The sequence below is a fragment of the Ranitomeya variabilis genome, chromosome 5, assembly GCF_051348905.1.
Source record: "Ranitomeya variabilis isolate aRanVar5 chromosome 5, aRanVar5.hap1, whole genome shotgun sequence".
Taxonomy (NCBI): Eukaryota; Metazoa; Chordata; class Amphibia; order Anura; family Dendrobatidae; genus Ranitomeya; species Ranitomeya variabilis.
Window position 1 is genome coordinate 19660798 of NC_135236.1, and position 72089 is coordinate 19732886.

The 72089-nt window shown below is 42.3% G+C and overlaps 3 protein-coding genes across 3 annotated transcripts; 1 reads left to right on the forward strand and 2 right to left on the reverse strand.

The window, feature by feature from the left end:
- Positions 1-5496: 5496 nt before the first annotated feature.
- On the reverse strand, positions 5497-17457 carry LOC143774683 (olfactory receptor 10A7-like). Its single transcript, XM_077262435.1, has 2 exons — positions 17306-17457; positions 5497-6465 (listed from the first exon to the last, which is right to left on the reverse strand). The coding sequence occupies exons 1-2, from the start codon at positions 17309-17311 to the stop codon at positions 5497-5499; spliced, it is 975 nt and encodes a 324-aa protein (XP_077118550.1). The 5' UTR covers positions 17312-17457.
- A 21853-nt stretch (positions 17458-39310) lies between these two features.
- On the reverse strand, positions 39311-40132 carry LOC143774684 (olfactory receptor 1468-like). Its single transcript, XM_077262437.1, has one exon. It carries the CDS (start codon positions 40130-40132, stop codon positions 39311-39313), a length of 822 nt encoding a protein of 273 aa, XP_077118552.1.
- A 28156-nt stretch (positions 40133-68288) lies between these two features.
- Positions 68289-69266, forward strand: LOC143774688 (olfactory receptor 11L1-like). Its single transcript, XM_077262449.1, has one exon. The coding sequence runs from the start codon at positions 68289-68291 to the stop codon at positions 69264-69266; it is 978 nt and encodes a 325-aa protein (XP_077118564.1).
- Positions 69267-72089: the final 2823 nt, after the last annotated feature.

Below are 72089 nucleotides of genomic sequence, written 5' to 3' on the forward strand. Positions count from 1 at the left end.
TATCCCTGGTGTTAAATGCTGTCTTCCATTCATCCCCCTCACGGATGCAAATCAGGTTGTAAGCACCCCGCAGATCAAGCTTAGTAAATACCCTCGCTCCCCGCCACCTCTTGAAGAGCTCAGATATCAGAGGCAGAGGGTATTTGTTCTTAACGGTGATGGCATTAAGACCCCTGTAATCTATGCATGGACATAGTTCTCCATTCTTCTTCTGCACGAAGAAGAACCCCGCCCCTCCAGGTGACACTGACTTCTTAATAAATCCTCTTGAGAGATTCTTTTGGATGTATTTGGTCATTGCCTCCGTCTCCGGGAGAGACAGGGGATAGACTCGACCCTGGGGAAGCTCTGAACCAGCCAAGAGGTCAATAGGACAGTCATAGGGGTGGTGGGGTGGAAGGGTCTCTGCAGCCCTCTTGGAGAACATGTCCGCATAGGGCCAATAGTGCTTGGGGAGAAAGGAAAGATATGCTGATACTTCAGTAGTAGCAACCTGAACACACTCCCTCAGATATCTACCCTCACAAGGTTTACTCCAAGGTTTCTGAGGACCACTCTATATGAGGGGAGTGGTAGCATAGCCATGGTATCCCTAACAGGACCTCAGTAATCCCTCGGGAATGACTAGCAGTGAGATAATCTCCTGATGGGATGGAGACATGGATAAAGTAAATGGGATGGTCTGGTGTATAACACACATACACATACAGATAACCTGTAAGGGGAATGTCGACCCAAATACCACTCATACGGTCACAGGTTTGGCGAGCATCACCAGGGGTATTGCGTGCCATTTGGCGAAGGCAGATGACATAAAATTTCCCTCCGCCCCGGAATCCACGCAAAGCTCTACCGTGAGAGTGGATGGGCATATGGTAATTGTCCCCTTGAAGGACAGTGTGGAGGAAAATATCGCCGTGTCTAGTGTACCTCCTCCTACAACCACTAGACACCGACATTTTCCCAACTGCTGGGGACATCTGGAGGCAAGATGTCCTGACTGCCAGCAGACATAACAGACCTTGAGTGTGTCAGCGGTCCGGGACTTAGATCCCGCTCATGACACCTCTATGGCCTCATTTGGCTCAGATGCCTGGACCAGAGATTTCAGAGGTTTGGCTAAGGGGGATCCAGCCAAAACCTCTGCCTACACTGGGCTTGCTCCAACCTTCACTCGTTAAAACGAAGTTTGATGCGAATTGATACAGCTATTAGCTCCTCCAGTGTGGCGGGAATCTCCCTGGTGGCCAATGTGTCCTTCACATGGTCAGCCAGCCCCCTCCAAAATACAAGGATGAGGGCTTTATCCAACCACTCCAACTCTGATGCTAAATTCCCACAGTGGTGTAGCGCACTCCAATGCCCTGTTCGTCAGGAGTGATATAATGAATCCCACCTTTGCCCGCTCTGTGGGAAAACGTGCAGCCAGGAGCTCGAGTTGTATTGTGCACTGGCTCACAAATCCCCTACACAGCTTACTGTTGCCAGTAAACTTATCTGGCAACGGGAGGCGCGATAAGGTCAGAACAGTGGGGGCAGTGGACAAACTAGCTACAGCCATGCTAGCAGCCTTAACAGCTACTGCGGTAACATCCACAGCTGAGGTTGTGGTCTCGAGAGCCGCCAACCTGCCCTCCAGCTGCTGGATGTACTGCTGCAGACCCTGTTTGTCCGCCATTACTAGCCAGACACTGGCGCTAGTATAATGTTAGGGCTGGTGGAATGCACCAAATAAATATAAAGATGGTAATAAGGTGCGTTTGCAGCCTGGGGTCCACCGTGCAGAGATGGAACCTGCTGCTAGGTAATGGTGGCACTATATGGCGGTACTACGCCAGAATAAACAGGGGTTCCGTCACACGATACTGTCGCAAACTCTGTTGCTTCACAGAGACGCTGAGAAACAAAGGAAATGCTGTGCTCTGTTAGCAGTCACAGGGTGCAGCAGATGGACGCAAGTGGGTTCCCTGAAACTTACCCCCACTACGCTGGTGTTTGATCTCGCTCTCACCCTCAGTGGCTTTTGCACCCATGCCTGAGGATGCCCTGTGTCAGATGCTGAGATCAAGTGGGAATTCCCACCCTACACTGACCAGTAGTGTTAATGTAGCTGAGAAGCCACTATTAGACACTGACTGCTTGCTCCACTCACCCTAATACCCAGACAACAACCAAAGGGATGGGGATCATTTAGGAGCATTCACCAGTATCAATCTTTCAGCACACACATACATAGTCAGGTCTAAACTAGCGCATGGCCGAGGGGTCAGGTGAACCTTTTATAGTCACAGCCTTCCGGGACCTTCCTGGCGGTCCAATCAGAGCTGCTACAGGACCTGGGCATGTGACCTCCGACCTCCAATGAGAGTTCGTCCAATGGGCATGCTCAGTAGATGAAAAGCAGGACTTAGTCCCTGGAACATCTGCTCACTGCTGATCAATATCAATGCTGGTTACAAAGGTTGAGACTGGGACGGCAGCTGTAACAAGGCGCACAGTATCAGCTTGAGCTAGACGCTGGGACCAACGTCTCTGCTGAGCAGACTCCACTGCGGCTGGGGAAATATGGGAGATCGTAGAGAACATGGTGCGAGATTCCCCCTGTGCAGGGGCGGGAACTCGACACCTAACATGAAGTAAAACATGTCTAAAAAATCTCAGAATTACTGAATATGTTGAAGCTTCAGAGTTATGATCACATAAAATGACACTGGTCAGAACTGAAAAATGTACCTTGGTCAGCAAGGCGGAAACAGGCTTCGAAGGTAGGAGCTTAATATAGTAGCTGTGAATTTGTAGAATCGTTACCACAGGACCAATACAGTCAGCAGGAAAGTTATCGTCATCTGCTGTAATCTGATATAACTCTATGAGATTACTTGTAAGAAATGACCAAATTGAGTTTTGATAAGATTTTCAACAAATCGTTGTTACTGCACATGTTGTGACTTATAAAAGATAGAAAATAGGAAGTAATGTTTGCCAGATCTGCGACCATTTAAAATGGTTATCTATATATCAGTGGTTTAGATGTTAAAGTAGAATTCTAGATAATAGCAAGATTAAGAAATTAGGTCTCTGAAGATATTTGCGGATCTTAAATAATCTACCTAAGGAAAAGAAGTTTTCTATAAATTAAAATTCCAATAAATTTTTCCTGAAGGAATGTATCTTTTCACAAAGAGTAATTTTAAGGCAGATTATTATTTTGTGTTTATTTTTGCCTTTCTCTGGATCAGTAGGAAGAAACAAAGCTCTAAAAGTGGCCCATACTCATTTTCCTCATCCGCTTCAAATGAACCTCATGAATATATTATAAATGTAACAATACCAAATACAGTATGTGCAGGAGCGGCGTGATATCTTTAAAAACTAAGAGTTTACAAGAATCTAGAATCTTTACAATCAGAGCGAGCGGAAGAATGTAAGTATGAAAAACATGCTGAATTTAATAAAACAGTGTCAGGAGTATTATAAAAATGGAAACCCTGTCCTAGGTCTGAAACTACACTGTCTGTGAGAAGAGGAGGCGTAGATGTAGAGCTGATCCAAGTGGAAAGGGAGATTATTGGCAACAAGAAATAATAGGCTAATCCGGGTGGAGAACCATAAAATATAAAAATAAGCATTACTTACCTGATATACAATGCCTTGTGAAAGTATTCAGCCCCTTGGAACGTTTTAACTTTTCCCACTTATGCTTTAAACATAAAGATTCTAAAAGTAAATTTTTGGTGAAGAATCAACAAGTGGAACACAATTGTGAAGTTGAACAAAATGTATTGGTTATTTTACATTTTTGTGGAAAATCAAAAACTGAAAAGTGGGGCTTGCAATATTATTCAGCCTCTTTACCTTAATACTTTGCTGCGATTACAGCTGCAAGTCTCTTGGGGAATGTCTCTATCAGTTTTGCACATCAAGAGACTGAAATTCTTGCCTATTCTTCCTTGGCAAACAGCTCGAGCTCAGTGAGGTTTGATGGAGATCGTTTGTGAACACCAGTTTTCAGCTCTTTCTACAGATTCTCGATTGGATTGAGGTCTGGACTCTGACTTGGCCATTCTAACACCTGGATGCGTTTATTTGTGAACCATTCCATTGTAGATTTTGCTTTATGTTTGGCATCATTGTCTTGTTGGAAGACAAATCTCCGTCCCAGTCTCAGGTCTTTTGCAGACTCCAACAGGTTTTCTTCCAGAATGGTCCTGTATTTGGCTCCATCCGTCTTCCCATCAATTTTAACCATCTTCCCTGTCCCTGCTGAAGAAAAGCAGATCCAATCTATGATGCTGCTACCACCATGTTTGACAATGGGGATGATGTGTTCAGGGTGATGAGCTGTGTTGCCTTTACGCCAAACAAATCATTTGGCATTGTTGCCAAAAAGTTCAATTTTGGTTTCATCTGACCAGAGCACCTTCTTCAACATGTTTGGTGTGTCTCCCAGGTGGCTTGTTGCAAACTTTAAACAACACTTTTTATGGATATCTTTGAGAAATGGCTTTCTTCTTGCCACTCTTCCATAAAGGCCAGATTTATGCAGTGTGAGACTGATTGGTGTCCTATGGACAGACTGTCCCACCTCAGCTGTAGATCTCTGCAGTTCATCCAGAGTGATCATGGGCATTCCATTTCAATATGATCGCTCGCACAGTGCTCCTTGGGATATTCAAAGTTTTGGAAATCATTTTGTATCCAAATCCGGCTTTAAACTTCTCCACAACAGTATCACGGACCTGCCTGTTGTGTTCCTTGGTCTTCATGATGCTCTCTGTGCTTCAAACAGAACCCTGAGACTATCATAGAGCAAGTGCATTTATACGGAGACTTGATTACACACAGGTGGATTATATTTATCATCATTAGGCATTTAGGACAACATTGGATCATTCAGAGATCCACAATAAACTTCTGGAGTGAGCTTGCTGCGCTGAAAGTAAAGGGGCCGAATAATATTGCACGCCCCAATTTTCAGTTTTTGAATTTGCACAAAAATGTTAAATAACCAATACATTTCGTTCAACTTCACAATTGTGTTCTACTTATTGTTGATTCTTCCCCAAAATTTACATTTGTTATCTTTATGTTTGAAGCATGATATATGGGAAAAGGTTGAAAAGTTCCAAGGGGCCAAATACTTTCGCAAGGCACTGTATCCTCTACAGATTGTGTTTGTTTCCTGTTTTGTAAAGATGATGTCATGTCCGTGCACACAACATCTGTAGCCAAAAATTTAATGATTGGCTGCAGTGGACACACGAGCACATTGGACACTGGTTAAGTAGCCAAGTGAACAAAGCCAAGAGCGTAAAGGGGTTAATATATATATATATATATATATATATATATATATATATATATATATATATATAAAATGCTTATTTTTTGAGTTCTGTTAATCACAAACAAGTCATTCAAGATCCAAAATTGAAAGAAAGTATCAAGTTTAAAGAATACGGCATGAAAAATTGGTCAACTTTCTTAAAGATATTTTTATTTTCCATAATTGATTAATAAGTTATTTTTACCATCCTGACAAATTACAAATTTATTGATAAATTCCTTTAGAGATTTTTTGATATCAGAATTTCTAAGACTGTATATAATGGGGTTCATCAATGGAGTAAACACAGTATATAGCAGAGAGAGGAGTTTGTCAACCTTCAAAGATTTTCCTCCTTTTGGAGAAAGATAAACACTTAATAGAGTAATGTAGAATATGGAGACTACAATGAGATGGGCGCTACAGGTAGAGAAGGCTTTCTGTCTACTGACTTTAGACTGAAAGCGCAGGATGGTGACAATAATATTAATATAAGAAATAATAACTATTATGATGGGGATGACCAATACTAGAATACATGTTACATAAGCTTCTAACTCAATAGTGATAGTGTTAGAACAGGCTAATTCTACCAGAGGAACAAGATCACAGAAAAAGTGGTCAATGATATTCGGTCCACAAAACGTCAGCACAGATATTGTTACACAGTACATCAGTGTAATGGAAAAACCCAACACCCAACACATGGCGGCCATTCTTAGACAATGGGTACCTGTCATGATAGAGTTGTAATGAAGAGGATTACAGATGGCCACATATCGGTCATAAGACATCGCTGTGAGAAGAAAACATTCAAATACTTCAGAGGCCGCGAAAAAATAAAACTGATTCAAGCAGCATATAAAAGTAATGCTCGCCCCATTATTAAGTAGAATATGGAGTGTGTTCGGGATGATATCAGTTGGTAACAAGATGTCACTGATGGACAGTTGTGTTAGGAAGAAGTACATTGGAGTGTGGAGACTTTTACTGGTGGAAACAAGGATGATGATTAGGAAGTTCCCACATATTGTCAAACAGTAAACCACCAGGAGAAGACAGAACAAGAAAATATTTAATTGATGGCTGAGTTGAAATCCTAGAAGATAAAAATCTGTGTCCACGGTAAGGTTGTTCTCCTGTATGAATAAAAATAAAAAGGTTTCTAATCAAAATATCATAAGGGGCCAAAATTGGACAACACAAATGTTGCTAGTGCTAAACTACAAGTAAGCATAATATGTTTGGTATTATAATATTACTGTTAAGTTTTTAAAGAGTAAAGAGTTTTTTTTATCATTGAAAGTGGTGACAACGAAGGGGCTTTCTTGCAGCTTAATTCACAGTGGGCGAAGTACTGCACCCAGGCCATTAGAAGAGCATATCCACTCGATATTAAAGCTACTATCCCATTTCCAAATTAAGAATATTGGGTCCTCTAATTCAGCTTGATTAAAAAAATGAATAAATAATACAGGTGATATATATATATACAGTTGTGCTCAAACATTTACATACCCCAGCAGAATTATTGCTTTCTTGGCCTTTTTTCAGAGGATATGAATGATAGCACCAAAACGTTTTCTCCACTCATGGTTAGTGGTTGGGTGAAGCCATTTATTGTCAAACTACTGTGTTTTCTCTTTTAAATCATAATGACAACCCAAAACATTCAAATGACCCTGCTGAAAAGTTCCCATCCCCTGGTGACTTTGACCTGATAACATGCACAGAAGTTGACCCAAATGGGTTTGAATGACTACTAAAGGTAACATCCTCTCCTGTGACCCATTTGTTTGTAATCAGTGTGTGCACAAAATCTGAGTGAGTTTCTTGGATCCAGACAGACTCTTGCATCTTTCATCCAGCCACAGATGTTTCTGGATTGTGAGCCATGGAAAAAGCAAGATAATTGTTAAAGGGAACCTGTCACCCCCCCACCGTTTTTAACTAAAAGAGCCACCTTGTGCCTCACTAATGCTGCATCCTGTCAAGGTGGCTCTTTTATTTGGGGGTCTCTTCCAACACTGAAATATTCATTTTTATAATGTGCCTGCCATACCTGTATTCTGTCCGGGGGGCATGTCTTTTCTCCCGGACACAGACGCCTCCCAGCCATCACTCATTTCCTCCGTGCACCGGTTGCTGCCTCCTGTGCCTTCATTAACGTCTCCGGCACCTGCACTGTAAGTTCCCATCATGTGATGGGAGCCGCAGGGCAGCACAAACTGTGCATGCCCGAAAAAAAGCTTACAGCGCAGACACCGGGGATGTAAGTGAATGCAGAGGAGGAGGTGCCCAGCACACAGAGGAAATCAGTGATGACTTGGAGGCGTTTGTATCTGAGGGGAAAAGACATGCCCCCCGGACAGACTACATGCATGGCGGGCAAATTAGAAAAATGAATATTTCAGTGTTGTAAGGGACCCCAAATGAAAGAGCCACCCATCATTAGTGCTGCACAATGTGGCTCTTTTAGTTAAAAATGCCTGGGGGAAGGGAGGGTTCCCTTTAACGGATTTATGGGAAAAGGTAGTTGAACTGTATAAAACAGGAAAGGGATACAAAAAGATATCCAAGGAATTGATATTGCCAGTCAGCAGTGTTCAAACTATGATTAATAAATGGAAAATCAGGGGCTCTGAAAAAAAAAACACGGACAGGTAGACCAACAAAAATGCTGTCCACAACTGCCAGGAAAATTGTTTGGGATGCAAATAAAAACCCACAAATAACAGCTGAAATACAGGACTCTCTGAAAACTAGCAATGTGGCTGTTCCATGATGCAGAATATGGAGGCACATGAAGAAAAATGAGCTGCATGGTCGAGTCGCCATTACTGCTCAAATGCCACAAAGTGGGCAGTACAGTGGCTCAGTGGTTAGCACTGCAGCCTTGCAGCGCTGGAGTCCTGGGTTCAAATCCAACCAAAGACAACATCTGCAAGGAGTTTGTATGTTCTACCAGTGTTTGCGTGGCTTTCCTCCGGGTACTCCGGTTTCCTCCCACATTCCAAAGACATACTGATAGGGAATTTAGATTGTGAACCCCAAAGGGGACAACTATGATAATGTGTGCAAACTGTGAAATATGTTAGGCTATGTAAAAATAAAGATTATTTACTTAAAGGGAACCTGTCACCACGTTTTTGGAAGATGGGATAAAAATAGCGTTAAATAGGGGCAGAGGTGGGCGTTACATTAGTGTGTGTGTTATGCGTTTATTACCCACCTAAGTTGCCGAAATAACTTTGCAAAGTCTCCGTTTTCGCCTGTCAATCAGGCTGGTCAGGTCGCATGGGCGTGGTGTCTTCACCCAGATTTGGCGTAGTTTTCCGTTGGTGGCGTAGTGGTGTGCGCATGCCCAAGGTCCCGAATCCTCTTCCAGGGGATTTAAAATAGCGCGGTGTTCGTTATTGCATTGGTGATCGGTGGGCGCGGCCATCTTCCTTTGGCCGCGCGTGCGCAGAAGCAGCGCTCTGCTGGCCGCGGCTTCAGGAAAATGGCCGCCGCGATATCCATCTGCGCACGCGCGGCATCGCGGCGGCCATTTTCCTGAAGCCGCGGCCAGCAGAGCGCCGCTTCTGCGCACGCGCGGCCAAAGGAAGATGGCCGCGCCCACCGATCACCAATGCAATAACGAACACCGCGCTATTTTAAATCCCCTGGAAGAGGATTCGGGACCTTGGGCATGCGCACACCACTACGCCACCAACGGAAAACTACGCCAAATCTGGGTGAAGACAACGCCCATCTGACCAGACTAGCCTGATTGACAGGCGAAAACGGAGACTTTGCAAAGTTATTTCGGCAACTTAGGTGGGTAATAAACGCATAACACACACACTAATGTAACGCCCACCTCTGCCCCTATTTAACGCTATTTTTATCCCATCTTCCAAAAACGTGGTGACAGGTTCCCTTTAAGTGTCTCACCTACAATATGCAAAACAGTGCATACACAAGCCTCAAAGCTACTGGAACAGGGTAATTTGGAGTGATGAGACCAAAATTGAACTTTTTGGCCACAACCATAAGCGTTACATTTGGAGAGGTCAACAAGGTCTATGATGAAAAAAACAACATTCCTACTGTAAAGCACGGAGGTGGATCGCTGATGTTTTGTGAATGTGTGAGCTACAAAGGCACAGTAAATTTGGTCAAAATTGAAGGAAAGATGAATGCAGCACGTTATCAGCAAATGCTGAGGCAGATTTCCACTCATCAACCCGGAAGCTGCGCATGGGACATATTTGGATGTTTCAACATGACAATGATCCAAAACACAAGGTTAAGTCGACCTATCATTGGCTACAGGAGAACAAAGTGAAGGTTCTGGAGTGGCCATCTAAGTATCCTCACCTCAGTACAATTCATGCTAGACAGCCCATGAATTTACAGGAACTGGAAGCATCTTGCCAAGAAGAGTGGGCAGCTTTACCATCTGATAAAATAAAGAACCTCATCCACAACTACCACAAAAGACTTCAAGCGGTCATTGATGTTAGACGGGACAATACACAGTATTTAGAAATGGGGTATGTGAACTTTTGACCAGGGTCACAGGGTCATTTGGATGTTTTGGGCTGTCATTATGATTTAAAAAGAGAAAACACAGTAGTTTGACAATAAGTGGCTCCACCCAACCACTAACCATAAGTGGAGAAAACGTTTTGGTGTTATCATTTATATTCTCTGAAATAAGGCCAAGAAAGCAAAAATTCAGCTGGGGTATGTAAACTTTTGAGCACAACTGTGTGTATATATATATACAGTGGGGCAAAAAAGTATTTAGTCAGTCAGCAATAGCGCAAGTTCCACCACTTAAAAAGATGAGAGGCGTCTGTAAATTACATCATAGGTAGACCTCAACTATGGGAGACAAACTGAGAAAAAAAAATCCAGAAAATCACATTGTCTGTTTTTTTATCATTTTATTTGCATTTTATGGTGGAAAATAAGTATTTGGTCAGAAACAAACAATCAAGATTTCTGGCTCACACAGACCTGTAACTTCTTCTTTAAGAGTCTCCTCTTTCCTCCACTCATTACCTGTAGTAATGGCACCTGTTTAAACTTGTTATCAGTATAAAAAGACACCTGTGCACACCCTCAAACAGTCTGACTCCAAACTCCACTATGGTGAAGACCAAAGAGCTGTCAAAGGACACCAGAAACAAAATTGTAGCCCTGCACCAGGCTGGGAAGACTGAATCTGCAATAGCCAATCAGCTTGGAGTGAAGAAATCAACAGTGGGAGCAATAATTAGAAAATGGAAGACATACAAGACCACTGATAATCTTCCTCGATCTGGGGCTCCACGCAAAATCCCACCCCGTGGGGTCAGAATGATCACAAGAACGGTGAGCAAAAATCCCAGAACCACGCGGGGGGACCTAGTGAATGAACTGCAGAGAGCTGGGACCAATGTAACAAGGCCTACCATAAGTAACACACTACGCCACCATGGACTCAGATCCTGCAGTGCCAGACATGTCCCACTGCTTAAGCCAGTACATGTCTGGGCCCATCTGAAGTTTGCTAGAGAGCATTTGGATGATCCAGAGGAGTTTTGGGAGAATGTCCTATGGTCTGATGAAACCAAACTGGAACTGTTTGGTAGAAATACAACGTGTCGTGTTTGGAGGAAAAAGAATACTGAGTTGCATCCATCAAACACCATACCTATTGTAAAGCATGGTGGTGGAAACATCATGCTTTGGGGCTGTTTCTCTGCCAAGGGGCCAGGACGACTGATCCGGGTACATGAAAGAATGAATGGGGCCATGTATCGTGAGATTTTGAGTGCAAACCTCCTTCCATCTGCAAGGGCATTGAAGTTGAAACGTGGCTGGGTCTTTCAACATGACAATGATCCAAAGCACACCGCCAGGGCAACGAAGGAGTGGCTTCGTAAGAAGTATTTCAAGGTCCTGGAGTGGCCTAGCCAGTCTCCAGATCTCGACCCTATAGAAAACCTTTGGAGGGAGTTGAAAGTCCGTGTTGCCAAGCGAAAAGCCAAAAGCATCACTGCTCTAGAGGAGATCTGCATGGAGGAATGGGCCAAAATACCAACAACAGTGTGTGGCAACCTTGTGAAGACTTACCGAAAACGTTTAACCTCTGTCATTGCCAACAAAGGATATATTACAAAGTATTGAGATGACATTTTGTTTCTGACCAAATACTTATTTTCCACCATAAAATGCAAATAAAATGATAAAAAAAACAGACAATGTGATTTTCTGGATTTTTTTTTCTCAGTTTGTCTCCCATAGTTGAGGTCTACCTATGATGTAAATTACAGACGCCTCTCATCTTTTTAAGTGGTGGAACTTGCTCTATTGCTGACTGACTAAATACTTTTTTGCCCCACTGTATATATATATATATATATATATATACACATATATATATATATATATATATATATATATATATATATATATATATATATATATATATATATATATATATATATACAGTACAGGCCAAAAGTTTGGTCACTCCTTCTCATTTAAAGATTTTTCTGTGTTTTCATGACTATGAAAATTGTAAATTCACACTGAAGGCATCAAAACTATGAATTAACACCACATGTGGAATTATATACTTAACAAAAAGTGTGAAACAACTGAAATTATGTCTTATATTCTAGATACTTCAAAGTAGCCACCTTTTGCTTTGATGACTGCTTTGCACACTCTTGGCATTCTCTTGATGAGCTTTAAGAGCTAGTCACCGGGAATGTTCTTCCAACAATCTTCAAGGAGTTCCCAGAGATGCTTATCACTTGTTGGCCCTTTTGCCTTCACTCTGCAGTCCAGCTCACCCCAAACCATCTCGATTGGGTTCAGGTCTGGTGACTATGGAGGCCAGGTCATCTGGCGTAGCACACCATCACTCTCCTTCTTGGTCAAATAGCCCTTACACAGCCTGGAGGTGTGTTTGGGGTCATTGTCCTGTTGAAAAATAAATGATGGTCCAACTAAACGCAAACCGGATGGAATAGCATGCCGCTGCAAAATGCTGTGGTAGCCATGCTGGTTCAGTATGCCTTCAATTGTGAATAAATCCACAACAGTGTCACCAGCAAAGCACCCCCACACCATCACACCTCCTCCTCCATGCTTCACGGTGGGAACCAGGCATGAAGAGTCCATCCGTTCACCTTTTCTGCATCGCACAAAAACATGGTGGTTGGAACTAAAGATCTCAAATTTGGACTCAACAGACCAAAGCACAGATTTCCACTGGTCTAATGTCCATTCCTTGTGTTCTTTAGCCCAAACAAGTCTCTTCTGCTTGTTGCCTGTCCTTAGCAGTGGTTTCCTAGCAGCTATTTTACCATGAAGGCCTGCTGCACAAAGTCTACTCTTAACAGTTGTTGTAGAGATGTGTCTGCTGCTAGAACTCTGTGTGACATTGACCTGGTCTCTAACCTGAGCTGCTGTTAACCTGCGATTTCTGAGGCTGGTGACTTGGATAAACTTATCCTCAGAAGCAGAGGTGACTCTTTTTCTTCCTTTCCTCATGTGAGCCAGTTTCTTTGTAGCACTGGATGGTTATTACCACTGCACTTGGGGACAGTTTTAAAGATTTCCCAATTTTTCCGACTGAATGACTTTCATTTCTTAAAGTAATGATGGCCAATCGTTTTTCTTTACTTAGCTGCTTTTTTCTTGCCATAATACAAATTCTGACAGTCTATCCAGTAGGACTATCAGCTGTGAATCCACAGACTTCTGCACAACACAACTGATGGTCCCAACCCCATTTATAAGGCAATAAATCCCACTTATTAAACCTGAGAGGGCACAACTGTGAAGTGAAAACCATTCCCAGTAACTACCTCTTGAAGCTCATCTAGAGAATGCCAAGAGTGTACAAAGCAGTCATCAAAGCAAAAGGTGGCTACTTTGAAGAACCTAAAATATAAGACAGAATTTCAGTTGTTTCACACTTTTTTGTTAAGTATATAATTCCACATGTGTTAACCCTAGAACGCATACCTGGGGCCTCGCAGGCCTGCCAGGTAACTCGTTTTCTATTTTCTGTAAAAGTACTTTAGTTAGAATTTGAAAATCTAGGTAATCCTCAGGTATATAGTTGTTAGTAATTTCCAGTTATTCATATGTTTTTATATTACAGACATTTCGGTATAACAACCTTTTTTTGGGACTACCCCATATTCACGCACCTGGGGCCTTTTAGGCATGTACTAGGTTTACATGTGATACTCAGTCTTTTTGTCTGTATTGTTGCTGGGGAAGAACTTTTATGACTCTGCTATTGCTGCTATTGCTGGGAAGAGTGTGGATTCTGCATTCCCTTTTTTCCAATATCCTTGATGTGTCAGCCCTCAATAGCTACATTGTTTATTGTCAAACTAATCCAGAATTCCATGCCAACAGGAAAGACAAGAGACGTCTATTTTTGACAGAACATTGTTATGAACTTTTGATGCCTACTATGATGTAGAGAAGCAGCATGATATGCTTATCAAGGCAAATTACAGAGGCAATGATCCGATGTGGAATACGCTTTCTGGAACATCCAGAGCAAAGAGAAAAAAAAAGCGCTGCTATATTTGTCCAGCATAGAAGGAAAGAAAATCGGAGCGTTTCTGTTCTACTTGCGGACAAAATGTATGCAAGTAACATTCAGCCGAAAAAATAATATGCGAGAATTGTCGGGGGAATATGTAAAGTTACAAATAAATATTCCTGCACCAAGTTTGCTACAACCAAAACATTTTTTCATAAAAAAATTGCATATAGAATGCCTATATTTGGCGTGCCCGTTTACTTACTTTTTTGTTGTTTTATGCACATAATTATGTTTTGAAATATACACATCTTAGGCTGTGTTCCCAGTAGCGCTGGAGTTCGCCAGAAGGGGATCCATAATGGATCTGACCTCCTGGTAACTCCAGGATTCCGCCAGCCTTAGCTGGGGTCACCAGGAGGTCAGATCCATTACGGATCCCCTCCTGGCGGACCCAAGCGCTAGTTGGAATGCATCCTTACCTTGCAATTGTAAAATAAATTTTGAAAAGTATTTTTATTTGAGTTATTCCGTGTTATTTGCACACAGGCCTAAAAGGCCCCAGGTATGTGAATATGGGGTAGTCCCAAAAAAAGTTGTTATACCGAAATGCCTATAACATAAAAATATATGAACAACTGGAAATTACAAACAACTATATACCTGAGGAATACCTAGAGTTTCAAAATTCTAACTAAAGAAATTTTACAGAAAATAGAAAACAAGTAACCTGGCAGGTCTGCGAGGCCCCAGGTATGCGTCCGCCAGCCTTAGCCGGGGTCACCAGGAGGTCAGATCCGTTACGGAATCCCGTCCTGGCGGACCACTGCGCTAGTGGGAATGCATCCTTACTCTGCAATAAACTTTGAAAAGTATTTTTATTTCAGTTATTCCATGATAATTGTAAACAGGCCTAAAAGGCCCCAGGTGCGTGAATGTGTAGATTTCTATGGGTATGCGTTCTAGGGTTAATTCATAGTTTTGATGCCCTCAGTGTGAATTTACAATATTCATAGTCATGAAAATACATAAAATTCTTTAAATGAGAAGGTGTGTCCAAACTATATGTGTGTGTGTGCTTCCCACAAAATTAGAATATCAGAAAAAAGTTAGTTTATTTCAGTTCGTTAATACAAAAAGTGATCTATTTATTTCAAGTGTTTATTTCTGTTAATGTTGATGATTATGGCCTACAGCCAATGAAAGCCTAAAAGTGATTATCTCAGTAAATTAGAACAAAAAACACCTGCAAAGGCTTCCTAAGCATTTAAAAAGGTCCTTTAATCTGTTTCAGTAGCTCCACAATCATGGGGAAGACTGCTAACTTGACAGACATCCAGAAGGCAGTCATTGATACACTCCACAAGGAGGGTAAGCCACAAAAGGTCATTGGTAAAGAACCCAGCTGTTCACATAGTGCTTTATCCAAGCATATTAATGGAAGGTTGAGTGGAAGGAAAAAATGTGGTAGAAAAAGGTGCACAAGCAGCCAGGATAACCGTAGCCTTGAAAGGATTATTAATAGTGTTGAGCATTCCGATAACGCAAGTATCGGGTATCAGCCGATACTTGCGGTATCGGAATTCCGATACCGAGTTCCGATATTTTTGTGATATCGGAAATCGGCATCGGAAGTTCCCAGTGTATGGTTCCCAGGGTCTGGAGGAGAGGAGACTCTCCTTCAGGCCCTGGGATCCATATTCATGTGTAAAATAAAGAATAAAAATTAAAAAATAGGGATATACTCACCCTCTGAGCGCCCTGGTTGTAACCGGCAGCCTCCGTTCCTAAGAATGAGCGCGTGAAGGGCCTTACATGACGTCGCGGCTTGTGATTGGTCGCGTGAGTGGTCTCATGAGCACTCACATGACCAATCACAAGCCGTGACGTCATCGAAGGTCCTTAACGCGCTCATTCTTAGGATCGGAGGCTGCCGGTTACAACCAGGGCGCGTCAGAGGGTGAGTATATCCCTATTTTTTATTTTTATTCTTTATTTTACACATTAATATGGATCCCAGGGCCTGAAGGAGAGTTTCCTCTCCTTCAGACCCTAGGAACCACCCAGGGATACCTTCCGATACTTGTGTCCCATTGACTTGTATTGGTATCGGGTATCGGTATCGGCGATATTCGATATTTTTCGGGTATCGGCCGATACTATCCGATACCGATACTTTCAAGTATCGGACGGTATCGCTCAACACTAATTATTAAGAAAAGGCCATTCAAAAATTTGGAGGAGATTCACAAGGAGTGGACTGCTGCTGGAGTCATTGCTTCAAGAGATACCACACACTAATGTATCCAGGACATAGGCTACAAGTGTCACATTCCTTGTTTCAGGCCAGTCATGAACAATAGACAATGCCAAAAGCATCTTATCTGGGCCAAGGAGTAAAAGAACTGGACTGTTGCTCAGTGGTCCAAAGTGTTGTTTTCAGATCAAAGTAAATTTTGCATTTCACTTGGAAATCAAGGTACAAGGGTCTGAAGTAAGAGTGGAGAGGCCACAATCCAAGCTGCTTGTGGTCTAGTGTGAGTTTTCCACAATCAGTGATGGTTTTGGAAGCCATGTCATCTGCTGGTGTAGGTTCACTGTGTTTTATCAAGACCAAAGTCAGCGCAGCCATCTAGAGCACTTCATGCTTCCCTCTACTGACGAGCCAATACCTGGTTTATAAACAACAGTATCACTGTGCTTGATTGGCCAGCAAAATCGCATGACCTTAATCCAATGAGAGACAGCAGACCCAACACTACAAAGTAGCTGAAGGCTGCTATCAAAGCAACCTGGGCTTCCCTAACCCCTCAGCAGTGCCACAGGCTGATCGCCTCCATGCCACGCTGCATTGATGCAGAAATTGAAGCCCCGACCAAGTATTGAGTGCATTTACTGAACATACATTTCAGTAGACCAACATTTAAAATTTTAAAATCATTTTGTGTTAGAAAGTATTCTAATTTACTTAGATAATGACTTTTGGATTTTCATTGGTTGTAAGCCATAATCATCAACAATAACAGACATAAACACTTGAAATACATCACTCTGTAAAGACTCTATATAATATATGATTTTCACTTTTTGCATTGAAGAACTGTAATAAATTAACTTTTTTATTATATTCTAATTTTGTGAGAAGCACCCGTACAGTGTGATCAGTGTCTCCAGTGTTCTCTTACTGCAGTATATATATTTATATATGTTTGTAGAATCCTTGCAGTGCTTAATAGGGCATCCAAAAACAGGGTATGCACAAACAACTTAATATAATGGGTCTCAGGAAAATCCTGTTCTTTATTCTTTAACCCCTATTTCTATTATGGATCAACATGTTAGGGCATGCTAGGCTATGGGTTGAACTGGATGGACTTAAAGTCTTCCTTCAACCTTAATAACTATGTAATATATTTAGGAATGTTACTTACACCCATAGAGTCACTGCTGGCCGGTGGGGTGATGTGGCAGAGAGAATAGTTTTAAAGTTGGGTTTTTAAGAGAAGACCAAATTCAGGGACATAGTCATAAACCTGTTGGATTGTAAAAATAAAAGCCAAGGTCAAGAGCTAAACACCAGAAAATAGGATTAGACAAGCAACAGACCATGATAGCTACAAACTGTAACTGGGCTGTGCATTTTGACTATATAGTTTTCCAGGGGCAGGTGTTTAAACAGTCACATTTGGGTCATGCTGTGAACCGCATCTATTTGAGGCCTCCAAGGCTCCAGAGCCCGGGTGCAATTGCAAACCCTGCACCTGTTGTAGTTACGCCCCTGGCTTCTATTTTACTAGCCCAAACCTGGATTTCTTCTCTGGTCCTCAATGTACTAAATAATGTAAATGTCACTACACTGAAATCTGAAATTTTCTGCACTTTCTAATGTAGGCTGCCTCTAACATGAGGCGAGGAGGATTGTTACTGGGGTGAGCTATTGACTGATAAATGTCAATTGCTTAGAGGTTGCATTGAGTTTTTTGTGACCTCGCAGGCTATTAAGTACTGTACCTTGATCCTAGAGTGATGTTTTGTTGGTTGTCCACTCTTGGAGAGCATACCTAAGGACTTGCATTTCTGTCAGTCTTTCTTTCTGTGGATTAGTGGAGTCCAAACTCTTTAGAAATGGTTTTGTAATCATTTCCAGTCTAAGCACCAACAACTCCTCAGAGTTCCTCAGAAATCTCCCTTCTTTGATTCATACTTTCACATATGTGTATTGTGAAGATCATGATTTAATAGTTTTCTCTTCTTTAAATTAAACAGGTTGCGCGCCATACTCTAATTTTACCCTCAAACTATTTGCTACTCTTAAAGGTTCACAGACTTTTGCAATGCACAAATATGTAATGCTGAATGATTAACTTCATTAAAGGGAACCTGTCACCTGAATTTGGCGGGACCAGTTTTGGGTCATATGGGCGGGGTTTTCGGGTGTTTGATTCACCCTTTCCTTACCCGCTGGCTGTATGCTGGCTGCAATATTGGATTGAAGTTCATTCTTTGTCCTCCGGAGTACATGCCTGCGCAAGGCAATATTGCCTTGCGCTGGCGTGTACTCCGGAGGACAGAGAATGAACTTCAATCCAATATTGCGGCCAGCATGCAGCCAGCGGGTAAGGAAAGGGTGAATCAAACACCCGAAAACCCCGCCCATATGACCCAAAACTGGTCCCGCCAAATTCAGGTGACAGGTTCCCTTTAAAATATTCGAAAATCTGATATTTTTGCATAATTTGTTTAATTTTGTTTTTTTATCATTTTTTAGGACTTGCTCTGCAGGGTTCAAAAACTTTCAAGCACCATTGTAATTATTTTATATTGTTTGCTGCATCACAAATGATAAGGCTGAAACAAAAACAAAAGAATTTAACCACTTTTCGAAGGGCCCATTTTCTGTTTTGCAGCCTTGTTTTGTTTTTCCCTCCCCTTTTTCCCCAGAGCCTTAGCTTTTGTATTTTTTTATACACAAAGATTTGTGAGGTCTTCTTTTTTGCAGGATGATTTTTACTTTTGAATAACACCATTTAAGTTATCACAAAATGTACTGGAAATGAAAAAAAAATTACAACAGCAGTAAAAATGGGAAAAAAAAAACAAAAACTAAAACCCAAAAACTTTAACATTTTTGGGGGAATTGCTATTATCATGTACATCATGTAGTAAAAAAAAACCCTTGCAATTTGATTCTCCTCATCACTATAAAAACGGTGATATCAAAAGTCCATTTTTTAAAATTAATTTAGTGGTAAAATAAAACAGAAGTTTGATAAAAAAAATGTTGGGTTGTGTTCCCATACTCACAGACCGGTAACATTTTAATTATTCAGTTGATAGAGGATTATTTTTTACAGGGTGAGATAACATTTTCATTGACACCATTTTGGGACAGGTAGTACATTTTGAACGCTTGGTACAGTATTTTTTATGGTCTTGCAGCAACCAAAATAAAAACACAATTTTTTATTTCATATTGTTTAAAACTTTTTTTTACATTTCACTGTTCCTATTAGTCCTCTTAGTGGACTTGTAGCTGCGATAGTCTGATCTCCTCTAGTATGATGCCCACCATACCAACATACTGTTAGTGCCACTGTCAGAGAATGACTGTGAAATTTAGCAGGTTAACAATTGTGGGCTTGATTGTTAGAAGCAGGTTCTGGCTGTAACACACAGACATTACCTGCCAGATATGTGGCAAAACTCACCTTATGAGGCTGATCAATAGACGCGCCAACGACTAGCACCATACATGTACTGTGAATGTCGGTAACGGCTTAAAGTGCTGAACAATTATATATGCAAATTGCCTCTTCTGAGAAAAAGAGGACTTAACTCTATATGTTGTGAATTTGGATTCTGGGCTCCCCCGGTGGCCGCTTGTGGAATTGGACTTGTCATCCTTTTTCCTGTTTCACCTGGTTCCATCAGTAGTGGGTGTCGCTATTTAAGCTCATTTCTCTGGTGGTTTCTTGCCGGTCAACAATGTTATCTGATGCCTCTCAGTGCTTGTTCCTGCTTCTGACAACTACTAGATAAGTTGGACTTTTGTCCATGTTTTGTTTTGCCTATTTGTTCCAGTTCACAGCTGAAGTTTTGTTACTGTGTCTGGAAAGCTCTCGTTGATCAGGGATTGCTACTCTGGCGTTATGAGTTAATGCCAGAGTTTAAGGTAATCTCTGGATGGTGTTTTGTTAGTGTTTTTCTGCTGACCATGAAAGTATACTATCTGTCTTCTGCTATCTAGTAAGCGGACCTCAAATTTGCTAAGACTATTTTCCTGCTGCGTTTGTAGTTTCATCTGAACTCACCGTCATTATTTGTGGGGGGCTACTGTCTTCTTTGGAATATTTCTCTAGAGGTGAGCCAGGTCTTATATTTCCCTCTGCTAGCTATTTAGGTCTTAGGCCAGAGCTGGGCATCTAGCGATAAATAGGAAATGCTACCTGGCTATTTCTAGTTGCGCGGCAGGCTTAGTTCATGGTCAGTATAGTTCCATCTTCCGAGAGCTTGTCCCTCTATAGGCTTGCTATGATCTCTGCCTGCAGAGATCATGACAGTTTGACCGGCCAATAAAGTGTTAAAGACCCAGGTTGAGAAAGGAGAGTTATAAGAAGTCTGCTGGAATTTTTTTTTTTTTTTCTCCAGTCTGCCTTGCTGCAGTCTTTTTTCTCTCTCTCCTCCTAATCTCTGTATGCTCTGTGTGCACCTGACAATAATGGATCTCCAGAGTGTAACTGCGGGTTTGAATAATCTCATCACGAAAGTACAAAATTTACAAGATTTTGTGGTACATGCTCCGGTATCTGAGCCGAGAATTCCTTTGCCGGAGTTCTTCACAGGGAATAGAGCTAGCTTCCAGAATTTCCGAAATAATTGTAAGCTTTATTTGTCCCTGAAGTCTCGTTCAGCTGGAGACCCTGCTCAGCAGGTTAGGATTGTGATTTCCTTGCTCAGGGGTGACCCTCAAGATTGGGCCTTCTCATTGCCAGCAGGGGATCCTGCGTTACGCGATGTGGATGCGTTTTTTCTGGCCTTGGGCTTGCTTTATGAGGAACCTCATTTGGAACTTCAGGCAGAAAAAACTTTGATGGCACTATCTCAGGGGCAAGACGAAGCTGAAGTTTTCTGCCAAAAATTCCGTAAATGGTCTGTGCTTACTCAGTGGAATGAGTGCGCTTTGGCGGCAACTTTCAGAGAAGGTCTCTCTGATGCCGTTAAGGATGTTATGGTGGGGTTCCCTTTGCCTGCAGGTCTGAATGAGTCCATGACAATGGCTATTCAGATTGATAGGCGTCTGCGGGAGCGCAAACCGGTGCACCATCTGGCGGTGTCTATGGAAAAGACGCCAGAAAGTATGCAGTGTGATAGAATTCTGTCCAGGAGCGAGCGACAGAATTTTAGACGGAAGAATGGATTGTGTTTCTATTGTGGGGATTCTACTCATGTTATATCAGCATGCTCTAGGCGTACAAAGAAGCTTGATAAGTCTGTTTCCATTGGCACCATTCAGTCTAAGTTTATTTTGTCTGTAACCCTGATTTGCTCTTTGTCATCCATTGCCACGGACGCCTATGTTGACTCTGGCGCCGCTCTGAGTCTTATGGATTGGTCCTTTGCCAATCGTTGTGGTTTTAATTTAGAGCCTTTGGAGACTCTTATTCCTCTGAAGGGGATTGACTCCACCCCATTGGCTAATAATAAACCACAATACTGGACACAAGTAACCATGCGTATCAATCCGGATCACCAGGAGATTATTCGTTTCCTGGTGCTGTATAATTTACATGACGATTTGGTACTGGGATTGCCATGGTTGCAGTCTCACAACCCAGTCTTGGACTGGAGAGCAATGTCTGTGTTGAGCTGGGGATGTAAGGGTATTCATGGGGACGTACCTTTGGTTTCTATTTCGTCGTCCATTCCCTCTGAAGTCCCTGAGTTCCTCTCTGATTATCAAGACGTCTTTGACGAACCCAAGCTTGGGTCGTTACCTCCGCACCGTGAGTGCGATTGTGCCATAGATTTGATACCGGGTTGTAAATATCCAAAGGGTCGTTTGTTTAATTTGTCTGTGCCGGAACATGCTGCTATGCGGGAATATATAAAGGAGTCTTTGGAAAAGGGACATATTCGTCCATCTTCTTCTCCCTTGGGAGCTGGGTTTTTCTTTGTCTCAAAAAAAGACGGCTCTTTGAGACCATGTATTGATTATCGGCTTCTGAATAAGATCACTGTTAAGTATCAATACCCATTGCCATTGCTTACTGATTTGTTTGCTCGTATAGAGGGTGCTAAGTGGTTCTCTAAAATTGATCTTCGTGGGGCGTATAATTTGGTGCGGATCAGGCAGGGGGATGAGTGGAAGACCGCATTTAATACGCCCGAGGGCCACTTTGAGTATTTGGTCATGCCTTTTGGTCTTTCTAATGCCCCTTCAGTTTTCCAGTCTTTTATGCATGATATTTTCCGCGATTTTCTGGATAAATTTATGATAATATATCTGGATGATATTCTGATTTTTTCTGATGACTGGGACTCTCATGTCCAGCAGGTCAGGAGAGTTTTTCAGGTTTTGCGGTCTAATTCTTTATGTGTGAAGGGGTCTAAGTGCGTTTTTGGGGTCCAGAAAATTTCCTTTTTGGGGTATATTTTTTCTCCCTCTTCCATTGAGATGGATCCCGTCAAGGTGCAAGCTATTTGTGACTGGACTCAGCCCTCCTCTCTTAAGGGTCTTCAGAGATTTTTGGGCTTTGCCAACTTTTACCGCCGATTTATTGCTGGTTTTTCGGATGTCGTTAAACCACTGACTGATTTGACCAGACAAGGCGCTGATGTTGCTAATTGGTCCCCTCATGCTGTAGAGGCCTTTCAGGAGCTTAAGCGCCGTTTTGCCTCTGCCCCTGTGTTGCGTCAGCCTGATGTGAATCTGCCTTTTCAGGTTGAGGTTGACGCTTCGGAGATCGGAGCTGGGGCAGTGTTGTCGCAGAAAGGTTCCGACTGCTCCGTCATTAGGCCTTGTGCCTTCTTTTCTCGCAAATTTTCGCCCGCAGAGCGGAATTATGATGTTGGGAATCGGGAGCTTTTGGCCATGAAGTGGGCGTTTGAGGAGTGGCGCCATTGGCTCGAGGGGGCTAGGCATCAGGTGGTGGTATTGACTGACCACAAAAATTTGATTTATCTTGAGACTGCCAGACGCCTGAATCCTAGACAGGCGCGCTGGTCTTTATTTTTTTCTCGCTTTAATTTTGTGGTGTCATACCTACCGGGTTCTAAGAATGTTAAGGCAGATGCCCTTTCTAGGAGTTTTGACCCGGACTCTCCTGGTAATTCTGAACCCACAGGTATCCTTAGGGAGGGAGTAATTTTGTCGGCCGTTTCTCCTGATCTGCGGCGGTCCTTGCAAGAGTTTCAGGCGGATAGACCGGATCGTTGTCCGCCTGATAGACTGTTTGTTCCGGATGATTGGACCAGCAGAGTCATCTCTGAGGTACATTCTTCTGCATTGGCAGGTCATCCCGGAATTTTTGGTACCAGGGATTTGGTGGCAAGATCCTTCTGGTGGCCTTCCCTGTCACGAGATGTGCGAGTCTTTGTGCAGTCATGTGACGTTTGTGCTCGGGCCAAGTCTTGTAGTTCTCGGGCTAGCGGACTGCTGTTGCCCTTGCCTATTCCTAAGAGGCCTTGGACACACATCTCGATGGATTTTATTTCAGATCTGCCTGTTTCCCAGAAGATGTCTGTCATCTGGGTGGTCTGTGACCGTTTCTCTAAAATGGTCCATTTGGTTCCTCTGCCCAAGTTGCCTTCTTCTTCTGAGTTGGTTCCTCTGTTTTTTCAGAATGTTGTCCGATTGCACGGTATTCCTGAGAATATTGTTTCTGACAGAGGTACCCAATTTGTGTCTAGATTTTGGCGGGCATTCTGTGCTAGGATGGGCATAGATTTGTCTTTTTCATCTGCTTTTCACCCTCAGACTAATGGCCAGACCGAGCGGACTAATCAGACCCTTGAGACATATCTGAGGTGTTTTGTCTCTGCTGACCAGGATGATTGGGTTGCTTTTTTGCCATTGGCAGAGTTCGCCCTCAATAATCGGGCCAGTTCTTCCACCTTGGTGTCCCCGTTTTTCTGTAATTCGGGGTTTCACCCTCGATTTTCCTCCGGTCAGGTGGAATCCTCGGATTGTCCTGGAGTGGATGCGGTGGTGGAGAGATTGCATCACATCTGGGGGCAGGTTATGGACAATTTGAAGTTGTCCCAGGAGAAGACTCAGCGTTTTGCCAACCGTCATCGTCGTGTTGGTTCTCGGCTTTGTGTTGGAGATTTGGTGTGGTTGTCTTCTCGTTTTGTCCCTATGAGGGTCTCTTCTCCTAAGTTTAAACCTCGGTTCATCGGCCCTTATAGAATATTGGAGATTCTTAATCCTGTTTCTTTCCGTTTGGACCTCCCTGCGTCCTTTTCCATTCATAACGTTTTTCATCGGTCGTTATTGCGCAGGTATGAGGTACCTGTTGTACCTTCAGTTGAGCCTCCTGCTCCGGTGTTGGTTGAGGGTGAGTTGGAGTACGTTGTGGAGAAAATTTTGGACTCTCGTGTTTCCAGACGGAAACTCCAGTATCTGGTCAACTGGAAGGGTTACGGCCAGGAGGATAATTCTTGGGTCAATGCATCTGATGTTCATGCTTCTGATCTTGTTCGTGCCTTCCATAGGGCTCATCCTGGTCGCCCTGGTGGATCTGGTGAGGGTTCGGTGCCCCCTCCTTGAGGGGGGGGTACTGTTGTGAATTTGGATTCTGGGCTCCCCCGGTGGCCGCTTGTGGAATTGGACTTGTCATCCTTTTTCCTGTTTCACCTGGTTCCATCAGTAGTGGGTGTCGCTATTTAAGCTCATTTCTCTGGTGGTTTCTTGCCGGTCAACAATGTTATCTGATGCCTCTCAGTGCTTGTTCCTGCTTCTGACAACTACTAGATAAGTTGGACTTTTGTCCATGTTTTGTTTTGCCTATTTGTTCCAGTTCACAGCTGAAGTTTTGTTACTGTGTCTGGAAAGCTCTCGTTGATCAGGGATTGCTACTCTGGCGTTATGAGTTAATGCCAGAGTTTAAGGTAATCTCTGGATGGTGTTTTGTTAGTGTTTTTCTGCTGACCATGAAAGTATACTATCTGTCTTCTGCTATCTAGTAAGCGGACCTCAAATTTGCTAAGACTATTTTCCTGCTGCGTTTGTAGTTTCATCTGAACTCACCGTCATTATTTGTGGGGGGCTACTGTCTTCTTTGGAATATTTCTCTAGAGGTGAGCCAGGTCTTATATTTCCCTCTGCTAGCTATTTAGGTCTTAGGCCAGAGCTGGGCATCTAGCGATAAATAGGAAATGCTACCTGGCTATTTCTAGTTGCGCGGCAGGCTTAGTTCATGGTCAGTATAGTTCCATCTTCCGAGAGCTTGTCCCTCTATAGGCTTGCTATGATCTCTGCCTGCAGAGATCATGACATCTATAGCACCACCTGTTGGAAGTCGAGATCCTACAAGTCACAATCAACCCTTTAACGAGTCGTGCAATATGACTTAGGATTAAAGCCAAATCAGTATCTCAATTTGCAGACACGGTGTTTCGGGCTGTTGGCCCTCGTCAGTGCGAAGCATGAGAACTGAACAATAATAGAAATTCACTGTGTCAAGTACAAAAAGCAGACAGCACCGCCGGCTTCACCGGGTCCGTACGCCTGAAGTGCCACACACAGACTAGAGCTGTGCCTTGGGATCTTGGGTGCTCCTCAGAAAAAACACATGAATACTGTCCATCAAAAGAAAGAAAAATAGGTAGCACTCACCGATCCTTAAAATGTATCCTTTATTCAGTTACGATTAAAAAATCTTCATGGCCTGGGAGTGTGAGGACAGGAGTGTGCAGGTACTGACGATGGCCATTTCACGCTGATGCAGCGCTTCTATGAGTCAATGGTTAGAAGGACATGTCGTGAGAAGAAATACCTCCTTCAAGGCACACTCCTCCCGCCACACTTCTTACCCACCCAATTATTGCTTTGATTCCTTTTATATTAAAATTATTTTATCACAAGCTGTTATCAGATTGTTTTGGTTGGGGTGGTTTCTGTTAAAATATTTTATATGGAAGATTTTCCTGAAATAAATCTGATTTTCTAACCTGGGCATTTTAACAGAGATCCTTTTGTAATTATGGCTGAATAATCAATGATGAATTTATTGCATATTCAGATTCCACTGGAATTTTTATCCAGTTTGTAAATTGATTTTTTTGCATTGGGCTTCTTAACAATGTTTTAAAATTTTAATACAGATTCAGTAACCAAATTTCTTAACAATGATGCAATATGGGAATTAAACCATTCTTGCTTATCACTATCACTTACCTCAGATATTTTCATGTTCCTTCCCTTTGTAATGGAATATTGTTTATTATCCTAACATTGATCTGAGAAGAAAAATGATCAATAGAAGTATGAGCACAATGACAGCATCAAGGAACACGGGGCTTCAACAAGATCGGTCATCAGTTCAAAAGTGTCTCATTTATGCTCTCATTCACTTCCCTCACACTAGTATTCCTTTTTTTTGCCTGGTAAATCCAGAAATAGATTTCAGAGTAATGTTCTTCTTTATTTCGTGCTTCCAATAATTTTGATTGTCTGTACAAGTGGACTTTGCGAAAAATAAAATAAATGAAGTGCACAATTCATTGGTAAGGATTGAAAGGGTCATATCTTTGGAACCATTTGGCAGAAAAAAGAAAAGATTAAAAACAGAATACTCAGTATTATAATAGGATTGAAAATTGGACCATTTTCACTTGGTTTCAGGTCTTTATTAAAAGGAGACCATGTTGTGTATAACAATAATGCAATAAAACATACACTAAAATACACAATAAAAAAATCTCTAGCTTCATATTCCGTATCTCTCAGACTATAAGACGCACTTTTTTCCCCAAAATTTGAGAGGTAAATAAAAGTGCATCTTATAGTGAAAATGTAGCTTACTGGGGGGCCAGCGACATTGATGCGGGGTCACAGCCCTCTCTTAGCCCCATCAACAGAAGAATAAAAATGTTACGGTCTCCTATAATTACGACACAAAGTAACTGTTTCTTTATGATATTGTGAATTTGTTTTAATCAATTAAGTAGATAAAAAAATGATGTTTATTTAATATCATCAAAATCGGACCGACCGGGACAACAATATTTCAAGGTCACAATAAATGCTGTAAAAACAAAGCCCCCCAAAACTATAGTAGAGTTACTTTTTATTTACCATTTTGTCTAAGTTGGAGTTTTTTTTTTTCGTGTTTTTCAATACATTATATAGGTTAATATGAATTATGTCCTTCAAGACTACAATCTTTACAGTACAAAAAATAACCCCTCAGATGTCTATGTTGATGTAAAAATAAAAACATATGGACTGATTGCATTAGGTGAGATAAAAAACAAAACAGCAAAAGCTAAAAGTCCATTGTTTTTTAAGGGGTTAATAATAACATAGAAAAATAAAACTTAGAATAAACACGAATCCACCTGCCCTTCAGCCTTGATGACTGTAGTTGTGATGAATCAGTTATTGATGATTTAACCCCTTACTTTCAACATATCCCAGTGATTTTGAAAATGTTTTAATGTTTTCTATTCATGACACCTTATACTTTATGATAGTGGGGAGCATAGGTTTATATGGTTTGAATTAAAGAAAAAAAACACAAAAACGCGACAATTTTTTTTTTTTTTTAAACGTGCAATTTTCAATCTTTGAATGATAACCGTTTTAATCCAGACATTGACACTTCTCTCAATGGTTAATAAATAATATTTAACTCATGTTGAGTTTACATCAGAACCATGTACAAAATGTTCTTTTACTTTTTTGGTATTTTAATAGATTTAAAAATGTAGCAGCAAAGTGTATCTTGCATAAAAGCATGTCAACAAACCGATCCTGAACTGCACTTCTGGTCTGCCCTTTTCTCCCTGCCAATTCTTCAGGTTCTTCTCAATAAGACCTTATGTAGACTTGTACCCACTTCTTCTCTAGATTCTCCTTATTTTCTAGCTCCTCCACTAGTTCTGCTCTAGCAATTCCATCACCAATGTTATGTACCTTCATAGACTATCTTGTGTCCGGTAAGTACAATGCAGCGTTCATACAAACATTTACAACTTGTGCTTTCTTTACATGTCTGCACTCATCTCCAGAAAAAAATGCCTGACATTCTTAACCCTTCTCTCCCTTTCACCTCCACCCATAGTATATAATCTGGCTCAGCAGTTACTGACTTATGTCATTAATCTTTAATAATCACCTGCAAAGAAAAACATTTTTTTGGCTCTAAAATATTTCTAAAATCAATCAGAGTATCCAAAATGAATATAAACTTACTATGCATCAGATTTTTCTTCTTTACAATTTATTCTTAGTCAAGATCAATTGTGCTACATCCTCCTGTTGAAAATATTCTTGTGGATAAATAATAAAATAAATAATAAGGTAATGAAACATCCAATTTTACACAGCAGCTTCCCAGAAAAGTGATCCTTTGTGGGACGAACAGACTCAAAGTAACTACCAGTATTTATATATATCGGCAAAAAAAAGGAAGAGGACGGAAGAAAACAACTTCAGGAGATGCTTTGCCATTCATTACCGCATGCGTCCCCTGTGTTTTAAATCCCCGAAGTCACAAAAGTTAAACTTAATAAAAAAAAACTTTTTAAAAAGTAAAATTTTAACTTCAGCAAAAGTAAAAAAAAGTAAAAATATGAAATTAAAATGACATGCAATTTTTAAAGTCAGGAAGGGGTTAATATCTTGAGGACCAATTCTCCTGCCCTAACTATGGAGTAGATAAAATATACAGTGAATGACATTATAGGGATTGGTTCAACTGCAGTTGTGACTAGAGATAAGCAATCTTGTTTGGAAAACTTATGCCAATCTAAAATTCATCATGAACATAGCACATCTGGATTCGTGTTCAGTTTCCAAATAAATTTTACCCATGTTCAGCAAAAATCAGCCAAAGTTTGTTACATGGTCGCTTTTCCACCAATGCTTTTGTTAGGACTGGCTAGGATACTGGAGCTGTATGATGAGCAGGGGGGACGTGTTTTATGAGGGGAGGGGGTGTGTTTAGGTCAGAGGAGCAGCGGACCATACATCTTTTGTTTTTCTTAATGTGTGTACATTCCGGCAGCCAATCAGGGAGCAGAAACTATCCACAAAATCATGACACAAGGTCTTCTGGTTGCCAAAGTCACATGTCCCTGTTCATATAAATAGTTGACATCTTGTCAGTTAGCTAAATAGGATCATGTCCTGTATAAAATCGATCTTACAGCATCTAACTAGATTGTGCAAAAACTGTGTGGCAGTCTCAGGAGGCCACATTTGTTAATCAACATCATTTAGGCAAAACCTGTCCTTTAGTGAGATATCAGAAGGCCAGGTTTCCTCATAGAAAACATTAGGACTAATTTTGGGGTTCAGCCAGTAGGCTGCATTTTCAAATCCAAATTGTTTGGGATAAAACTGTGTTGCAGTGAGGAATCAGAAGGACACATTACCTCTTAAAAATCGTTTGGCTTAATATAGGGGACCGGACAGGAGTCCCTATTTGCTAATCCTAACAGTCTGTGATTAAACTGTGCTGTATTGAGGAATCAGAAGGCTGGCCACATTTTCTCTTAATATTGTTCAGCGTAATACAGGGGTTCAGCCAGGAGGCCGTATTTGCTAATCCAAATCATTTGGGATCAAACTGTGTTGCAGTGAGGAAACAAGAGGACAAGCCAACAACCTGCAGTGATCCTCAGTCTACTGAACTGCAGCATGACCATCTCTACCCTCTCCTAGTGTATACTCACCCGTGCCCTGTAGATTGTGAGACCTCGTGGGCAGGGTACTCACTCCTTCTGTACTTGTGTGTGCCTTTTTTTTCTTTTGCTCATGTCTATTGTACTTGCCTATATTTTCCCCTTTCGCATGTAAAGCGCCATGGAATAAATGGCACTTTTAAAAAGTCTAACAATAATAATAACTAGGGTTGAGCGAAACGGATTGGACAAATTCAAAAATCACCGACTTTCGGCAAAGTCGGGTTTCATGAAACCCGACCCAATCCTAGTGTGGGATCGGCCATGCGGTCGGCGATCAGCACGCAAAAGTTGCTTTTCATATGACTCGTTCAGCGCCATTTTTCAGCCAATGAAGGAGGACGCAGAGTGTGGGCAGAGCGATTACATAAGTCTCGGTCCCCACCATCTTACAGAAGGGCATGACAGTGATTGGCTTGCTTTCTGCTGCGTCACAGGGGCTATAAAGGGGTGTGCACGCCGACCGCCATCTTACTTCTGCCGATCGTAGCATAGGGAGAGGTTGCTGCAGCTTCATCAGAAGAAGGGATACAGTTAGGGAGGGAAGATTAACCCCCAAACCGCTTGTGCTGTAGCGATTTCCACTGTCCAACACCACCTTTGTTTTGCAGCGACAGTGGAGGCTAGATTTCTGTGCATCAGCTCTGTAGCTTATTAGGCTGCCTTATAAGGCTCCCTGATAGCTGCATTGCTGTTTGCACACTGCTGTGACAGTCAGCCATTGTCTGCTCAGGGAACTCTCCTGGACGAGGTGGCGGATGAAGAGGAGGAGGAGGAGGATGATGGGGATGAATATTTATGGGAGGAAGATGCTTCTCAGGGGGCATTAGAAACTGGTGGTGTTGCAAGGTCAGGTACAGGGTTTTTGCGGGACACAAGTGATGTTGATTTGCAAGAAAGTGCTCCTCTACCAAGCACAAGCAGTGAATTGACACCTGGAACATTGGCCCACATGGCTGAGTATGCCTTGCATATCCTAAAAAGGGACCCCCGCATTATCAAAATGATGACTAGTGTTGAGCATTCCGATACCGCAAGTATCGGGTATCGGCCGATACTTGCGGGTATCGGAATTCCGATACCGAGATCCGATACTTTTGTGGTATCGGGTATCGGTATCGAAACAACATTAATGTAATAATGTGTAAAAGAAAGAATTAAAATAAAAAATATTGCTATACTCACCTCTCCGACGCAGCCTGGACCTCACGGAGGGAACCGGCAGCGTTCTTTGCTTAAAATTTGCGCGTTTACTTCCTTCCGTGAAGTCCCGGCTTGTGATTGGTCGCGTGCCGCCCATGTGGCCGCGACGCGACCAATCACAGCAAGCCGTGATGTAATTTCAGGTCCTTCAGGATTTTAAAACTACGTTCTGGCTTGTGATTGGTCGCGTCACGGTCACATGGGCGACGCGACCAATCACAAGCCAGAACGTAATTTTAAAATCCTGAAGGACCTGAAATTACATCATGGCTTGCTGTGATTGGTCGCTTCGCGGCCACATGGGCGGCACGCGACCAATCACAAGCCGGGACTTCACGGAAGGAAGTAAACGCGCGAATTTTAAGCAAAGAACGCTGCCGGTTCCCTCCATGAGGTGCAGGCTGCGTCGGAGAGGTGAGTATAGCAATATTTTTTATTTTAATTCTTTCTTTTACACATTAATATGGATCCCAGGGCCTGAAGGAGAGTTTCCTCTCCTTCAGACCCTGGGAACCATCAGGGATACCGTCCGATACTTGAGTCCCATTGACTTGTATTGGTATCGGGTATCGGTATCGGATTGGATCCGATACTTTGCCGGTATCGGCCGATACTTTCCGATACCGATACTTTCAAGTATCGGACGGTATCGCTCAACACTAATGATGACAGATGACAATTACTGGTTGGCCTGCCTCCTGGATCCATGATATAAAGGAAAATAACAAAATATCATGCCACATGAGAACCTTTAGCAAATATTGGCAACCAAACAAGCAACTCTTGTAGACCATTTGGTTCAGGCATTCCCAGCACACAGTGGCGGTGATGGTTCTCACAGGAGCCGTAGGGTGCAACATGGCAGAGGTGTTAGAGGTGCACAAATCTGAAGTGGCGTTGGACAGAGGGGTTTTATGACCAGGTTGTGGAGTGATTTTGCAATGACCACTAACATGACAGGTACTGCTGCATCAATTCAAAGTGACAGGAGACAGCATTTGTCCAGTATGGTTATGAACTACTTTTCCTCCCATATCGATGTTCTCCCTCACAGGTCATTCCCCTTTGATTACTGGGCATCTAAAATAGACACCTGGCCTGAATTGGCAGAATATGCATTACAGGAGCTCGCTTGCCCTGCTGCTAGTGTGCTATCAGAAAGAGTCTTCAGTGCTGCTGGTTCAATACTGACCGAAAAAAGGACACGTCTGGCTTTCTCGAAATGATGATGATCTAACCTTCATTAAAATGAACCAATCATGGATTTCAAAAAATTTTGCCCCACCTTCCCCTGCTGACACGTAGCTTGCCTGAAAAATGTCTTGCTTTTCGTCTCCTCTTACTGACTTCTCCAATTCCTCCATTTGCAGCTGCTGAATGTCCACCATAGGCCATTTTTATACCTCCTTAAATGGGCTGTCTCCCCCCACAGGACTGTGGTCACCACCTGGCGCAAGCACCCGTGCGAGTGCCGTTTGCCTGGACAGGTGGGTGTGCCCACTCTTGGCCGACGGCACTGGCACAGGGTCCCTCATAGTACAATGAAGTGTCTCTGATGGTGGCGGTGCACAACCAATGTCAGACACACCGTCGTAATATGAGGGGCCCTGTGCCAGTACCGCCGCCCATGAGAGAGTGTTCCCCCCAGCTCGAATAGTGCTCTACCAGTTGCAATACTTACCTCTCCCTGCACCACCACTGTGTAGTCTGTGCTGTTAAATCCTTCAATGGTACTGCCAATACAAATTTGTTGAAATAATAGATGACAGTTAAAATATACAGGGGCCCTGGCCTCCATTTTGACCAGTTAATACTTTGCGCCTACTACCACTGTCTGCTACTCAGCAGAGGAGCCCACCCCTGTACCTAGCTATGCCACCTGTTTATTTATGAACACTTTTTTGGCAGACATTTAGCCTGTTTTATTATTTGGGCCTACTAATTGTGTGTGCCACACATTACAGTTGTCTTCCATTGAACAAGGCAATGCCACCTGTTTAGTCCTGGTACCAATTTTGAACTGCATTTAGCCCACTTTATTATTTGGGCCTACTAACTGTGTCTGCCGCTCATTACAGATGTCCTCCACTGAACAAAGCAATGCCGCCTGTTTAGTCCTGGTTTCAATTTTGAACTGCATTTAGCTCACTTTATTATTTGGGCCTACTAACTGTGTCTGCTGCTCATTACAGTTGTCCTCCACTGAACAAATCAATGCCGCCTGTTTAGTCCTGTTACCAAATTTGAACTGCACTTAGCCCACTTTATTATTTGGGCCTACTAACAGTGTCTGCCGCTCATTACAGTTGTCCTCCACTTAACAAAGCAATGCTGCCTGTTTAGTCCTGGTACCAATTTTGAACTGCATTTAGCCCACTTTATTATTTGGGCCTATATCTGTGTTTCCTCCTCATCCTGCCCATTGCCCAGCCACTGCTAGAAGAGTCTGCTGGTACATTGACCCAGACCACTACATTCCCCTTGCACTCTACACAGCCAGAATCTGACCCTGTGAAAGTCAGATTCCCCTTCTCGCATTCTATACCACCTTACACGGGGACAAAGAGGAAGGTGCAGATGAAAGTGCAGGTTCCTTCATCAACTGGGGGGACATACTCATTGGAGCATCACTGGCACAGGGCCCCTCATAGTATGCAAAAGTGTCTCTGCCGGTGGGAGGCGCCACCCGCCGTCAAACACACTGCCGTACTATGAGGGGCCCTGTGCCAGTGCCAATGCTAACATGTGGGCCCCCCTGCTTGCTCAGGATCACAGCACTTGCAAAGTTGAAATACTTACCTCTCCCTGCTCCACCGCCATGATATATTCCGTGTTTCCTGGGCCCACGAAAATCTTGAGCCAGCCCTACCCCCCCACAACTTTAGCCAAATGACCCCCAGTTTTCAATGCCTAACTATTATTATAAAGTAAATTAAGATTGACAAGCTTCAGTAATAAGAATTTATGTTTTTGGCATTAAAATGGGCACTGTAGGTGTTTTCCTGTCCTCCACTCACTGCCGACTTTGATTCTCCATTGACTTGCATTGGGTTTCGTGTTTCGATTGGCCCCCGACTTTTTGCAATAATCGGCAGATTTCACCCCACCCGTCTTTTCAGAAAGTGGGGTTTCGCGAAACCCGACTTGATCCCCAAAAAATAAAAGTCGCTCAACTCTACTCATTACCTATATTAAAGAAAACTGTCTTTCATAGTCACCTTTATAAAAGACTCCTGTCCACAGACTCAATTAATAAGTCAGACTCAACCTCTACAACATGGGCAAGACCAAGGAGCTTTATTAGAATGTGAGGCGCAAGATCATAGACCTGAATAAAGCTGGTACTGGCTACAAAACCATAAGTAAGACATTGGGTGAGAAGGAGACAACTGTTGGTGCAATATTAAGAAAATGGAAAAAGCACAAAATGTCAATCGACATCGATCTGGGGCACCATGCAAAATTTCACCTCCTGGGATATCCTTGATCATGAGTAAGGTGAGAGATAATCCTAAAACTACATGGATGGGGGAACTTGTTAATGATCTCAAGGCAGCTGGGACCACAGTCACCAAGAAAACCATTTGTAACACATTACACCGTAAAGGTTTAATATCCTTCAGTACCCACAAGGTCCCCCTGCTCAAGAAGGCATATGTTCAGGCCCTTCAGAAGTTTGCCAATGAACACCTAGATGATTCTGTGAGTGATTGAGAGATGGTACTGTGGTCAAATGCGGCAAAAATTAAGGTCTTTGGAATCAGCTCAACTCATCGTGTTTGGAGGAAAAGAAATGCTGCCTATGACCCAAAGAAAACCGTCCCCACTGTCAAACATGGAGGCTGAAGCATTATATTTTTGGGGTGTTTCTGTGCTAAGGGCACAGGAATAACCTCCTTAACTCCACCAGGACATTAAAATTAGGTCATGACTGGGTCTTCCAGCAAGACAATGACCCAAAACATACAACCAAGACAACAAAGGAGTGGCTCAAAAAGAAGCACTTCAAGGTCATGGAGTGGCCTAGCCAATCTCCAGATCTTAATACCATAGAAAAATTATGGAGGGAGTTGATGCTCCGAGTTGCCAAGCAATAGCCTAAAAATCTTAATGATTTAGAGGTGATCTTCAAAGAGGAGTGGACCAAAATCCCTCCTGACATGTGCGCAAACCTCATCAACTACAAAAAATGTCTGACTGCTGAGCTTGCCAACAAGGGTTTTGCCACCAAGTATTAAGTCTTGTTTTCTAGAGGGACAAAATACTTATTTCTCACTGCAAATTGCAAATAAATGTATATAATGTATACAATGTGATTTTATGGATTTTATGTTTGATATTCTATCTCTCAGTGTTAAAATTAACCTACCCTTAAAAATTTTAGACTGTTCATGTCTTTGTCAGTCAGTAAACTTACAAAATCAGCAATGGTTCAAATACTTATTTCCATCACTGTATAGGATTAGTAATTGATAGGTGTCACTGGACAATACAAAGGTGACATCAACCCCACAAATATGAACCCCACTTGCCATCACCACAGAGAAAAAGGGAAGAAATTGTTAATGCGCCAGAATTGGCACATCTAATCGATGCACCTTTTCTGGTGTCGCTGTAGGCTGCTATTTTTAGGCTGGGGGTGTCAATATCCCTGGCCCTTTATCAGCCTGAGAATACCAGCCCCAATCTGTCTGCTATAGGTTGGATGGTTGTCAAAAATGGGGGGAACCCACGTGGATCACTTTAATTTATTTACATAATTAAAAAAATACAGTGTGGCGACCCATCTGTTCTTGATAACCAGGCTTGCTAAAGATGACAGCTGAGGGTTGCAGCCTGCAGCTGTCAGTTTTATCTGGCTGGTTATCAAAAATACAGGGGCGCCCCATGTCATTTAAAAAAAATGTATTTATCGTGCATGTGAATGAATACTCACATCATCCTAAGTCTGCTCTCTCTGATACCAGTTGAATACTACGTTCAACCTTTCCCCCTGCTAGCGCTGATTGTGGCGTGAGCAAGGGACAGTGATCTGAGCTGTCTTCAGCTCCTGGCTTGGGGAACAGTACACAGAGTACAGCTGATTCTCAGGCATCGGTATGTGTCATACTGATACAGAACACAGTTGCCACAAGTATTAAACACACATACACAGATATCTCCGGTACTGGTTGTTCCAGAGCCCCAAAGCTAAACAACAATCTTGGCTTCACAGGTGGATGTGACTTTTTATATGCTCCAATATTGATGTATTTCAGTATAATTAACAAGTGATCAGATGATCATAGTATAAATTTATCTGAATTGCACAAAAAAATAAAAAACAAGTTTTAAAAAATCTACAGTATAGAAAGTGGCGCCAAGTGTCACAAATGCTAATACCCTGCAGTGAAACCAACAATTTCCCAAGAAAATAAATTGTGCAATAAAGGTTCAGTATCATATATATACACACTAACGTGTATATAGGTTCGCGCTGGAAAAAAGCCGGCACATCAGCCAAATAAATGTCCACAAAAATGGAAATTCCAGCAAACACCAGTCCAGAAAGGCATTAAAATATAAAATAGCTCAGACGGCAAGTTTTCGTCCAGGAATTTCTTTGGTCAAAACTTAGTCCAATAATTAACAAAGCTAGTGGCTGCCCCGGCCGGTAGCAGCCACTACTCACCAGATTGCAAGTGGAAGCGGGGTCCAGCTACGCAGACGCCACATGTGATACGAGGATGGACCATCCCTGAAGAAGGAGACAGTTGTCTCCGAAACGCGTAGGATAGAGGTTCTTACCGCACTCCGTACACATCACCGGGCTGCAGCGGTGGTCATGTGGGCGATTACGTCACACAGGTCTGGCAGACCAGCCGGACGTACCGCTCGTATCACACGCGGAAAGAAATTCCTGGACGAAAACTCGCCGTTGCCTGACAGGGCTACCGGACTTGCTTCCTGCATTATTCCTACACGGCGGGTGAGCTAAAAACACTTTCCCACTGTTATTTGGAAGCATTGTTTATGAAATAATTGACTATTCTTGCCTTATATCTGAGCTATTTTATATTTTAATGCCTATCTGGACTGGTGTTTGCTGGAATTTCCATTTTTGTGGACATTTATTTGGCTGATGTGCCGGCTTTTTTCCAGCACGAACCTATATACACGTTAGTGTGTATATATATGATACTGAAGTTTTAAAAAATATTTAAATAAAACGAAGCTAGCATCACTCCACTTTTCTCACTAAAAATAACTATTTCATAATAAAAGAATAAACATATTCGTATAGTTGTCAGTAAAAGCCAGATTTATTAAAAAAAAAAAAATTCCCACTTTGATAAATTTTGTAAAAATAACAGCACAATGAAACTTCAGAATTATTGATTTTTGGGTGCTGTACATTTTGTAAAGAATTGCAAAGCCTTGCACATCTTAATTGACCAAAAAAGTTCAGACATATGCATGAAAAAATGGTGAAACTATTTTTATTCAAAATTTCATATTTTTGTTTCACCACTGAAATAAAAAATATATTTTTATTATTTTCATTATTGTGCTGACCTGAATCATATACTGTTAGGTAATTTTTAGTACAAAATTAATAGAAAAAATACATAAAACAAAAACATACATATATTTTTTACCTTGCTTTCCAGTAAATCATATTTATAAAACTTAATAGAAAAGAACGGATGCCAAAGATTATTAAATAAAAGTCCAATAAATGAAACCTCTTCCTGCAAATTGGCGTTCATCTGGTTTGGAAGTTGTTTTCCCCAATAAAGCAAAGTTGTGGCATCTGCTAAGTTTTTGACATTTACTAAGCTAAGCTCCTGCTCCATGTTTTGGGAGCCAATCTAGTTCCTATATCATGAGGGGCTTGGAAAGTTTAGCAGATTAAGGTTGCTCTTTTTATCAGCTGATCGACACAAGTGCTGGGTGTTGATGGGTTGCCATTGCAATCTGAAGTCTAGCAAAGGTCTTCATGTCTCGCCTATTATTTAGCCTATCTGATCCTTCCGGAGATGATGCCTGATGTTAGCCAGACACCAACAGATTTGTGCACGGTACTGGACGACATAAGTTGTACAGTGTATTATCAATGCTATCACTGGATGTTTTTAGTCAGCTAAGGCATCTGGACCAGTGGTTGTTTACTCAGTTTCTGCGGCGTCATTTGTCCAAAAAGTTGGGTTGCTCTGTTAAATAAAAAACCACAAAAACTGAACTTGAATTAAGTTGGTACACATGCAGCTCATAAACGCATGTTCACTTTGGCCATAAAGCATACAAAACCTACAAGAAGCACCTGCTGTATCTAAATAAATAAAATGTATTTAAATAACACAGGGTTCTTAGCAATACTATTTTTGAATAAAAATAAAATAAAAACAATCCCACCGAAGACAAGGTGACCCCGATCGGGAATGTCCCACACTGTCTAATATTAAAAATCTTCTCATGTGTCAGCATTGTCCTCAATGTGTGGATAAGGGCAGACAAAAGGACCGGGTTCTGACCTGTGGACACCAGTCTAGGGAAGCCTGTAAATGTTATTTCAAGCTCAGCAGAGAGGGAGGCCACACCCCGACCTGCACAGAATGCAAAAATATAAAGAAAAAAACATTTTTATGTTATTTCCTGAGCTGGAAATTACATATAAAGGCTTCCCTAGACTGTTGTCCACAGGTCGGGACCCGGTCCTTTTGTCTGCCCTTATTTACTGTTTAAATAACACAGGGTTCTTAGTAATACTGTTTTGATCAAAAATAGCATCAAAGGCATCCCACCACAACAAGGTGACCTGGTCCTATGCTGTCAAATATTAAAAACCTTACCATGTGTCAGAGTTGACCTCAATGTGTCAATAAGGGCAGACGAAAGGGAGGAAGGCCACACCCTGGTTTGCACAGAATGCAAGAATACAAAGAAAAAACACAAAAACTGAGCTTGGATTAAGGTGGTATACATGCAGCTCATAAACGCATGTTCACATTGGCCATAAAGCATATAACAACTACAAGAAATAAAATAAACAAAAACCCTGCTGTAACAAAATAAGTAAAAATCAAAAACACATTTAAATAGCACAGGGTTCTTAGTAATTCTGTTTTTGATCAAAAATAGCATAAAATCCATCCCACCGTCGACAAGGTGCCCTCATTGGGACAGTCCTAAGCTGTCTAATATTAAAAACCTTACCATGTGTCAGAGTTAACCGGGAAAATATGGAATAGATAGCTTAAATTCTACTGACAGTTCTGGCTTAAGCTCATGTCTACATTATCTTCCAGTATAATGTTTGTGATGCTTAATATATTATTGATAATTTACCAGGTCATCAACCTATGAAGTCCTTCCTGCACGGCTTTCCAAATGTCTGCATTTCTCAGACTGTATATAAGGGGGTTGACCAAAGGAGTAAACACAGTATATAGCAGAGAGAGGATCTTACTGATGGTAACTGTTTGTCTTTGTGCTGGGACAGCATAAACACTGAACATGGTCCAGTAGAATATGGAGACCACAGTGAGGTGGGAGCTACAGGTGGAGAAGGCTTTCTGTCTGCCGGTACTGGATGGGATCCTTAGAACTTCTAGAACTATATAAGTATAAGATATTACAATGATTACAGTTGGAATTAAGACAACTGTAAAACCTATTATGTAAACTTCCAGGCGAACAATGATGGTTTCAGAACAGGCAAGTTCTAGTAAAGGGAGAATGTCACAATATACATGGTCAATCATATTTCCGTCACAAAAGTTTAAGTTTGCCGTTGATATGTTGGAAATTAAGGTGAATAAAAATCCAAACAACCAACAAGTGATGGACAAGGTCACACAATATCCATCTGTCATAATAGAATTGTAATAAAGTGGTTTACAGATGGCCACATATCGGTCGTAAGACATCACTGTGAGAAGAAGACATTCAAATGTTTCCAAGGCACAGAAGAAATAAAGCTGAGTGATGCAACCAATATAAGTGATGGTCGCTCCATTATTCAATAGGATGTGGAGCATTTTAGGAACAATATCAGCTGCTAATGATATGTCACAGAAGGACAGTTGTGAGATGAAGAAGTACATTGGAGTGCGGAGGTTCTTGCTGAAGGACACCAGAATGATGATCAGTAGATTTCCACACATTGTCCCACAGAAAATCAGAAAGAAAAAACAGAAAAGTGAAATTCTTAAACCGTGGTCGACTTGAAATCCCACGAGGAAAAATTCTGTGATTTCGGTCAAATTGCTATCCTTCATTTAACGTGAAATAACAGGAAATGTATTATTTATGAATACATATATTGTTAAATATATATCATGTATATATGTATACACGTATACAAATATGTGTGATAGATATGAGCCGATAAGCCAAATTTATAATTCACCTGTAGATGTGGATTTTCCCTGGGAAATTTGTTTTGCAGAGAAGGGATTCTCTTCAAATATAACGTCCCATATTATGCTCCGATGTTTCACCAGATCATTGAACATAATAAACATAAGATTAAACATTTTTAAGACCCTTTTGCTCACCTTATCACTCAGCTGTTTGGCCCCTCCACTGCTTATTGTTACCAGTCCAGTGTTTGCTGCATCTTCTTATCATTGCTACAAGCTCTGAAATTTCCGAGCCTCTCACACCAAGTCTGGACTTCTGTCTCTAATGAGCCTGGAAGGGTTCTGCAGAATAGCGCAGAAGATTGCAAAAGCATGATGTCACAATATGCACATCGATGTTGTGTACACATGCACAAAACCGTCCCTGGTTTCATTAGTGCTAGAAGTGCCGGTTGAAGACCAGACAGGTGACGATGAGGAATGGAGAGGCTGGAGTTCTGAGTGGTGATGTAAGTAAAAGTCTCTTTTTTATTTTTTACCCTTTTGATGGCCCTTTACAGTTTAGATAAATTGTAGCCAGAGGATGAATCTGCACAAATTACGGCAACATCTGCATTTTGTAGAAAGTTAATTTTTAGACAATTTAATTCAAAATCCAGTGTACGAAAATATATTTGGTCATCTTTTATGATGCAAATAACAACAACATTGCACATTAAATATTAGGGATGAGTGCACCTCATGGAAATTCGAGTTCTGGTACCTGACCCGAACTTTATTCCAAATTTTGGTTCGGGTACTAGAACTGTACCCAAACTTGAACCAGAACCCCAGTGAAAACAGTCTCTCTCTCACTTCTATTAAATATCCATAATCAATATTTTCCTCTTGAAGGATAAACTCTTAGTTAACAGCAAAAATCTTGCTCATATTTACAGGACTTTTACCAACGCAATCTGTCTTACCATGCTGTTATCAGATTTTATTTTGCTCATAATATTAATGTTCAATTCAGTTTATTTCATTCTATTCATTAGAAATGACCCAGAGGAAAATGCCAGAGGATTAAGGCATCCAAATCACTGTGTGTGGAATTGAGGAATAAGAATATGAGAGCCACCGGATATTTATATATAAAATGAATGGCATGATGCCTGGTGTCAGGAGACTTTTGTCTCTAGAGTGGCCTTTGTTTCAGTAAATTAGAGGACATAAAAAAATTCCTTGAATAATGACTTGATTTTTCATTACCCTCTCAGTGCAGTAACCAGAGTCAAATGAATATCGATATATCAGAGATGAGTGAAATGATTCCATGCAAATCGAATATTTTTAATATGTTAGGAGTATGCTGAACCTGGAGAATATTACAAAATTGCAATTCTACTTATTTGCATTGACGTTATTTCACAAATTCCAGAAGTTTGCTTTAACTAGGGTGTACTTTGTGCATTTTTTGGCCTGGGGATCTTGTAGCTTTACATAGGCAGGTGCTATGGATGTCTGCTGACACACAGTGAGGTGAACTTCAAGAGTTAGTTAAGAGTTAAGGTTAATCTGCAAGGCTAAAAGCATTCCGAACCTTCCCGACAACTGCACTTAAAGCCATGCTGCTGAAAGGAAATTAACTGTATTCTTCCCGGTAACATGTAGGTTTCAGTTAAGGTTTGGTGCCAATGTGAGCACAGTCACTGCTTTGTGTATGGACAGTGGTGGCTGTAACGTCACCACCGGCGCTAAATGACAATCAGCCCTAATCCTGAGCTGTTGTCAGTCAGTGATGGGGGCGTAGTTACAGTCGTCACTTTCTAAACACAGAGCAGTGCCTTTATCCGCGTCAGCATCGCCCCCCCATGACTGAAATCCAAATGATACTGGGAGGAATAAAGTTAATTTCCTCCTATCAGTGAGGCTCAAAGTGACAGCTCTGGGCTGATTCATAATGCTGTTAATCCACAGATTACCGCCATATCTGCAGCGTTTTTTACCCGACAAGTTTCCTTTAAGAAGGAAGTGTCATGTACCATTGATAAACCCTGATAAAAGTTCCAGTCGGAAGCTGGGCGTGATTGTTCGTCTTTTTTCTTTGATATAATCTAAATAATGCTTGTACTTTAAAGGGAAATAGATATATCTAAACATTATAGCTATTTTTACTAATTTGTGATTGTTTTTAATACTCTAGATTAGAGATGAGCAAATATTTAAATATTCGGTTCGGATTGCGATCGCCGAATTTGCAATATTCGCTGAACATAACCGAACACCATTACAGTAAATGGGAGGCAAACTCATGTACAGCAACACCTGATAACATCCTCAAAAGCTGCCCAAACACATAAATGAGGGACAGACACCAGCAAAGTGGCCTCAATTCACCCACAGTACAGATTGTAGCATGGCACTACAGCAGCAGCCAGGGATGAGGAAAAATAGTAACATAGTAGCATAGCAAGGCCAAAAAAAGACATTTGTCCATCCAGTTAAGCCTATTTTCCATCAGAATAAATCCCCAGATCTACGTCCTTCTAAAGATCCTATTAACTGTAAGATACAATATTGTTACGCTCCAGGAAGACATCTAGGCCTCTCTTGAACCCCTCGACTGAGTTCGCCATCACCACCTCCTCAGGCAAGCAATTCCAGATTCTCACTGCCCTAACAGTAAAGAATCCTCTTCTATGTTGGTGGAAAAACCTTCTCTCCTCCAGAGGCAGAGAATGCCCCGTTGTGCCCGTCACCTTCCTTGGTATAAACAGATCCTTGGAGAGATATTTGTATTGTCCCCTTATATATATTTTAGAATTAAAACCAGAAGGATGTATACAGACTGTGCCCTGCTATCTGCCACCATCGCACTCTAACCAGCATGTCTATATTCTCCCTACAGGTATGTTCATGCACCCAGCTCTCCAGCCTGCTCTCCTGCCTTGTCTGTCTATGAAGTGCACATAGTACATCACCCAGCTTTCCACACAGAGTTTCCTCTGCTCCTAGCATACTCATGGTATGCCTTTCAGCTAACCCCAGCTTACCCTGTGTTATATATGATCTTGTTTACTCTGGCTTGATTGAATGCAACTGGTCCACCCTAAATTCTCGGACCAAGATGAGCAGAGACCACTCCTGTCTGCTTCACACCTGAATGCACTTAGTTGTACATATATTGCATATCTCAAGTCTGCAATGACTTTAGTCTGCAGTGTGATTCCTATAACTGTGTTCTAGAAGTGTGAAGATTAATTTGAGAATTAAAACTAGAATTGAACCAGAAGGGAACTGAAGGTAACTGGACACAGTCACTGTAAACAATGTTTTTGTTTGCTTTCACTCTCACCCCTATAACCCTTCACTTTCTGCAAACTCCCCTAATCCCTACTCCTAGTAAAGAACTGTTCATCTCTTCTTCAATCCTCCCCATCCATCTCACCTCCTCCTCTGAACTGTTCCTTAACATACAATCCTCTGTCTCCAAGCACAGACAGCCACATCATGCCCTCTCCTGCTCCCACCTTCTAACACTTTCTCTGCTCCTTCTCACTACTGGTGATATCTCTCCAAATCCTGGTCTGCTAGTCCTCCTCACCACATTCCCACAGTCAGTTCTACCTCCCACCCATACTCCATTACAAATTTTCGTAACCTTTCTAACCTTATACCCATTCGCCCAGCCCCCACTTCCCCAGTCCCACTAACAGGAGCTCTATGGAACACTTGCTCTGTCTGCAACAAGCTTTCCTACATACACAATCTTTTTGTTACTACCAAACTTTCCTTCCTTGCCATCACTGAAACCTGGCTCACCCCTTCTGACACAGCCTCTCCTGCTGCACTTTCCTTTGGTGACTTCTGTTGTGAATTCTGCTCTTGGGCTCCCTCCGGTGGTTATAAGTGGTAGCGCTGCTGTCTGTCCTTCACAGCAGTGATCAGGTGTGTCCACTTCGGACTGGGCTATTTAGTCTGCTTCACCCTTTAGTCAGTGCCAGTTGTTAATTGTTTCTGGAGGATTCACATCCCTTCCTGGTCTCTCCTGCTTGCTGTTCTTTTCAACAAAGATAAGTTCTGCTTGCTTTTGCAGCCCACATGTTGTGGGCTTTATTGTTCAGTGCATTTCATGTTTTTTCTTGTCCAGCTTAAGCCCTTCATGACCCAGCCTATTTTGGCCTTAATGACCTTGCCATTTTTTGCAATTCTGACCAGTGTCCCTTTATGAGGTAATAACTCAGGAACGCTTCAACGGATCCTAGCGGTCCTGAGATTGTTTTTTCGTGACATATTGGGCTTCATGATAGTGGTAAATTTAGGTCGATAATTTCTGAGTTTATTTGTGAAAAAAACAGAAATTTGGTGAAAATTTTGAAAATTTTGCAATTTTCACATTTTGAATTTTTATTCTGTTAAACCAGAGAGTTATGTGACACAAAATAGTTAATAAATAACATTTCCCACATGTCTACTTTACATCAGCACAATTTTGGAAACAATTTTTTTTTGCTAGTAAGTTATAAGGGTTAAAATTTGACCAGTGATTTCTCATTTTTACAACAAAATTTACAAAACCATTTTTTTTAGGGACCACCTCACATTTGAAGTCAGTTTGAGGGTTCTATATGGCTGAAAATACCCAAAAGTTACACCATTCTAAAAACTGCACCCCTCAAGGTGCTCAAAACCACATTCAAGAAGTTTATTAACCCTTCAGGTGTTTCACAGCAGCAGAAGCAACATGGAGGGACAAAATTAACATTTAACTTTTTAGTCACAAAAATGATCTTTTTGCAACAATTTTTTTAATTTTCCAAGGGTAAAAGGAGAAACTGGACCATGAATGTTGTTGTACAATTTGTCCTGAGTATTCTGATACCTAATATGTGGGGGTAAACCACTGTTTGGGCGCACGGCAGGGCTCGGAAGGGAAGGAGCGCCATTTGACTTTTTGAATGAAAAATTGGCTCCAATCTTTAGCGGACACCATGTCGCGTTTGGAGAGCCCCCATGTGCCTAAACATTGGAGCTCCCCCACAAGTGACCCCATTTTGGAAACTAGACCCCCCAAGGAACTTATCTAGATGCATAGTGAGCACTTTAAACCCTCAGGTGCTTCACAAATTGATCCGTAAAAATGAAAAAGTACTTTTTTTCACACAAAATTTGTTTTAGCCTCAATTTTTTCATTTTCACATGGGCAACAGGATAAAATGGATCCTAAAATTTGTTGGGCAATTTCTCCTGAGTACGCCGATACCTCATATGTGGGGGTAAACCACTGCTTGGGTGCACGGCAAGGCTCGGAAGGGAAGGCGCGCCATTTGACTTTTTAATGGAAAATTAGCTCCAATCGTTAGCGGACACCATGTCGCATTTGGAGAGCCCCTGTGTGCCTAAACATTGGAGCTCCCTTACAAGTGACCCCATTTTGGAAACTAGACCCCCCAAGGAACTAATCTAGATGCATAGTGAGCACTTAAAACCCCCAGGTGCTTCACAGAAGTTTATAACGCAGAGCCATGAAAATAAAAATTATTTTTCTTTCCTCAAAAATGATTTTTAGCCCGGAGTTTTTTATTTTCCCAAGGGTAATAGGAGAAATTGGACCCCAAATGTTGTTGTCCAGTTTGTCCTGAGTACGATGATACCCCATATGTGGGGGTAAACCACTGTTTGGGCGCACGGCAGGGCTCGGAAGGGAAGGCACGCCATTTGGCTTTTTGAATGGAAAATTAGCTTCAATCATTAGCGGACACCATGTCGCGTTTGGAGAGCCCCTGTGTGCCTAAACATTGGAGCTCCCGCACAAGTGACCCCATTTTGGAAACTAGACCTCCCAAGGAACTAATCTCGATGTGTGGTGAGCACTTTGAACCCCCAGGTGCTTCACAGAAGTTTATAACGCAGAGCCATGAAAATAAAAAATTATTTTTCTTTCCTCAAAAATGATTTTTAGCCCGGAGTTTTTTATTTTCCCAAGGGTAATAGGAGAAGCTGGACCCCAAATGTTGTTGTCCAGTTTGTCCTGAGTACGATGATACCCCATATGTGGGGGTAAACCACTGTTTGGGCGCACGGCAGGGCTTGGAAGGGAAGGCACGCCATTTGGCTTTTTGAATGGAAAATTAGCTTCAATCATTAGCGGACTGTTATGACCCCAATGGCAGAGGGTCTCAGAAATATTTACTAAGTCTGCAAACACAAAAACCAGCTCATAGGGCAGTGGTAACTGGGCTGACCATATATCTAATCCTAGCACCACAAATAACAGCAGCCGGGGAACGTGCCTACGTTGATTCTAGACGTCTCGCGCCAGCCGGAGAACTAACTAACTCTAGAAGGGAAAAGAAAGACCTTTCTTGCCTCCAGAGAAAAGACCCCAAAAGTTGGATACAAGCCCCCAACAAATAATAACGGTGAAGTAAGAGGAAAAGACAAATGTAAGAATGAGCTAGGTATTTAGCAAAGAGAGGCCCACTAGCTAATAGCAGAATATAGTAAGATAACTTATATGGTCAGCAAAAACCCTATCAAAAATATCCACGCTGGAAATTCAAGAACCCCCGAACCGTCTAACGGCCCGGGGGGAGAACACCAGCCCCCTAGAGCTTCCAGCAAGGTCAGGAATCACATTTAGTACAAGCTGGACAAAAATGAGAGCAAGCAAATAACCCAAAAAACAAAGAAGCAGGACTTAGCTTAATTTAGCACGAACCGGGACCAGCAGATAGGAGAAAACAGAAAGGATCTGATTACAACGATGCCAGACACTGGACTAAGGATCCAGGAAGTTTATATAGCAACACCCCTGGACTAACGGCCCAGGTGGGTGCAAACTGAGGGAAGAAACTCCCAGAGTAATATCACTAGTAACCACAAGAAGGAGCCAAAAAGTCTAATTCACAACAGCGGACACCATGTTGCGTTTGGAGAGCACCTGTGTGCCTAAGCATTGGAGCTCCCGCACAAGTGACCCCATTTTGGAAACTAGACCTCCCAAGGAACTAATCTCGATGTGTGGTGAGAACTTTGAACCCCCAAGTGCTTCACAGAAGTTTATAACGCAGAGCCATTGAAAATAAAAAAATATTTTTCTTTCCTCAAATAATTTTTTAGCCCACAATTTTTTATTTTTCCAAGGGTAACAGGAGAAATTGGACCCCAAAAGTTGTTGTGCAGTTTCTCCTGAGTACGCTGATACCCCATATGTGGGGGTAAACCACTGTTTTGGCACACGTCGGGGATCGGAAGGGAAGTAGTGACGTTTTGAAATGCAGACTTTAATGGAATGCTCTGCGGGCGTCACGTTGCGTTTGCAGAGCCCCTGATGTGCCTAAGCAGTAGGAACTCCCCACAAGTGACCCCACTTTTGGAAACTAGACCCCCAAGGGAACTTATCTAGATGTGCGGTGAGCACTTTGAACCCCCAAGTGCTTCACAGAAGTTTATAACGCAGAGCCGTGAAAATAATAAATGTGTTTTCTTTCCTCAAAAATATTTTTTTATCCCAGAATTTTTTAATTTTCCCAAGGGTAACAGGAAAAATTTGACCCCAAAAGTTGTTGTGCAGTTTCTCTTGAGTACGCTGATACCCCATATGTGGGAGTAAACCACTGTTTGGGCACATTTTGGGGCTCGGAAGGGAAGTAGTGACGATTTGGAATGCAGACTTTGATGGAATGGTCTGCGGGAATCATGTTACGTTTGCAGAGCACCTGATGTGCCTAAACAGTAGAAACACCCCATAACTGACCCCATTTTGGAAACTAGACCCCCTAAAGAACTTATCTAGATGTGTGGTGAGCACGTTCAACCCCCAAGTGCTTCACAGAAGGTTACAACGCAGAGCCGTGAAAATAAAAAATCATTTTTCTTTCCTCAAAAAAGATGTTTTAGCAAGCAATTGTTTATTTTCACAAGGGTAACAGGAGAAATTGGACCCCAATATTTGTTGCCCAGTTTGTTGTGAGTACGCTGTTACCTCATTTGTGGGGGTAAACCACTGTTTAGGCGCACGTCAGGGCTCGGAAGGGAAGTAGTGACATTTGAAATGCAGACTTTGATGGAATGTTCTGCGGGCGTCACATTGCATTTGCAGAGCCCCTTATGTTCCTAAACAGTAGAAACACCCCATAAGTGACCCCATTTTGGAAGCTAGACCCCAAAAGGATCTTATCTAGATGTGTGGTGAGCACTTTGAACCCCCAAGTGCTTCACATAAGTTTATAACACAGAGCCGTGAAAATAAAAAATAATTGTTCTTTCCTCAAAAATTATGTTTTAGCAAGTAATTTTTTATTTTTGCAAGGGTAACAGGAGAAATTGGACCCCAATAGTTGTTGCCCAGTTTGTCCTGAGTACGCTGGTATCCCATGTGTGGGGGTAAACCACTGTTTGGGCGCACGTCGGGGCTTGGAAGGGAGGGCACACCATTTGACTTTTTGAACACAAGATTGGCTGGAATCAATGGTGGCGCCGTGTTGCGTTTGGAGACCCCTGATGTGCCTAAACAGTGGAAACCCCTCAATTCTAACTTCAACACTAACCCCAACACACCCCTAACCCTAATCCCAACTGTAGCCATAACCCTAATCACAAACCTAACCCCAACACATCCCTAACCACAACCCTAACCCTAACACACCCGTAACCCTAATTCCAACCCTAACCCTAATCCTAACCCTAATCCCAACCCTACCCACAACTGTAACCCCAACACAACCCTAACCCTATCCTTAACCCTAACCACAAGCCTAATCTTAACCCTATTTCCAACCCTAGCCCTAATTCCAACCCTAAGGGTACCGTCTCACATAACGATTTACCAACGATCACGACCAGCGATACGACCTGGCCGTGATCGTTGGAAAGTCGTTGTGTGGTCGCTGGGGAGCTGTCACACAGACCGCTCTCCAGCGACCAACGATGCCAAGGTCCCGGGTAACCAGGGTAAACATCGGGTTACTAAGCACAGGGCCGCGCTTAGTAACCCGATGTTTACTGTGGTTAGCAGCGTAAAAGTAAAAAAAAAAAAAACGTACATACTCACATTTCGGTGTCCTTCAGGTCCCTTGCCGTCTGCTTCCCGCTCTGACTGAGTGCCGCCGTACAGTGAGAGAAGAGCGCAGCGGTGACGTCACTGCTGTGCTGTGCTCTCACTTTCCGGCCGGCAGACAGTCAGAGCGGGAAGCAGACGGCAAGAGACCTGAAGGACACCGAAATGTGAGTATGCACTGTTTGGTTTTTTTTACTTTTACGCTGGTAACCACGGTAAACATCGGGTTACTAAGCGCGGCCCTGCGCTTAGTAACCCGATGTTTACCCTGGTTACAAGCGAACGCATCGCTGGATCGCTGTCACACACAACGTTCCAGCGATGACAGCGGGAGATCCAGCGACGAAAGAAAGTTCCAAACAATCTGCTACGACGTACGATTCTCAGCAGGGTCCCTGATCGCTGCTGCGTGTCAGACACAGCGATATCGTATGGATATCGCTGGAACGTCACGGATCGTACCGTCGTAGCGATCAAAGTGCCACTGTGAGACGGTACCCTAACTCTAATTCCAACCCTAACCCTAAGGCTATGTGCCCACTTTGCGGATTCGTGTGAGATTTTTCCGCACCATTTTTGAAAAATCCGCAGGTAAAAGGCACTGCGTTTTACCGGCGGATTTACAGCGGATTTCCAGTGTTTTTTTGTGCGGATTTCACCTGCGGATTCCTATTGAGGAACAGGTGTAAAACGCTGCAGAATCCGCACAAAATTGACATGCTGCGGAAAATACAACACAGCGTTTCCGCACGGTATTTTCCGCACCATGGGCACAGCGGATTTGGTTTTCCATAGGTGTACATGGTACAGTAAACCTGATGGAAAACTGCTACGAATTCGAAGCGGCCAATCCGCTGCGGATCCGCGGCCAATCCGCTGCGGATCCGCGGCCAATCCGCTGCGGATTCGCAGCCAAATCCGCACTGTGTGCACATGCCGTAACCCTAACCCTAACCCTACCCCTAATTCTAACCCTAGTTCTAACCCTAACCCTAGTAGAAAAAGAAAAAAAATATATTTTATTTATTTTTATTATTGTCCCTACCTATGGGGGTGATAAAGGGGGGTCATTTACTATTTTTTTTATTTTGATCACTGTGATAGGCTATATCGCAGTGATCAAAATACATCTGAAATGAATCTGCCAGCCGGCAGATTCGGCGGGCGCAGTGCGCATGCGCCCGCCATTTTGGAAGATGGCGGCGCCCATGGAGAAGCCGGACGGACACCGGGAGGCCCGGTAAGTATGAAGGGGGGTGATCGGATCACGGGGGGGACCGGAGCACAGGGGGGGGACCGGAGCATGGGGGGAGCGGACAGGAGGATGGAGGAGCGGACAGGACGACTTAGGGGGGCGGACCACGTAACGAAGCACTGGGGAGGAGATCGGTGGGTGTGGGGGGGACAGATTAGGTTTTCCAGCCATGGCCGATGATATTGCAGCATCGGCCATGGCTGGATTGTAATATTTCACTGTTTTTTTGGGTGAAATATTACAAATCGCTCTGATTGGCAGTTTCACTTTCAACAGCCAATCAGAGCGATCGTAGCCATGAGGGGGTGAAGCCACCCCCCCCCCTGGGCTGAAGCACCACTCCCCCTGTTCCTGCAGATCGGGTGAAAGGGTTAACTCCAATTTCACCCGATCTGCAGGAACAGGGTGAAATTGGAGTTAACCCTTTCACCCGATCTGCAGGAGCGTGATCCCTCCATGACGCATACGCTGCATCACATCACAGGTCGGATTGGCACCGACTTTCATGACGCAGCGTATGCGTCAAAGGTCGGGAAGGGGTTAATCTGTGTAAGGATTTATGCAGCCAAGCTGGAATCTCTGAAGAGGCAGATATACCCTCCATGTCTTTAGTCGGATGTGGAGTTTTTGTATTTTCTGTGGTGGATATTTTCTAGTATTTTAATACTGACCGCATAGTTATCTGTCCTATCCTTCCTATTTACCTAGATTGGCCTCCTTTGCTAAATCCTGTTTTCAGTCTGTGTATGTTTTTTCCTCTCCTCTCACAGTCAATATTTGTGGGGGGCTGTCTATCCTTTGGGGATTTTTTCTGAGGCAAGATAGTTTTCCCTTTTCTATCTATAGGGTAATTAGTCCTCCGGCTGTGTCGAGGTGTCTAGTTGCGGTGTTAAGTTCAGGGTCTGCGTTCAGTACAGATACCACCGTCTCCAGAGTACGTCCCATGCTGCTCCTAGGCCACCAGATCATAACAGACTTCCACCTTTCTCACACACCACACCCCACAGCAAGCATGGTGGAGGAGTTGGTTTTCTCCTGTCAGATAACTGCTCCTTCACCCCAATCCCACTGCCACCATCTGTTACCCTCCCTTCCTTTGAGGTGCACTCTGTGCGCATCTATGCCCCCACCAACCTCCAACTAGCTGTCCTTTACCACCCCATAGGGCCAGCCACCACCTTCTTTGACCACTTCACCACCTGGCTACTTCATTTCCTTTCTGCGGACATCCCCACTATCATCATGGGCGACTTCAACATACTGATTGACACTTCCCTCTCAGCTGCCACTAAACTTCTATCTCTCACTTCCTCCTTCAGCCTCACTCAATGGTCTTCTGCAGCCACTCACAAAGATGGTCACACATTGGACCTCATCTTCACCCGCCACTGCTCCCTATCTAACCTCTCTAACTCACCTCTTTCTCTTTCTGACCACAATCTACTCACATTCTGTTCCCTCTCCATTCCTTGTCTACAATCCCCACCCCACAAACTTGCACACCCTCGCATAAATCTTAAACACCTTGATCTACATTCACTCTCTGAATCCCTCCTCCCTCTCACAGACATAAGTTCACTACACAATGTGGATGACGCTGCTGCTCACAGAGCACACTGCGGCGCTAAAACATGCAAACATGAAACAGGAAAATTGAACTGCATTCCTGCACTAGACATATGAACAAATGAGAGCGTTTAGCGCATAAGTTGGCCAATTAATGTGTACCTAGTAGCCACATTAGGGCATCTCTCGTATACCAGGTCCTACACTTTCCTTCCCTTGTTGAGAATAAGCATCTTCATCTGAATGGGTACCTGTGAAACCTCTTCTTAGACTAAAATTCTCTCTCTCTGTGGAGGGGTAATGGACCTGTTGCGATTAAAACACCTGCGGCTAAGAGGCGTAATGCTCAGTCAGAAGGCTAGTGAATACAATTTTTTTTAAAAACTGACCGTCACATCCAAACATAGACTAAGTGTGAACAGGTGCTGAACCTAGAGTCACCAACTTGTATATAGTCAAATAAATAAGGCAGCACACTGCGGCGCTAAAACATGCAAACATGAAACATGAAAATTGAACTGCATTCCTGCACTAGAAATATGAAAAAATGAGAGCATTTAGCACATAAGTTGGCCAATTCATGTGTACCTGGTAGTCACATTAGGGCATCTCTCGTATACCAGGTCGTACACTTTCCTTTCCTCGCTGAGAATAAACATCTTCATCTGAATGGGAACCTATAAATCCTCTTCTTAGACTAAAATTCTCTCTCTCTGTGGAGGGGTAATGGACCTGTTGCGATTAAAACACCTGCGGCTAAGAGGCGGAGTGCTCAGCCAGAAGGAAAATGAATATAAATTTCAAAAAAACTGACTGTTGTGTGTGTTGTGAGTGAAAATCACTTTTTTAACATCCCCTCCCTTATGTTTGAATGCTCATGTAAGGAGAATGATTGTAATCTAGCGCCTGACTTGTTACCAACACTTGAACACAAACAGCGTCTATTACTGTGACCGCCAGTGCGGCTCCGTGCGCTATCACCATGCTTTCCAAACCGAAGTCTGGGTGGTTAGTGGCGTCCACCAGTGCGGCACCGCATGCACTCTCGTGGTACTTTATTTATTATTTCTGTTACGTGCGGTACTGCGGCCCTGTGGCGCAATAGGGTTCACTTCTTTCACACAGGGTGAAGCTAACCCATGTGTGTATCCTCATTGTACCACCATATAGTCCGTCATTGCTTAGCAGCAGGTTCCATCTCTGCATGGTGGACCCCTGGCTGCGAACGCCCCAAATTCTTTTTCTCTAATTATTTGGTATCGTTCCGCTAGCCTTAACACTCTGTACCATAAATTTTGGGCATGGGGGCTGTGAAGGCACTATTTTATTCAATAGAAAAGGACCCCACATTGGGAAATTGGGCATTACATTTTATTAGGCCTACTTCTTAATTCTGTCTCCCGCAATGTGTCCTTTAACTGCCACTAGATCACCAGGGTGAACGTGCTCTTTACTGTGAATTTTGGGCACGGGGGCTGAGATGGCCCTATTTTATTTAGTAAATAAAGGACCCCACATTGGGGAATTGGGCATTACATTACATTGGCCTACTTCTTAACGCTGTCTCCTGCAATGTTTCTCTTTTAACTGCCACTAGATCACCTTGGTAAACATGCTCTGTACGACGAATTTTGGGCATGGGGGCTGTGATGGCACTATTTTACTTAGCAAAAAAAGACCCCATATTGGGGAATTGGGCACTACATTACATTGGGCCTTGTTCTTAATTCTGCCTCCTGCAATGTGGCCTTTAACTGCCACTAGATCACCAGGGTGAACGTGCTCTGCATGGTAAATTTTGGGCAAGGGGTCTGTGATGGCACTATTTTATTTAGCAAAAAAAGGACCCCACATTGGGGAATTGTTTGTCAGCTCGTGCCCTCATTTACAAGTCTCAGAGACCCACACTCCTTCATTGGGCCTACTTCTTAACTATGTCTCCTGCAATGTCTCTCCATTAACTGCCACTAGATCACTAGGGTGAGCATGCTCTGTACGGTGAAGTTTGGGTTAGGGGGCTGTGATGGCACTATTTTAATTAAGTTAAAATAGGACCCGACATTGGAGAATTGTTTGTCTGCTCATGCTCTCCATTACAAGTCTCAGAGACCCACACCCCTACATTGGGCCTACTTCTTAATTCTGTTTCCTGCAGTGTTTCATCCTTATCTCTGACAACATGACCTGGGTGAACGTGTTCTGTACTTTTATAGGCCACAGAATTTTGAGCAAGGGGGTCTGTGATGGCAATAGTATATTTTTTAAAAATGTACCCCTATTGGTGAAACCACATCCTTGCTGGCAAACACTTCATAACATTTGTGTACCTTAACCCCTTAACGACCGCCAATACGCCCTTTAACGGCGGCCGCTAAGGGTACTTAAACCACAGCGCCGTTAATTAACGGCGATGTGGAAAAAGTGAATAGCGCCCCCCAGAGTCGGATTTTCTCTGGGGTCTCGGTTGCCGAGGGTAGCCGAGACCCCAGAGAACATGATTCGGGGGGTTTTTACCGACCCCCGAGTTGCGATCGCCGGTAATTAACCGTTTACCGGCGGTCGCAACAAAAAAACGTGATTTGCCATTTAATTTCTCTGTCCTCCGATGTGATCGCACATCGGAGGACAGAGAAATAGGGTCCCCGATCGCCCCCAATAGCCCCCTAATACTCACCTATCTCCCCCGGTGCTCCTCGTGGCTCCCGATGGGCGCTGCCATCTTTTTTCCAGGGAAAAAATGGCGGGCGCATGCACAGTGCGCCCGCCGCCCGGCACCTGGAAGATCTTTGGGGTCTCGGCTGCCGGGGGTAGCCGAGACCCCAAAGAACATGATTGGGGTCGGTTTTTACCGACCCCTGTTTTGCGATCGCCGATAATTAACTGTTTACCGGTGACCGCAAAAAAAAAAAAGCGATCTGTAATTCTCTGTCCTCTGATGTGATCGCACATCAGAGGACAGAGAAATAGGGGGATTCGGGGACCCTATCATACTTACCCGGTGTCCCTGGGTCCTCCTGCGTCTCCTCCTGCCGGCCGGCTTCCTCCTTGGGAAAGAAAATGGTGGGCGCATGTGCAGTGCGCCCGCCATCTGCTGCCATCTGCCGGCCGGCAGGAGAGACGAGTTGGGGCTAAAATTAGGGTTAGGGTTAGGGCTAGGGTTAGGGCTAGGGTTAGGGTTAGGGCTAGGGTTAGGGTTAGGGCTAGGGTTGGGGCTAAATTTAGGGTTAGGTTTGGGGCTAAATTTAGGGTTAGGATTAGGCTACTTTCACACTAGTGTTTTTTGGCTTCCGTCGCAATGCGTCGTTGGAGAAAAAACGCATCCTGCAAAAGTGCTTGCAGGATGCGTTTTTTCTCCATTGACTTGCATTAGCGACGCATTGCGACGGATTGCCACATGTCGCATCCGTCGTGCGATGGATGCGTCGTGCTTTGGCGGACCGTCGGCACAAAAAAACGCTACATGTAACTTTTTTGTGCGACGCGTCCGCCATTTCTGACCGCGCATGCGCGGCTGGAACTCCGCCCCCGCCTCCCCGCACCTCACAATGGGGCAGCGGATGCGTTGAAAAAACAGCATCCGCTGCACCCGTTGCGCTTACAACGCTAGTGTCGGTACGTCGGCCCGAAACACTGCGATGGGCCGAGTACGACGCTAGTGTGAAAGTAGCCTTAGGCTTCTTTCACACTTGCGTCAGTACGGGGTGGTCGCAATGCGTCGGCCCGACGTACCGACGCACGGTGTGAAAATTGTGCACAACGTGGGCAGCGGATGCAGTTTTTCAACGCATCCACTGCCCAGTCTATGTCCTGGGGAGGAGGGGGCAGAGTTACGGCCACGCATCCGCGGAAATGGCGGACGCGACGTACAAAAAAAAGGTTACATTGAACTTTTTTTGTGACGACGGTCCGCCAAAACACAATGGATCCAGTGCACGATGGACACGACGTGTGGCCATCCGTCGGTGATACAAGTCTATGGGTAAAAAAGGCATCCTCTGGGCACATTTGCAGGATCCGTTTTTTGTCCAAAACAACGGATTGCGACGGATGCCACACGACGCAAGTGTGAAAGTAGCCTTAGGGCTAGCGTTAGGGTTGGGGCTAAAGTTAGGGCTAGGGTTAGGGTTAAATTTAGGGTTAGGGTTGGGGCTAAATTTAGGGTTAGGGCTAAAGTTATGCTTAGGGCTAGGGTTGGGGCTAAAATTAGGGTTAGGGTTAGGGTTGGGGCTAAAGTTGTGGTTAGGGTTGGGGCTAAATTTAGGGTTGGGGCTAAAGTTAGGGTAAGAGTTGGGATTAGGGTTAGGGTTTGGACTAGGGTTGGTATTAGGTTTACGTTTGGGATTAGGGTTGGGATTAGGGTTACGTTTGGGATTAGGATTGGGATTAGGGTTAGGGTTGGGATTAGGGTTAAGGTTAAGGTTGGGATTAGGGTTAGGAGTGTATTGGGATTAGGGTTAGGTTTGAGGTTAGGGTTGAGATTAGGGTTAGGGGTGTGTTGGATTTAGGGTTTTGATTAGGGTTATGGTTAGGGTTGAGATTAGGGCTGTTTTGGGTTAGGGTTGTGATTATCGTTAGGGCTGTGATTAGGATTATGGATCGGGTTGAGATTAGGGTTAGGGGTGTGTTGGAGTTAGGGTTGGAGTTAGAAATGGGGGGTTTCCACTGTTTAGGTACATCAGGGGGTCTCCAAACACGACAGCCAATTTTGCGCTAAAAAATTCAAATGGTGTTCCCTCCCTTCTGAGCTCTGCCGTGCGCCCAAACACTGGTTTACCCCCACATATGGGGCATCAGCGTACTCAGGATAAATTGGACAACAACTTTTGGGGTCCAATTTCTCCTGTTACCCTTGTAAAAATAAATACTTGGGGCCTAAAAATCTTTTTTGTGGGAAAATTTTTTTTTTTTATTTTCACTACTCTGCATTATAAACTTCTGTGAAGCACTTGAGCATTCAAAGTTCTCACCACATATCTAGATAAGTTCCTTAGGGGGTCTTGTTTCCAAAATTTGGTCACTTGTGGGGGGTTTCTACTGTTTAGGTACATCAGTGGCTCTGCAAATGCAACATAACGCCCGCAGACGATTCTATCAAAGCCTGCATTCCAAAATGGCGCTCCTTCCCATCCGAGCTCTGCCGTGCGCCCAAACAGTGGTTTACCCCCACATGTTGGGTACCAGCATACTCAGGACAAATTGGACAACAACTTTTATGGTCCAATTTCTTTTGTTACCCTTGTGAAAATAAAAATTTGGGGGCTAAAAAATCTTTTTTGTGGGAAAAAATATATTTTTTATTTTCACTACTCTGCATTATAAACTTCTGTGAAGCACTTGGGCATTCAAAGTTCTCACCACATATCTAGATAAGTTCCATGTGGGGTCTATTTTCCAAAATGGGGTCACTTGCGGGGGGTTTCTACTGTTTAGGTACATTAGGGCTCTGGAAACGCAACATAATGCCCGCAGACAATTCTATCAAAGTCTGCATTCCAAAACGGCGCTCCTTCGCTTCCGAGCTCAGCCATGCGCCCAATCAGTGGTTTACCCCCACATATGGAATACCAGCATACTCAGGACAAATTGGCCAACAACTATTAGGGTCCAATTTCTCTTGTTACCCTTGTGAAAATAATAACTTGGGGGCTAAAAAATCTTTTTTGTTAAAAAAAAAATATTTTTTATTTTCACGACTCTGCATTATAAACTTCTGTGATGCACTTGGGCATTCAAAGTTCTCACTACACATCTAGATAAGTTCCATGGGGGTCTAGTTTCCAAAATGGGGTCACTTTTGGGAGGTTTCTACTGTTTAGGCACATCAGGGGCTCTCCAAACGCGACATGGCGTCCGATCTCAATTCCAGTCAATTTTGCATTGAAAAGTCAAATGGCGCTCCTTTGCTTCCGAGCTCAGCCATGCGCCCAAACAGTGGTTTACCCCCACATATGGGGTGTTGGCGTACTCAGGACAAATTGTACAACAACATCTGGGGTCCATATTCTCCTGTTACCCTTGGTAAAATAAAAATTTGGAGGCAAAAATATCATTTTTGTAGAAAAAATGTGATTTTTTTATTTTCACGACTCTACGTTATAAACTTCTGTGCCTCGGGGCACCTCGGGGTTTAAAGTGCTCACCACACATCTAGATAAGTTCCTTAAGGGGTCTAGTTTCCAAAATGGTGTCATTTGTTGGGGGTTTCTACTGTTTAGGCACATCAGGGGCTTTCCAGACGTGACATGGCGTCCGATCTCAATTCCAGCCAATTCTACATTGAAAAAGTAAAACGACACTCCTCTTCCAAGCTCTGCGGTGCGCCCAAACAGTGGTTTACCTCCACATTTGGGGTATCAACGTACTCAGGAGAAATTGCACAACAACTTTTGTGGTCTAATTTCTCCTGTTACCCTTGTGAAAATAAGAATTTGTTTGCGAAAAAATCATTTTTGTGAAAACAAATGCAATTTTTTATTTTCACGGCTCTACGTTATAAACTTCTCTGAAGCACTTGGGGGTTCAAAGTGCTCACCACACATCTAGATAAGTTCCTTAAGGGGTCTAGTTTCCCAAATGGTGTCACTTGTGGGGGGTTTGCACTGTTTAGGCACATTAGGGGCTCTTCAAACGCAACATGGCGTCCGATCTCAATTCCAGCCAATTCTGCATTGAAACAGTCAAACGGTGCTCCTTCACTTCCAAGCTCTGCGGTGTGCCCAAACAGTGGTTTACCTCCACATATGGGGTATCGGCGTACTCAGGAGAAATTGCACAACAAAATTTGAGGTTAAATTTCTGTTTTTACACTTGTGAAAACTAAAAAAAATGGTTCTGAAGTAAAATGTTTGCAAAAAAAAGTTAAATGTTCATTTTTTTCTTCCACATTGTTTCAGTTCCTGTGAAGTACGTAAAGGGTTAATAAACTTCTTGAATGTGGTTTTGAGCAGATTGAGGGGTGCAGTTTTTAGAATGGTGTCATACTTGGTTATTATCTATCATATAGACCCCTCAAAATGACTTCAAAGGTGATGCGGTCCCTAAAAAAAACATGGTGTAAAAATGAGAAATTGCTGGTCAACTTTTAACCCTTATAACTCCCTAACAAAAAAAAACTTTGTTTCCAAAATTGTGCTGATGTAAAGTAGACATGTGGGAAATGTTATTTATTAACTATTTTTGTGACATATCTCTCTAATTTAAGGGCATGAAAATACAAATTTTGAAAATTGCAAAATTTTTAAAATTTTCGCCATATTTCCATTTTTTTCATAAATAATCGCAAGTAATATCGAAGAAATGTTACCACTAACTTGAAGTACAATATGTCATGAAAAAACAGTCTCAGAATCAGCGGGATCCGATAAAGCGTTCCAGAGTTATAACCTCTTAAAGTGACAGTGGTCAGAATTGTAAAAATTGTCTCGGTCATTAAGTACCAAATTGGCTCTGTCACTAAGGGGTTAAAGAGCTCACTTGAAAAGCTTCTTTTTGTGTTGCCTGGTTGCTCTATTGGACACAATAGACTTCATATAAATTTGATAAAACAATGCCGTTAGTTTGGCTCAGTAGTTCATTACAAATATTTCTATTTCTTTGTCGACTATATTAGTTTCTCTCCTTCAGAGCGATAACTTTGGCTGCTTAAAATGTACAATGGTGAATATACAAATGGCAATTTGGAATCCAGATTAAAATACTGAATACCAAATGCATTCAGACAATCACATAGCTGCATTTCTTGTGAAATATTTACAAATGTGACATACAATGCTCATTGTGACACAATCTTGAGAAATGTTTGTTTATTCACTTCACAAACAGTTCTAAGCGTCTATATGTTTGCTATTTGTCATTGTAAAATATTAAGGTTTAATGAAGCTCTGCCTGTGGTGGTTTGATCTAAATCCTTGTGGCTTTTATTTTCTAGGGGTTATGGCCCCTTGTCTGATGACTAGTGTTGAGCGATACCGTCCGATACTTGAAAGTATCGGTATCGGAAAGTATCGGCCGATACCGTCACAGTATCGGAATCCAATCCGATACCGATACCCGATACCAATACAAGTCAATGGGACTCATGTATCGGACGGTATTCCTGATGGTTCCCAGGGTCTGAAGGAGAGGAAACTCTCCTTCAGGCCCTGGGAACCATATAAATGTGTAAAAGAAAGAATTAAAATAAAAAATATCGCTATACTCACCTGTCCGACGCAGCCGGGACTTCAGCGAGGGAACCGGCAGCGTTGTTTGTTTAAAAATCGCGCTATTACTTGGTTACGTGAATTCCCGGCTTGTGATTGGTCAGGTCGGCCATGTTGCCGGGACGCGGACCAATCACAGCAAGCCGTGACGAAATTACGTCACGGCTTGCTGTGATTGGTCCGCGTCCCGGCAATATGGCCGCCCTGACCAATCACAAGCCGGGACGTCACGGGAGGCTGGACACGCGCTCATTTTAAAATGGGCGCGTGTCCAGCCTCCCGTGACGTCACGGCTTGTGATTGGTTGCGCCGCGATCAACCAATCACAAGCCGGGAGGCTGGACGCGCTCATTTTGAAATGGGCGCGTGTCCAGCCTCCCGTGACGTCACGGCTTGTGATTGGTTGCGCCGCGATCAACCAATCACAAGCCGGGAGGCTGGACGCGCTCATTTTGAAATGGGCGCGTGTCCAGCCTCCCGGCTTGTGATTGGTTGACCGCGACGCAACCAATCACAAGCCGTGACGTCACGGGAGGCTGGACACGCGCCCTTTTTAAAATGAGCGCGTTTCCAGCCTCCCGTGACGTCACGGCTTGTGATTGGTTAATGGCGGCCATGTTGCCGGGACGCGGACCAATCACAGCAAGCCGTGACGTATTTTCGTCACGGCTTGCTGTGATTGGTCCGCGGCCCGGCAACATGGCCGCCCTGACCAATCACAAGCCGGGACTTCGCGTAACCATGTAAAAGCGGGAATTTTAAACAAACAACGCTGCCGGTTCCTGCGCTGAGGTCCCGGCTGCGTCGGACAGGTGAGTATAGCGATATTTTTTATTTTAATTCTCTATTTTACACATTTTAACATTAATGTTGTTCCGATACCCGATACCCGATACCACAAGAGTATCGGAATCCCGGTATCGGAATTCCGATACAGCAAGTATCGGCCGATACCCGATACTTGCAGCATCGGAATGCTCAACACTACTGATGACTCAATTATATCTGTTTCTTGCAACCTTGAAAGCTGGCCACTTGAAGGTCTCAGTGAAACTAGAGTTACTACATGGTGTTATTCACTATATAAGACCAGAGAAACATGGCTAAGACAGATGCCAAAACTGGGGTACCTGAACATGTACAGTGTGCTGATACCTGCATAATTGGGGATGCCCATGCAGTGTGGGTAATCTCTCAGGGGTTCTGTCTTGGTGTTGCTTCTCTGATATTCCAGATGGATGATGTATAAAAGCCTCTTGTGGATGATGTAGGTATACTGTATATAGTTAATCTTCATATATATGTAATCACAATATGTACTTATTAACCTTTGTATGTTAAAGTATACGAAAGTACATGCACACACACTATTCATTCATACTATTCCTTGAATTCTGTAGTTTTCAATAAAATATAGAATCATTAAAGCCGTATCTGAACCTTAGTGTTAAAAACATGGCAAATAAAATTGCCAAATTCTCCTGTAAATAATTCTGCAAAGAGGGAACCATCATACCATTAAAAAATTTGAGTGGATTTTCATAAGCCCATCCAGTATGTGGATTCCAAGGCGTAATGGGGTGCATATAACTATGCAGCAGGGCTGGCCTTGCTGCCAATGTGTAAAACAAAGGACTACGGGAGTACAAAATGCATATTGTGAAGTGGGTTTGCATGGGCCCATCCAGTATGTGAGTTCAAAGGTTTATTGGTGTGCATATGAATTGGTAGCAGGGCAGGCCTTGCATTCAATGCAACATTTTTTCAGGAGTCCCCCTGGACATCTTATGAAAAGGGTATTGTGGTGCATTGTAATTCTTGGCAGCCCATCCACTCACAGCATAGGCTACAACAGTTTAGGAGACCCACTGTTTAATAATGGCCCCGGTAAAAAAAGACTCTGTGACTTTCAGAGTCCCTCCTTCATAAATGAAACAAGATTGGTCTGCTTATGTGCCACATGCCACATGGCCAGCTAGGGGTGTTAAATGTTACAATGATATTTCCCAGTGAATGCATTTGTAGTGGTTGAAAGCAATGTTAACACTGAAAAACACTTCAAAAACACTGCATCTGAACTAAGACTAAGTGGAGGAGGAAACTTTCTGTCTGGGTTGAAATATTTGGCCTTACAGGCAAGTCATTACCCTGTTATTGTACCTTGACATATTTCCCAGCAAAATCTGTTTTGGTGTCGTTTTAGTGTGTTTTTTGTTGCACCGGGAAAATGTCATGAATCTCAGAAAAAAATGTTTACATCTGTGAACAAGGAGTCAGGAATGCTTCCAGGGGCGATCCTCATGATGTCCCTGTGCCATTTGTGCAGTGTTTCCATCATTTTCAGACGTTTTTAGACCTAAAAATGCCCCCTGGGGGGATCGCGGTAAAAATACTTGGGTCTCCTATAGACTTACATTGGGCTTATTGTTCTGGCCAAGTACCCGATTATACCAATCTACTCGATCCGAGCAACGAGCACCGGAGCATTTTAGTGCTTGCTCATCACTAATTTGAGCACTTTGTCCCTGCGGCCTGCTGGGTAGACTCGGAAAAGGCAGCTTTTTGAACAAGATTTTCCTCCTATGAGTCCCTTACAGATCTCCGTATATTGAGAGGTGACCTTAGGGGTGTCTTTGTCAGTGTTCTTCTGCTTCCCATCATGCTCCTATGATTGTGACAACACTCGTGGAAGTGGTCCAGGGTGTAAAGCTGTACTGTGATCTGTGCTGCTGCATTCTGCACATTTCACTCTAGCTTCACAGTTCCTGGCAAGGTGAGAGGTTGTGGCCCAGCATTTGAAGCAGATGTTTTCCTTGAGGAAACCTTTGTGACCCTCCAAAGACATTTCCCCATGGTGGCTCTGCATTTTAGTAAAGGATATCATTTCCTGTGTAGAGGATACTACTTACTGACATCTTGAGTTTTGTTCTCTTCTGGATAGGGCTTACTCGAATTGTGAAGGGGGTCTTTGGAAACAATATTAGTTTTGTGGACGGGTGTCATACTGGGTTTGACATTGGGGACAGTGGAAAATGACAGAGTGCAATCAAAACTAGGGTCATTTCTGATCCTAGATTGTTGGGTGACAAATTCTACAAATACAGTGAAAGGAGGGAATAGTACATTATGAGTTAGCTTATACCGTGCAACATATGTAATCCACTTTTCTTGTAGGTTGTAAGGAAGTTTTTGTAAAATCGGATTGACACCCTTAGCAGTGTCTAACAATGCCAATCCGGTCAAGTGTCCTTCCTCTTTGGCAAGCTGTAACTCTATCAATAAATCACTCACTTCTCTAAGCTTTTGACAACATTTAGACCCTATCTTAGGAAAATCATCAATTCTTTTGTATAAAGCATTCTCTTTTACTTGTATGGACCCATAGCATTCATCAAGTCTTTCCTACACTTTACGTAGACCTATGCGTGGATGCTTTATATTCATGTCTCTTACTCTTTTGGCATGCTTGACTGACTCACTTCTGAGCCACTTTACCAGGATATCTAACTCATCACTACTAGAGAGGTCCAGACCCTGAATGGCGTTCTGGAATGTGGCTTGCCATGACCTATAGTTCTCGGCTTTATCAGTGAACTTTAAAAGTCCTTTTGAAACCAGTTCTCGGTGAGCAAAGAACTTTGCAAAGTCTATAGTGGCTTGCTCAGTGTGTTACAGTCATGTTTAGTGTATGGTGTATCACCATACCTGTGAGACACTCCTGGCCTCAAATAGTCTGAATAGTATCTTTCTGGTGAAGAAGGTGTCTCTTTAAGGAGGCATGGGAGCTGTACCTTCTGCTTGGTGGAACAGTAGCTGTGGTCGACATCTCTGTGCTGGATGCCTCCTCATTTGGAGTAGCGAAGTTCGGAGTTGGATCGCTGGTAATCAGCATATGCTGGTCGATGTAGTGTGTCACGGCTGTTGTCCATGCGGGGATGTTGACGGACGTACTCTCTGACATACTGTGCTGGATCTTTCTGCTCTAGATCTGTTCTGAGAACGTTGCTACATCTCTCATAACTAGGATCCTTCATAGCTTCCAAGTACTCTGCTTTAGCTATTGCAGTTGCCATCTCTTTCTCTGCCATGAGTCTTTCTAGAGACGCTCGCAGGTGCGCACTTTCCGCCTCCTTCTCTGCCTGCAAACTTGCGGTTTTGGCTTGCAGGCATGCAGTTTCAGCTTGTAGGCGTGCAGTTTCTGCTTCTTGGTCTGCTTGGCTCATATTTAGATGCATCGCTTGTTCGGCGAAGGAGGACCTCGCTTTGGCCGCTTCAGGTTCAGCACATGCGACAGCAGCAAGCTCTGCTGTTGATGACTTGCTAGAGCTTGATTGTGACTTCCTTTTGAGTGAGAATGTGTTGGTTCATGACATTGTGTGCTTAGCTGCGTAATGCTGAATATTTTGGAGGGAAACTGAGTCTATGCGTGAGCGGGCTTCTATGTGGTGGGAACGGTGTAGCACTTGTTGGTGGCTGCACTCTTGTTCTGCAACTGTATGGCGGATGCTGTGATACCTGTAGGCAGAGCAGAGTGGGTGTTAGCGGTCCCGAACAATGTGATAAACTACATCCTGTGACCGGCTATCAGTTTCACGGAAGGCTACTTATCTATTCTTATTGGGACCTGGACTCTTGTTCCCCACTGCTGTATGGTGGCTGCTGTAATACTTGTATGTGGACCAGTCTTGGTGGTAGCAGTCCCATAGAGCCTGTGCAACCACCGCCTTCAATCAACGGCCAGTTTTTACTGTTCTGCCTTCCTCCACATATGATGCTGTGTGGATTCCAGCATACGGCTAAACCCTCATCCACTTTCCAGTAAACAGACTGTATGGATTCTTAAGTGTATATTTATTGAATTGATGATGTGAACAATAACGGTGAACAATAATGGTGGATGATAATAGTGGATGATATTGGTGAAAACTGCAAAGAATAAACAACATATCAGTACTGGCACATCACAGCAGCAGCAGCATGATACACGGTGCAATTACATTAGTAACTGGGACATTACAGCTAATAATGATACAGGGTGCATACTTCAGAAATGCTACTAATACTGCCCTACTCCATACATAAATACATCTATCTATATGTATAACAAAGAGCATTATCACTAAGTTGGAGGATACAGAGCTCGATATGCCTCACTTCACAATATGCTATATGGAGGCAGCATAAATCTCACTATACAGATTCTAACACACGCATGTGACTGCATTACAACTCTCAAAGGGATCTGCTGGGTAGGAGTGATTGTGGGGAGTGAGAGCCAAGAACACGTGTGCAACACTAAGAAAGCCTGAGAAAGATGTCAGCATGTCTTGTTTTCCCCGGGAAGCTAAAGGGGGTCGTTCTAACCAGAACACACTGCTCTTTAAAGGAGAAATACTCATGTATATAGAAAATAGGATAAATGGGCAACTAATGACCTCTAAGGGTTGTAACTGGTACTATGCTATGAATATTTAACTGCTGATTATAAATGGGCAGAACATGTTTGCTTATATGTTTTTTAATGGTTTGTCTACAGTTTTCTGCACTATAATTGGTTTTCCCTGCAGTTGCAGCTGCTCTTTTCCGGGAGAGACAGTGGAAAAGGAAGACTCTTTAATTTGCACAGTCTTATGTACATGCTGGGACTGTACTATATGTTATTGTATGTTGGTGGTTCAATAAAGGATTGCCAGCTTTTTTACCCTCATCATGTGTTGTCTGATTAGCATTCTGCACAGAGGAAAAGAGTGCGGGCATTCAGTGGAATGAACCCTGGTCCATGCGGTCTTCATAAAGAAACTCGAGGCAGCGAATAAGAATGCCCACTGATGCTCTTGTCTCCACACCTCCTCATATCTACCTGATGTTCCTCCTTCTCCTGGCTCTCATCACAGCCTGGATACAAAACAATTTCAGTGAGTGCTCCAGCAAGCCCCAAGGCATGATTTTTATGTAAAGGTTGCAGTTCCCCCTGCATGTCTGTTGTCAGATATAATCATTCATCTCTTTTTTGAAAAACACTCCAACATATGTGGTTATGAATTCAACTTTTTTTCAAAGCTTGAAATCAAGCCGTGCTAAGGTAAACCATTCTGTTTAGCAAAACTTGGTGGACATACTTCACCACATAAGGATGTTTGAAAAGCTCTGACAGTTTATTGACCATGGCCATCAACTTCTTCAAGTGGGTATATTTTTTATAACATTTTGCATGATCAAGTTCAAGACATGCACCATACTTTTCTAGAAAGTCTAGTGGGTGCACGTGTGCAAAATCCATCTAAGTCCAACATCGTGAAAGTATGCGCAGTTCAACATCACTCATTCGCTCATGTCACCTGCATCTTAAAAACATTTGCAGAATCCAACCTTCCCTCACTTTTGTAACTGCAAAATATCTTACTGTCACTGTTATTCATTCTTGTCTAGACTACTGCAACTCTCTACTGATTAGTTTCCAAGCCAAATATTGCGATCATGATCATATGCATTTCCTGTCCAGCTGCGACACCGAAGCCTCCACCTTCAGCCAGTCATTGCACTTGTTACCTATCTACTATAAAGTACAATATAGACTTATATATCTATAGGTGCAGGTGATCACATGTGCCAATTAGCACTGGCAATTTACCTTGGTACACATTATATTGCTGATACACCACACATCATGGGCTACTAAGTTATACATGTGGATGCTTGGCGTAATACTTGGCCATTCCCCCAGCTCTGGTACTGAAATGTGGATAGGGTCTCTTGTACCACATTCCATCTCTTAATATGTTTACGTATGCTATGTACTGATTACTTAATATTACTCTTTTATGTCACTCTTATAACAATGTTCCTATAGACTGTATTATATGATTATTCTCCTTAATCTCTTTTTGATTTAATTATATCATGTAAACCAAGTGTATTGTACAATATGTGGTTATTTAGGCTTTGATGGCTGCTGGTGCCAGTTATTGGCTAACTGCATGTACACTTTTTTAATGCTTCCCAATAAAGTTCATTTTATTAACTTTCCTAAGATGATGTGGTTTTCTGTACATAATTATTTTATATGATTTATAACACTTGATATAAGAGTAGATTGCATTGTCTGTAATGTATTGGATAATTATAATGAGAGATTATTGGTAATTGCAGAATTGAAGATTATGAATAGCGAAAAACACAACAGACACAGTTAAACCTCAGAAAAGCTCACAGAACTTCCGACACGTGCCCCCTCAACTCTTTTCAATAAAGTTACATTTAAATGATATTTATGATAAACTGTATAACAGATTTGATTTGGATTTTCTTACAAACAAGCCGTTAATTATAATTTTATATTTGTACTTGGAAATAATAAAATAAAGAGAACTCATGAGACAGAGGCAAAAAAATCTCCCAAGACTCGCGTCACCTGGCACCTTGCCTTTTAATACTATATAAATATCTGTCCATAAATCCATTGTGGTTCATAACAATCTTGTGTGATGACCACATAACGTGACGGTGAGGATCACTTTCTCCTCTGGGACATTTCTGCACAAGATAACTAATATTCACAGACTCTGCACTAGATTTCCTGATGAATAATGATAAATATCGGCTGTAAGTATTAGCAGGAAATCTCCAGATATCATCCAGACTGACGGCAGCAGAAGATTCTTTTTACTTCCGTGATTTGAAAAAATAAGTAAATGTCATTTTGCTTTCTAATAAAAAATTGTATGAAGCTTCACACTTGACATATAATTCTTCTCTGATTGTTCATATTCTTGACCTTTTACAGTTACTTTCGCATTTTTCTAACCAATATACAGAACATTGTATAATATCCTTTATTGTTTTCATATTTCTCATCTTAAAAATTGCATCATTTCATAGCTTGTTCATCCTGAAATGCAAAAAAAGAATTTGACAGCGGTCACTGAGTTTTTTATTTTAGGATTTCAAGACAGCCAAGGTTTCAGAATTTCACTGTTCTGTCTTTTCTTGGTGGTTTACTGTGGGACAATATGTGGGAACCTCCTGATCATCACCCTGGTGTCCACCAGCAAGAACCTCCACACTCCAATGTACTTCTTCATCTCACAACTGTCCATCAGTGACATCTTGGTTATCACAGATATTGTCCCCTACTTGCTCCACGTATTGATGAATAATGGGGGGAGCATTAGTCTTATTGAATGCATCACTCAGTTATATTTCTTAGGCGCCTCTGAATCATCTGAATGTTTTCTTCTCGCTATGATGTCTTATGACCGATATGTGGCCATCTGTAATCCTCTACGTTACTCCAGCATCATGACAAGTGGATATTGTGTGATATTATCTATTACATGTTGGCTGTTTGGATTCTCTTTTATTTTTATATATATAATACATACCGCAAAACTCAATTTTTGTGGAGCAAACATCATTGACCATTTATTCTGTGACTTTGTCCCCTTACTAGAACTTGCCTGTTCTGACGTCTTCATTATTCACTTGGAAATGTATCTTTTGTCTATTTTAATTGTATTTGTCCCATCCACAATCATTGTACTATCTTACACTTATATTGTGTTAGCAGTGATAAAGATCCCATCCAGTACCAGTAGACAGAAAGCCTTCTCCACCTGTAGCTCCCACCTCATGGTGGTCTCCTTATACTATTGGACAATGTTCAGTGTTTATATAGTCCCAGCAAAAGGCCGATCACTGACCATGAGCAAGATCCTATCTCTGCTATATACTGTGTTTACTCCTTTAGTTAACCCCATTATATATAGTCTAAGAAACAGAGACATTCGGAAAGCTGTACACAAAACACACGCTAAGCTCATGATATGGTGCATTTTTAATAGAACAATATCTATTATCAATAAGATAGATTGATAGATGATAGATAATTGGTACTAGATAGAAGTAGTGTAGCAGAGGTATAACTCGTCAAACTCAATTTGACAGGTGGACACGCCCCTATCAAAGTGTATCAAAGTGTGTAACCCCCTCCTCCCCTCCCTGTCAGCCAGCTGTCCTCCCTGTCAGCCAGCTGTCCTCATTGTCTGGCTGTCCCCTTTTGATATAGTTTAATTTGTTAATACAGCGAATATTATCCCAGTAATTGTTTTATATTAGATGTTTATATGATATATTAAGATTAGTCTTGTTTGATAATCCACTGATAGGGAGAGTGAGGCTGTGTTTCTACAGTATTATTCTGCTGTGAGCTTGAAGTCTGGGTACTATAACTGCTAACAGCTGCTAAGATTTTCTGTGATGCAGATACAAACATTCCACTTGCTAGCAGCTGTTAAAATGTATCTGTACTGATCACTAACTAGATGTCAGGTTGTGTGTGTTAAGAGGTGTTTACCAAATATGTGAAACTTCTTACAAAATAATATGTTGTTACAAGTCATTTATCCACTATAAGATGTGCTTCTGACATTTTCATAAACCTATAGTCCCAATAATATTTATTTGGCCAGCAGATAATTAATTAAAACCGGATAAAGTGTGTTACATAGACATCATAGTGAGTATAATATGTATTAAATTGATTACTGATACGATTCCAACAAATTGATAATAAATTGTTATCAAAGTGACAGCAAAGCATATTAAATAGATAACACACCAAAATCATAGTGTATCAAAGTGTATTATTTTATTTATAGTCCCAATAATATTTATTCTCTTTTATTGACATTTTCATAAACCTATAGTAGAGCACCCGATCTGAGCATATGTGGCTGACAGTATAATGAATGTTGATTAGCGTTTATTTATAGTTAAATAATATTTTTCTCTTTCATTGACAATTTGATACAGCTACAGTATTTATATAGGTAGGACCCTCTTTTATTGACAGTTTGATACTATAAACAGTACTGATCTTTGTAAAATAAAGAACGAGAGAACTTTTTCAGATAAAAGTAATAACGTTTATACAAACTTCTTTCTTTTATTGACAGTTTGATACTATAAACAGTACTGATCTTTGTAAAATAAAGAACGAGAGAACTTTTTCAGATAAAAGTAATAACGTTTATACAAACTTCTTACAAAATAAATATCAATGCTGCATCGTACAAAATAAATAGCACGATGATTACACATCATTACACTTCTTATAATGCGCACATTATGTATGTGGGCCATGTTACAACACCCGCAAGTATGAAGCGTGGTGTTTTTATACGTTTATAAAAAGCAAAGACGCGGTAATGTAAAAATGTAAAAGATTTTTATTGTAAAATAAACACATCTCAGAGACATTTCAATGATTCTTGCAGAGTATTGTTACAGTATTTTATTTTCCCGGTGTTACTTTTGTTCATGTATTACCGGATTCTTCTACAGTTGTGATTCTCACCTTTCTATATAAACAGTGCAATAATTCACACCCACGGTCAGTTTTCCGTTAAAAATATGAATATTATTGAATATAATGTTTTACTTATGTTACAGTTTTATTTTTTATTTTTATTTATTTATTTATTTTTTTTTTTTCTGATGCTACTTTTGTTCGTGTATTATCGGCGGCTTCTTCAGTTGTGATTCTCACCTTTTCTATATAAATATGGGGCAAATGAATTGTCCAGTGCCAGCATAATTTTCAGCGTGGCCAGGGGTTGTGTTTAACTATCCTTTTAGAGTGTCTAGTAGTTTTATATTCTTTGTATGATATATTTCTACACAAAGCTTCAAAACTATTTTGTAATTTATAATGTATCACAGTAGTTTCATATGAAGTTACATCTTAGGCTCTGTTCAGACTAATGTAATTGTAATGTAATTGTAATATTACAATTACAATAATATGTAAAATGTAATATGTAATGGATTACATATTATGATGTCACCATGGACCTCTGACCCTAATTGTTGTTTCTGTATTTGAATATAAATATCGTGTTCCTGTTTATTATCATCATTTATGTATCCATGCGAGAATCTATATATATATATATGTGTATATATATATGTATATATATATATATACATATGGATAATACCCATCCAATTCGGGTATGCAATGTGTGGGGCCATTATATGTATATGTATATATGTATTTTTTAATTGTTTATACTTTGTGATATATTTACCATGATTATATGATATGCACTTTTATATTTATTCTTTCACTTGTTCAGTCTGATAAGTATCGTGCTCTTTGTGTCTTGATATCAGGTATATTGGCACATAATTTCACTGATTAGGTAGTTAGTAACTTATTAATTGCACTATTAGCACTTTTTTCACTTACATACACCGGATAACACTTCTTATGTCCACTCGCTGCGGTTCTCTCTGCATGATGGAGTCTCCGACGCTCCGGGGGCGTGGTGCGGACCTGGCGCCGGCCCGCTCACGTGACCTGGGTGGGCGGAGCTTCATCGTGCCGACCGACGGCGGTGAGGGATATAGGATCTGCGATTGATGTGACACATATATTTTTTATGTTTAGGATTCGGACACCAATGACATTTTTGCGCTACGGATTACTGCGGCATCAAAATGCCGAATTCATCCAAAGGCATATTGTATTCACACATTAATCACACATTTATGGCGGCTGTGGTCATGGGTTACCATGGCTACAGGACGCTGATTTAGCGCTTGCGCACCACAATTGGGCACTGATAGGTTGCCGTAAGGTCATATGACCGGAACGGCTCAGTATTTATATGGGATCAAGATACAGATTAAGCC

Bases quoted from the DNA above. Each gene is read 5' to 3' on its own strand.
- LOC143774688 (XM_077262449.1), top strand. From the start codon at position 68,289: ATGCAAAAAAAGAATTTGACAGCGGTCACTGAGTTTTTTATTTTAGGA.
- LOC143774684 (XM_077262437.1), bottom strand. From the start codon at position 40,132: ATGTGTGGAAATCTACTGATCATCATTCTGGTGTCCTTCAGCAAGAAC.